The following is a 50,963-nucleotide window of genomic DNA, read 5'->3' on the forward strand; positions in this document are numbered from 1 at the left end:
GTGCAGACGCCGGCGGTTCGGAGCAGCGCGGACCCGGCCGGGCCCGCCCCCTCCCCCCGCCCCTTCCCCCCCGCCCCCCCGCGGCCCCTGCGCGGGAACTGCGCCCCGCGGAACCCCAAATAACGCCGGCAAACAAACCCTCCCCCCCCTTTTTTTTTCCCATTATCAAATTTTTTTTTTTTAATTAAGCCCCCAATTGGTTTCATTGCTCCCCATCCCCCCGCGCACCGGCGCACTCTGCCCGCCCCCCCCCCCCCCCCCCCCCCCCCCCCCCCCCCGGCCCAGCTGCCCCAGGGGCAAGGGCAAACAGCCCGGGGGCTGAGGGGATCGCAGGTGATGGGGGGGGGGGGCGGGGGGGCGGATTAAAATCAGTCTGGTACAAGTGAGGTAAGCAAAGTGCATCCAAAGAGGTTTCCCCGAGTTCCCATACGATTTAAAAAAAAATTAAAAAATACATAAATCTCTCTCTCAGAAAAACAGGCACGTCAGAAAAGAAAGTGAAGAGAGGAACCCCGCAGGGTGCACCGCTCCCAACAGGTTTCACAGCCCGTGTCAACCCCTGCAGAGCGACTGGATGGCCCGAGCACCTCGGTCCTGTGGCACCCAGGGCACAGCACCCACACGCGGGGCCCGAGCCCCCCGCCACGCCTGCCTTGCCGTTCCATGAGCGATACTGAAAGCAAGGAAAGTGCTTTGGGGTTTTCGCAGAGCTCGCACCGCTCACGTCGCTTTGGGAATGACTTGCTGGGACGCACCGGGAATTCCTTTCCACGCGTGGAGAGTGAAGGGGAGCACACAGCACGGCCGGTGTGGGACAGCTGGTATGGGACAGCCGGTGTGGGAGAGCACGCCTCTTGCCCCTAAACCTCTGAGCAGCACCCAAGGCCAAAAAAACCCCAAACCCAGCCCCCAGCGTATTTCGTGCTTTCTTCACCAGGAATCTCCAGACCCCCCCCCCCCCCCCCCCCCGCCCCTACCCCGTCACCACTTGAACAACACTGTGGTTTTGCCAGGACCCACGCGTTTGCCAGGACCCACGCGTCACACACCAGCCCGGGCAACTCGGATGTCCCAGTTTTTCTAGCAACCAAATTTCTGACACACGACACAAGAGGTGACGCCAGCTACCCGCTGCCAGCTGCAGCGACAGTGACAAACGTGGATTTTATTGCATTGAAAAAAAAATACCTGGAGTAGGACTGACATTCTTGCTGTCCCCAGACACCACACCATCAAATCTGCCACATTACACGCTTGATAAACGTGAGTTTTGAAAGTATGGCATGAAGTAATGTTATGAAAATATGGAAAAATTCCTACATGGGTAGGAAAACCCAATATTTAGCAATTGCTCAAAGCAGCGCAACACCCAGGGAAGAGACTCGCTTTATTCCAATGCTGCGTGTGCGGTGGAAAAGCCCAGCAAGCACAGGGAGGGGGCACCTTCGTGCTGGGATTTGGTCCCAAGTGGCAAAGTTGTTTGTTTTTTTAAAATAAATCCTGAAATCCAGAAGGCCCCCAAGCTGCAGCCTGCAGTGCTGCCTGGCCAGAGCCCCCCGACAGCCGCATGGCAGTGGGAGAGCGGCTGGGTGGGCGGCGGGCGGCAGCCACCCTCCTGCCTGCCAGCTGCTTGTGGGCAGGGCCGCGGGCAGCGCGTTGGCGGGGGCTGGCTGGAGCGCCCCTGCTGACACATGGAGAGAAATCCCCACCTACGGGGAGCATTGGTTTCAGTTTCGAGGTGCGCCAGACTGCACGGTGCGAGGGAGCTCTTCCCCCCCGGTGCGGCCGTGCTGCTGGGGAGGGGGCGGCGGGCAGCTGCCCCCCGGGGGGGCCACAGTGGCACATGGCGGGATGGACAGCAGCACATCGCGAGGCTGCGGGGCGGCGCAGGCAGGGGGTTTCCAGCCAGAGCCAGTTCCCTGTATCCCTGCACCTCTCCCGGCGACGCTCTGGGCATGGTGAGCCCCAGCCATGCCGGTGCCTTCACCCACGGTTCCAACCCCAGAGGAGGGGAGCGGGGTGGCCGGGTGAGCCCAGCCACACAAACCCCAGGCTTGGCACCCTGGAGGTGTCCGACGCGGGGCTGGCCACAGCCCTGAGCCTGGGGCTCTGCTCAGAGCCAGTGGGGAGGCAGCCGCAGCCCTGGCTGCCCACGTCCTCCCCGCCTTGGGACTCAGCGCCCCCGCCTGGGTTTGATCCTTCGGCTCCTCTGGGCTCCAACTTCCCTGTCAGCTCTAACCAGGCGGTTCCTGTTTCTCCGCCTCAGCCGTGACTCCGCGTTTTCCTGCGCAGACCTCTGCCCTCGTCCCCACCGCTCCCCTGGTGCCTCCAACTACAGCCCCATGGCAAAGCCAGGTGATTAAAAAAGACTCAGCTTTGCCCTAATTCAGAGCATTTTCATTTTTTTTTAAATTCCCGTGAGCCAAAATTCTCAAGAAATACTGAGTTTGGAAAAACTTGGCATCACCAACCTGCGCCCAGCCCAGGGGCTGCGGCGTGACTCAGGCGATGGAGACCCCGGCTGGGCCCTACCCCTGTACCCCCTGCTGCCACCCCCCTGCCACCCCGGAGCCAAAGGATGGGGACACCAAAGCCAGACCTGGCGCTTCAGCCCTGCCGGCACCAGTAACCCCCTCTGTCAGCACAACACAACCACATGCTCAGGCTTAAAAGTGGGTTTTGTGGTTGGTTTAAGGATTCCGTGATTAACACGCACCTCCGTTCAAAAATCATTTTTTCTTCCTCTGCCATGCAGGCATGGGGACACCTGGGCGCTTCCCAGTGAGAGAAAATGGGCTACCCAAAGGCCACGGGGGTGGCCACCCCGCTTGTACTCGTGCAGCCGCCCTGATGCTCAGCAGCACCCAACACCAGGCTGCTCCTCTGCCAGGGGACGAGGCAAGCGGGGCAGAGGCGGACGCTGATGCCCGGGTGAGATACTGCATCCCCACACGGCCCTGCGCAGCACCACCAGCACCAGCAGAACCAGCACCACCAGCAAAACCAGCACCAACAAAGCCAGCACCAACGAAGCCAGCACCAGCAAAGCCAGCACCAGCAAAGCCAGCACCCAGCAAAACCAGCACCAGCAAAGCCAGCACCAACAAAGCCAGCACCAGCAGCAGCAGCAGGAGGGACTGCGGCAGAAGGGGAAGAGCATCCCGGGGTGCCGCTCTCCCCTCTCCTGCAGCAACCGTGCTTGCTGCTGACTCATTTTTGGCCAGCGAGCCCACACGAGGCACAGCACCTCCCCGCCACCCTGCAGGGTTTTTCCTTTCTTCTTCTCTGTTTAAACGGGCACTGAGTTACCAAAACCCCTCGTCACGTGGCGTGCGATACAGCAGCCCTGCTTTCATTTACTGGAACTGCACAGCCTCGAATAAACACACGTTTCCAGCAGCCGAGCAGCGCCGCCGATGCCCTCAGAGGTCGCGGGGTCCTGGCAGCACCCGCAGCCCCCTCCCTGCTGTCAGGGCTCGGAGCAGGGCCCTGGGACTGGAAGGTAAGGAGCTCCGGCACGGGTGGGCTCCCCGCCGGGGCCATCCCCCCGGCTCAGCACCCAGCGGGGTGCGCTGGGCACCCCGAGCCGACCGTCCCCGAAGCTGTGCCACACACCCCATGGAGACACTCACCCCAGCCGCAGCTCCTTCCCCCACAGCCTCCAGAGCCAGCGCCTGCGAGAGGGAGAGAAAGCACCGGAGCTGGGTATGTTTTCATGGGACCCGGGTTAAAAAAATAAAGCACTGGCTGCATGGGCACAAATGTCACTTACTGCCCACCATTAAGCGACGGGCAAAATAATCAGGAGGGGAAAAATAACAGCCCCCCGCTCCCCCCTAGTCCCTGCTGCCAGCGGGACAGCTGTGCCCTGGCCAACTCACCCGTGCTGCCTCCGCCGGTGCCACCAGCCAGCTTGGCAGGGTCGCTCCCCGCGGCAGAAACGGGCTTTTCTTCATTTGTGCTTGAAAAACCTCTTCTTGCCGTTCAGCGGAGGGCCAGGGCATCGCCTGCGGAGGGACGAGCTCTCCGTCAGCAGGGACGGGAACGCCAGCCACAGGGCCCCACATGTGGATGCTTCACCCGCCTTGCCCCCAGGTTTACACCAGTGTGGATCTGTGCCGGGGTCGGGTGCCCCCCCACGCCCACCGGTGGGATGCTCAACCCCTGCCCCTGGGATTCAGCCCTCCGCTTCCCACGCTTCCCTTTTTACAGGCATTTAAACAACAAGGGTTTAAGATCAGCTCCTCTGGGGAGAGCCCACAGCCCAAAACCCGTGTGGTTTCTGCTTGAATGCCATTAATGCCTAAATACTAATTAATTAACCGTTAATGCTTAAAATATTAAGCAATAATCAAAATAATGGAGGGAATGCTGGGGAAGCAGAGGAAAGTTAGGCTTTAGCGTCCTTCCCTGGGCTGCGGGAGCGGTCCACACTGGGGAAAGGACAGCGTGTGCCCTTAGGGCAGATAAAAAGTCCCTCAGCCAGGGGAAATTGTAGCCTGTTCAAGCTCAGGGTCTCCACTTCACCCTGCCGGGGGTCCCGGCCTCCCCGCCCACACAGCCCACATGCACTCAGGGTCCTGATGGCAGCGGGACAGGCTGCGCGGGGACCCCCTGCACCTCATAGACCCGAACAATCCCCCCGCGCCCTACCTGGCCTGGCCTCGCCGCAGCTCCCAGCCGGGACGTGCCGGCGGGTTTATAGGGCCCGTCACCCCCCTGTCTGAGGCGCGGGGAGGGAGATTTCCCACGGCCGACGGGCACCCCCGCTCCCCCCCGCAGCAGCTGGCTACACCCGTTGGGAAAGGCGGGGGGGGTCTCATCAGGAAGGGCCTTTGCTGGGAAAAATCTCATTTCCCAGGGCTTGCAGCCAAAAGCCATGGGGACCGCGCGGCAGCAGCAGGGGATGAGATGCAGGCACCAAACCCCACGGTTCCGGGGGGTGGCAGGAGGCTCTGCCACCCCTCAACTCTCTGGGCAGAGCACCCCCAAGCTCTCGGGCACCTGGATGCTCTCCCAGCCTGCCCACTGGGAAGGACACTGTTATCCCCCTGCCATCCCTAGCAGATGGGCTAAAAAAAGCCATGACCTCCCTGCAGACCTTGCGGGAAAGGCTGCTGGCTGTCACGCAGGTGAAGGAAACCCTTCCCCAGGGAACAGCTCCGGCAAGCACCCCATCTGGGATGCTCGCCCCCACACAAGCCCTTCCCCTGCCCAGTAAGGCAACCCTTTCCCTCTCTCTCCCGCTGCCAGGCTCTGGCTGTCACCCTGCTTGTGTGTGTCTCCTCCCTGGTTTTCACACTCAATTTCTGTTTTGCATGATTTCGGCGTGGCCTGGAGTACGGTTCTTATGTGTTTCAAGAAATTGAACCGACCTGAAAATGGCTTACGAGCAGGTTTGTGTTCCCTGATTCAGCTGGAGTTCAGAAATGAGTCAGGTGGCAGCGAACAGCCCCAGAAGGGGGTAACGGGGGGGGGGGGACACTGCTTTAATGAACCTTCCGCAAGTTCGTGCTATTTGAAAAACGGGGTTTTACACCAGCGCAGCTGCAGCCGCCGCGGTCTGGGATCCAGCAGGGTTTGGCCATGCCTCTCTCCAGTGTGGCAGCCTCGCCAGCGCTCCAGCCAAGCATCCCCAGGAGCATCCTTGCCCTTGGTCCCTCGACGCCTCCAGCCAGCATGTTCCCACTGCTCAGTGGTGGCTTTAACCCTTCCAGTGCCACTACCACCAGCTCCTAACCTCTGCTTCGCCGCAATCACTCCAGTGGCAACCCCTGCAGCCACAGCGCTGGGGCGACCCCCCCGCTGGCCATGCCCCAGGGAGCTGCCACGGGGATGGTGACGGCTGATGCTCTGGCTTATCTGATGAGGGCGAGCGCCCACAGGCCAGGGGAAAAACACCAGCCCCTTCACGTTCTCATCTGTGGCTTTCACCGATTTCTCATACGAGAAGCAAAAGTCACCCACACTGAGATGTCGCAGCCGCTCCCTTGCAGAAACATCCCGTAAAAGAGGTTGGCTGTGCGTGATGATGCTTATTTGTAATGTCTAGAGGGAACTCGAGGGTTAATTATATATTTCTGTGCATTGCCCCTGTGACACTTTGAACTGCTCCATTCCCGCACAGCCCCTTGGGCCATTTCATGTCCCATCACCAAGTCTCTAACTGTAGGTGAGCTCATCCATGCTCATCCACGCTAAAGCACCCGATGCTGCCAGCCCCCCGCTCTCACTTGGGAACACTTGGCTGTCCCCTGCCCCGAGGGGCTGGGGCAGGCGCTGTGCAAGCAGAGAGGGAAGCGGGGCAAGGGACCGGCGCATGATCCCTCCTCCCTAATTATTTCAGTATGTGGCCATGGGAGCCCGGTGCTGGAAGCGGCGTGCTGTTTCCTGGCCAACTTGGCTGGGGACTCGAGGGATCACAAGCCCCCAGATGAACCCAGGAGCTGCGCAGGGCTGGAGGCGGCGGAGTCCGACACCAGCTACCTGGCAGCTGCATCAGCCGCTCACTGCGCCGTGGCCCCTAACGCTTGGATATTGCCCCCAAAAAAGCCGGGGGATGGGTGGTCCCTCTTTATCCAGCCTTCCCCAGGGACATCCCTGGAGCTTTGCCCCAGCAGAGCACAAGCCGGTGGGAAATGTCCTACCTGGGGGGACAGCGGGAAGAAATCATCCCACGGGCAAGAGGAGGAGGAGGGCTGGCACATGCACATGTGGCTGGAAAATGCTCAACCCTCTCCCCTCCCACCTCCTTCCCCCCCAATACTGCAACATAAATGGAAAATATGCTGGCAGCCACTAGCATCTCCCTGGAAAAAGCTGGCTCGCTGGCCCAGCTTCAAAATCCAGTTTGCCAGAAACCCCCAGACCTCTTCAGCATGCGGCTGCAAGCTTTATGGAAAGCCAGAGTTTTCTGCAGAAAAGGGGTTGCGGGTTGGAGGTTAGTTTTTTTGGGGGTTGGGGTTTTTTTTTGTAATTTTTTGTCATTGTCAAAAAATCTGATTTTCCTTCTTAAAAGAAAATAAGCAGCCCTGAAGGGGTGGAAACTCATCCAGCTGGGCCCAGGGGCAGTGCGGGGAGGGGGGCAGCAACAGCGGTGCCAGTTGCTTGGGGAAACCACTGGAGTGATGGAGCTTCAGCCCTCAGTGCCATGGGCTGGGGTGGAAAAAAAAAAAAAAAAAGAAGAGAAGAAAAATTGCAAAAAAAGAAAAGAAACGTGGAAATGCTGCCTTGGCTTCATTTTCCTGTCAGACTCTGCTGCCAGGGAGTGTGGGGTGAAGGTGCCTTTGAAGAAGCAGCAGCAAGAGGTTTGGGTTTATCTTTTATTTTGAGCACATTTTGGAGCACAAAGCCTTGCAGGGGAAATCCTCTTGAGTCGGCTGGCAGCACCGCAGGGATGCCAGGTCCCTGCTGCCCTGCCCCGGGGAGATGCGGTCCCCCAGGGCCCACATGCCATGAGATGCCACCGCCTGCATCTCCCCTGGCGCTCAGCTGCAGAAATCAGTACGGGCAAAAGCAACAACCCCAAAACGTCCTAATCAGCCAGCCGGGATCCCACGGGATGGCCGATTTGCCGGGCATGCTGGCACCTGCCCTCCCGCAGAGCAAAAACCGAAGTCGCTAAGTCACAGCAAAACCATGAAAGCAAAAACCACAGAGCCCCGAAGTGCCTCTGAGTCACTCCCCCGGCCGCCACCACGGCCCCACAGCCCTCCAAAACTCGTCGCCACCTGCAGCCGGCCCCCAAACTGCCGAGCTGTGCTCAGCCCGCCGGCATGGCACGGGCCAGGGCTGCGCATCTGGCGGGTAGCAGAGCCCCCTGCCCTGCCGGCAGCCATCGCCCTCCCACCGAGCGCTGGGCACAACGGGGCAGACCCGCGGCCACCGGGCACCCCACATCTGCCACTGAGCCAAAACCCACCCTGCAGCCCCCGCTTGCCCGCACCACTTCCAGCCAGAACACTTCCTTCCCCTCTTCCCTGTAAAAGCGCCCATATTTTTTATTATTATTATTTTAAATTGTGAAAAGTACTCATGTGAAACTTGAATGGAGATGAAACATTCACAGAAAGTGCTACGGGGATTAGTCACCGGTTGTAACATCTCTATTTACATGAGTCATGGAAGGTGGCTGCACTGCTCTTAAATTAAATCCCCGCCGGATTTTTGGTTTTTGGGCTGTCCTCGGGAGACCTTTCAGTGACTTTTCTCCAGTTCTGAGCAGAGCTGGCAGCTGCCTCCGGGCAGTGTGCTCACCGAAACGCCCGCAGGAGCAGCAAGGGCTTTGCCGTGCGATTACGCAGCAGCCAGGGCCGGAGGCGATGCCCGGTGGGCAGGATTTGCCCCCCCCCCCCCCCCCCCCCCCCTAATTCTCCCATCGGTGCCCAAGATGGGAAGAGGAAGAGGCGGCAGGTGCCAGGGAGCGATGGGCGCCCGGGATGCAGCCGGGTGATGGCAGGGGCCAAGCGGCGGCCGTGAGCCCCGCAGAGGTGCCGACAGGGTCTGTGCTGCCGCAAGGCTGCGTGCCCCAGCTGAAAAAGGGAACTCGGCCGGGGAAGGCGGGCGGGGCAGGCCCGTTATGAACGGGCGCCGTGCTCCAGCGGCCACAAGACCACCGCACCGGGGAACCTCCATCCCCAGGGGCCGGTGGCAGAGCCCTGGGACAGCGCACGGGTCCATGCATGCGCTGGAGATGCCGTGCTCCACCCCACCCCAGCCCGACCACCAAAGGCACACAGCGATGGGGGTTAGAAGCCAAGAAACACCAAGGAGGAAAAGAAACAGCCTGCGTGGGGCTGGAGGGGGAACACACTGCCACAGGGTGCCCCCGAGGCCGGAAAGCCGAGCGAGGGAGGGGGCAGGAGGGGGGAACCCAGGCTCCTGCAGGCACCCCTGAGCTGCTCAACCCCTTGCAGAGCCACTGGTCCAGGACAGCCATCAGGAAAGGGGAGGGACCCCAAGCAAGCAGGGTCTGGGATGTAGCAGGGGTGGGGTGGGGTGTGTGTGCATTTCCTCCCCATGGCATAAAGGGGCAGGTGCCAGGTGGTGGGACCCCGGGAGTGGCAGGAGGACACCTCACTGCTGCCTCTGCTTCCCCAAAGCCCAGGGGAGAGCATGCAAACAGCTTGTGAGCGCGACGTAAAAATAAAAGCCCAGAAAGGTGACTAAGCACTCTGGGTAGCGAGGCATGACGCCAAGGCGCCCAGCCGTGAGCTGCCGCCCGCGGGTATCCAGGCATGGGACCCCAGTGTGGCAGCAAGAGCCCCTCAGGTGGTGCTGATGGGTGGCAGCAAGCCTCCTGTCTGCCCCATGTCCGTGCCGTGCCCGAGCAGAGCTGCTGCCCTCTGCCAAGCCCCCAAGGGGGCCCAGCAGCCCAGCTCCCACCCGCAGGCAGAGACCAGAGGCAGGTCCCAGGGTTGCCCCAAGGACCCCCCAGCCTAGGGCTCGCCAGGGGGCTGGATGGGGGGGGGGGTGTTCCCCTGCCAGCAGGGTGCTCACCCCCCTGCAGTAGGGGCGAGCAAGAGCTTGCAAGGGAGCTGGGGGAGGCTTCAAGGGGCTGGGATGCCAGGAGATGCAGAGGAGGGAGGGGGGGGACCCCCTTTCTGTTGAGCAGAGGGGGGTCCCCAGGTGCTGAGACTACCCCTGCTTTGCACCCTGCACCTCCCAGGGTACCCCCGCAGCCCTCCTACTGCCCCCCGCCCCCAGCCAGGGCTCCCCACGCAGAGCCCCCCCCCACGACCCACGGACCTGCAGTGGGATGAGGCAAAGCCTGAACCCCAACCAGCAGCCAGCGCTCAGTTTAAATATGCAAAATGTAAAATATTCACCCTCCAAGAGCCTGGCCCAAGCAACACACGGCAGCGCCAGGAGCAGAAGGCATTGCAAAATCTATCGCATATATAATTATTTATTTTGCAATTTATGGCCAGCAGCTAAAGTAACCAGCATTTCAAAACCACTTGCAAAGCCTTGCCCGCAGCAGTAAACAGCACCTTACCCTGGCAGGCCGGGGGAGCCCGGGGCTGAGGCGGCCCCCCAGGGCTGGAGGGAGCTGGGGGCTCCACGTGGGGCTGGGAGAGCGGAGCTGGCATTTGTAACGGGCGCCAGGCACCCCGAGGTGAAACTCCCCCCGCTGCTCTGCCCAGATCATTGGTCCAGGTCGTGGCGGGCGGCTGCTTTCAAATTCTGTTAAACCTTAAAAAGGAAACAGGAAGCCTCTCGGCTCCTGACCTCATGCAGCTCGCGAGGCTCATGCACACACGCACTCGCACACCCACACACTCTCCTTCCTACCCCAAGGCCCTGGCCATGGCAGGCAGGGTAGAGCCCTGCCCAGGGCACGCTGTGCTCCTGGCGTCAGGCTGGACCTGTGAGCATCCCAACCCCCGGCTGCACGGGGAGGTGCTTCCTCCAGCCCCAGAGGAGCTGCACTTTGCACCCCCTTGCAGGGGCTTGCATAAAGCCTGCTCTACTTTGTCCATTTTGTCTGTGGTCAAATGCATCTTCATCTTCCAGCTCGCCAAGCCACCAGGCAGCGTTAGGCTCATTGGCAGCCAGACCACAGCCCCCTGGCACCAGACTGCTGTCCAGAACTCCTCTGAACTCAGGACAAAACCCCATTATATGCAGGGGAGTGAGGCATGAGCACACCCTTCAGTCCAGGCTTCTCAGCTTTTCACTCAATATCCAGCATTAGCATTTTCTGCTCTTCCTCCTGCAGCACGCACAGGGCAGAAAAGTAACAGATAAACCTGCACGATGCATGCTGTTTGGGAAAGGGGGGGGGGTGGGGGGGCGGACAGCTTTAGGAAGCTGAAATACATTTGCCCTCAGAAAAGCGAGGGGTGGAGAGCTGGGGAAAGCACAGTTACATTTGTTTTGGGAAGTGAGTGCTTAATGCTTCACGTTTCCTCAATTTAGGAGGAAGAAAAATACTTCTCCGAGCTGCAAGGGAGTGTGCACAGCCCTGAGCCCGGCACGAACTGCCATCCTGGGGAAGGAGCGGCCAGGACCACAGGTTCTCCTTACTTGTCAATAGATCTGTTTAATTCACATAACAAAAATGGCACTTTTGGAGTAAGAGTTTCTTTTTGTTTTTTTAAAAAAATCCCACAACCTAAACTGCAATGTCTCTGGGCTCCAAGTGTCAGAGAGGCACTGCAACGTGCTCCCTTTCCAAAATCTCGAGGCAAACCCTCACCCCAGGACATCTCCTGTGCACGGTACAGGAACTTCCCCCAGGACACATCTGATTGCCTCTTGCGCTCGCTGCTCCACCCCCACGAGCCTGTTGTGGGCCGGCTCATCCTTTTTTGCCACCCCCTGCCCTGAGCTGGAGCCAGCAGCAGGGCTGTGGGAGCCCATCGCCCCCAGGACACTGGCGGCAGCTCTTGCCTGCGGAGAGAATCCACCCGCTCACACCCCCCACCCCACCCCCCCCCCCCCCCCCCCCCCCACCCGTCACAACGCAGGGAGCTGTGCCAGCTCCTCCCTAACAGGCATCCCCAGCTACGGCTCCCAAGCAGCTGCCTTTCAGCTCGGAGCTTTGCCCATCACCTTGGTTAAAGACTTAACCTCCCCTGAAACAAGACACTGACTTTCCTATGTGGGTTCCCAAGGAAATGAGATCAACCTCTGAACAGCTTAAAAAAAAAAAAAAAATAAAAAAAGGGGTGGGGTTGGGATTTGTCACAGGCTCCACATGGGTTGGAGCTCAGGTCCTCCCTTCAGGACATCTTAACCAACTGAAAACCTTATTTAACACACATTAAACACATTCTTTTCAATAAAATTTATTTCAATAAAATTTAGAAGGTCTGTAAAATTTTTCTACTTTTGCTTTCTGCATAATCACTCCTAGCTGTCCTCCTCCATCCATTTGTCCCCTCCCTAAAATCCTTTGGCTTCCCTACTTGAGGGTTTGGGGAGAAAAAAAAAAAAAAAAAAAAAAGGGGGACCAAGACCAGCACAAGTCTCACAGAATAAGATCAAATTTGAAACTTCAGAAAACGTAGAGTCCAACAGCTTGGCTCTGGCTGCTTTTCTAGTAGTAATCATTCAACCTCTGGCTGCTTTTATTGGAGTAACTCCACCTTTTTTTTTTTTTTAAATGAAAAATTAAGTGCCTGGCCCGCCCAGAACAAATAGAGAACCAGCCACACTCCAAGTTCAGTGCTCTGGGGAAATGCATAAGGCATCACAGCCGAGATGAAGGAAACACAAACGAATGCCCAATTATTTAAATTGTCTGTAAGCAGTTTCAGTTCTTGCCCAGACATAACGTAACATCGTGGAGGCAGGTGTTTTCTCAGCAGCCACTGACTAATTGCAGAACAAAGATTAGAAAAAAAAAATAAGAAAAGATGTAAACAGTGCAGTAGCGAGTATGTTGCAGATGAGTCGGAAGAGAGCAATTTATACTTACAGAGTATGTTTCAAAGGATACTATACATCTCCTCCATAAGCGTACAAAAAAAAAAATAATCCCATGAATGAGACTGAAAGATCATGCCAGTTCTTGAAAAGCATACTTGGCATGATGCGAGCAGCATGGTAGGTGGCTTGCTTTCCCTTCCAGCCTGAGACCCAAGCGGAAAAGCAAGTCTGGTGTCTTCTGGGCTGCCTGTCTCCTGGGATCTACAGTACCACGTGAAGCAGATTAAGATACATCACAAGCAAAAAAGTTATAAAACCAAGGAAACCGTATGGTTCCCAGCCAAGGTTTTTTTTTCAGAATTCTCCACAAAAAGGCATATTTGTAAACAATCCTTAGTTACAAAAGTAAATTTATTCTTAGTTCAGCTTTACAATTTTTTTTTTAAATTCATTGTAACAATTTATAAATAACTCCTGGTCATAGTCACCACATCCGGGGACAAGTTTGAAATTTGTGTTGTTTGAGAAGTTACAAAATTAAGTACGTTTTACCTGTATGTTTTTGAAAAGCACGAAACAACATATAGCTGGCTCTGTCGGTCAGTAACCGCACACAGAACGAATGTCATGGACCTACAGCACCATGGACTGGGGATTTCTAAGCAACAGAGGAGCGAGCCTTAGTAACGCACGAACCGGCATATTCAACTGTTTGAACTTGGAAAGCAGCTCAGAGAAGTTCGTGCTTCCTAAAGAGATTAAAGAAAGGAAGAAAATGAGCACGAACAGGTATAACTTGTCCAATAAAAGAACAGTCAACAGAAGAAGGACAGCTCGCCAGCATTCTGAGTGGATCTTTGGAGATGTGCTCACTGCTATTCATTTTGCTGCAGTGCTGGTCAAAAAGTTAATTTTTATGTTAGAATTTTAAGAAATCCCAAATTCCATTAATGTAGCAGGAGCTCCCAGAACAAAAGCGTGTAACAGCTGGAGAGGACACAGAAACCCAGGAGTTCCATAAAGGTCTTTTGACCTCAACAGATACCCAGGTACCTGACTGGAAAACATCCAAAACCAGACACAGGAGCCTGCACGCTCAGGGTGCTGTTGCTGGCACAGGACCCCCAGGCTGGGGGCTGCGGCCACTGGGAAGCCTTTAGCAACAGATTCCTCTCACCATGGAGGTGGTACCATTCGTGTCATAACCGTAAGCAAGCCTGGGAGTTCCCCAAATCAAAGCCCAGTTGCATTTCTTTTGCAACCTGAGAAACGTAGGCAAGCAGAGGAGGATTGGTCTATCCCCAGGTTGAGATGATGGAGGGCAAGAAAAAGCTGCCTGGTGAAAGGACCCAGAATTTCCCTGGAACCCAAATCTGACCGCTGCTGGAAACCTAGAAGAGTGGGCAATTGCTCTGATTAGGTACTTACAGGAAAAAGATTTAGGGACATTGGGGATATGGCTAGCCCAACAAGTACACTTTTCCCTGTCACAGCTCATCTTACCTGGTCCTGCTGCCTGCGAGAACATATTACCTGCAGGACTGGAAGAAACTAAGACTTTTTTTTTAATATAGGCTTATTCTGGCTTCTTTAATCCTGCTTAAAGTTTCTACCTTTTCTGTCTAGACTTGAGACGATTAACAAAGAATAAAAATGGACGGAACAGCTTTCAGAGGAAATGCACGCTGTCACATAATCTACAGGATACACTCCTCTCAGGATGCAGGGCCAAGCCAGAACCGTGTCTCCACACAATTCAGAGCGCTGCCCGGTACTCCAGCCTTACCTTCCAAGCCTCCAGCTGCCAGCTGACCTGGTGTCGGGACTGAGTGGTAAATCAGGAAGCAAGCCAGCATGCTCAGCTGAGATTCCTCCGTGGGCTGCCCACTTAGGTAGGAATGCAGAGAGACATCCCCTCCAGCTGCAATATGTAAGACGCACTGATGAAATTTAGGGAGCATTTGTGGGAGGAAACAGAAAGACACGACCAACAGTATTTTCACAGAAAAAGCCCGCTGAAAAGTCTCCGTCTCCCCACAGAAGGTGGGCTAGGGGTTCGTCTGCAAATCTTCCTTCTGCCATGGCCACCCTCCACCCTGTTCCTGCTGTGGTCACCCCTCACTTTTGCTCCTAGAAAATTCTCCCAGTGTGATGTTAGGAAAGCATTTTGTCTAGGAAACATAACCTTCCACATCAACTAAACTTCCCACCAATAAAGTCAAACAGTGAATGTTTCACATGGAACACACTACGCTCAAAACACGTTGTTTCATGATAACATACAAGTGCTTTCCCTTCGGTTACCATCTTTCAGTACGTTTGAGACAAAAGTCAACCCAGATCAGCAAGAAGGCTAAACTGAGATCACGGCCGTAGGATTCAAGTTAGCTTCTCTATACCTTGAAGCCACTGATCCAAAGTATTATCTATAGTGCATTTCATCACAGGCAGAAATTCAGAGTTCATGAAGAGTCCTCGGTTTGGATTCCTGCTCATCCTTTCCTGGTGACTTCTGGAACTGAAAAATTCTAGCACCAGCTTTATCTGCCACAGCTCAAACGTCTCTGACATTTCTCTTCTTTCTAATCTCCTCACAGCCTAGCAGAGGGGAAATACAAAGTGACTGTGAGAATGTGAACTGGAGGAGGAAAGAAACGTTGCTGTCAAGCATGAAGTAAATGAATCTTCAAGCCCCGCCTTGCCAAGGGCTGCCCTTCCGAGCACCTACTGAGAAAAACTGCCAGCTAATGTTTCTTGAGTAATTTCAGTTTTCATTACCTTAGACTATTTTCCAATTTGCTTTTAAAATCTCTGCCACCTCCCTGTAGCCTTACTAATATGTGTCCTTCCTTTCTGTTCACCATAAAAGCACGTGCAATGAACAATACCCGTTGCCAAAGCATAAAGACAAAAAAAAAAAAAAAAAAGAAAAAAGTGTTTACTCCACCTGATCTATTGCTATGTATGTGGGCAGCATCTCTGGATTTTCTTGGGTAACACACTCATAAAGAATTGAAGAGAAAAGATCCAGGATTTCCTGTTTCTGATAAAAGACACATGTTTAACAAAGCACACATGTTAGGTACGATTTATTTCAGGTTCTTGCATTGCTCACATTTCCTTCCATTAAAGTTAACCCATGCACTGACATTACATAAATTAATGATAGCTAACAATGCTACACAGCTTGCTTTCATTCTTGGGCTTATGAAAACTATGCATAATACAGCTGTATTTTACTCCCTCTCTTAAGTCATTTCATGCAAAGAAATACAGTGCAAAACACCCTAACCCTTCTGCAGTGACTTCACCTAATTGCTTCAGGAGACTGAACAGGGCTCTCAGTATTTGTTAAACACAGTCTACAATGAATACAACTGGTGTACACAACTAGCAGCAACTGTGATGTAACTAAATGGGAAAAAACCCACACCAAACCAAAAGAACGCAAACAAAACCAACAAAATGTACAGGGTCAATGCTGTTTTACACCTTTGCATTACAAAACAACCCTTAGAATATTTCCCTGTCCCCACTATTTGAAGGACTGAATTCTGTTCCTCTGTTTAACGTAGGTTTTTCCCCACCTTTTATACATACAACCAAGAAACCATGCTAGTCCACATCTAGCCATCATACCTGGCCCATATTCACAGTTGGTTTGCAAAAATAATCAGCGAATGAAAACAGAGCAGGATCAGAAGTGAAAGCTGAAATTGCTTCTGGCTAGAAAACAGATTAAGACACACTCTTAAAATGAACTTTTTTGGTTTACTGCACAAATGTAATAGCAGTTTATACCCAGTCCTTCCTTCCCCAACACACAAGTAAGACGACTGTAACCTACACAAAGCACATCATGGGCAAAATGCATCCAACGTGTCTGCCCATGACAAGCGTACATTCACGTAGCTGCTCTTAGCTTGAGCTCGCTGCGTGCCCTGTGAAAGCTGCCAGACTTCCTCTCCCCCAGGCAAAGCAAGTAACTTCAGTACTCATAACCATGCGGCAGAGCTAGGTGCTGGAAGTAAGTAAACACAGCACGACCTGCTGTGCTTCCCTCAGCAGACAGAATTCCCGACAGGAAACTAGTTTGGGAGCAATACCTTGAATGCCCGAGCTTCAGAGTTTTGGTGAGTAACGGTCTGTGCTAAGAGACTGCGCCAGCCCATCGGGTCCTCCTTGTAGGAGAGCTGCCCAGCTCTCAGTTTCACGTACAAGACACCACCCTTTGAAAGAATTGATCTGAAATAACAATGGTGCTTACTTTAAATTGATACATACACACAGTGAGGCAGACCTGTAAAGAAAACATGAACTCCAACAGCCCGTATGCGCCAATATCCCTGTTTAGGCTTTGTCCTGATGATTTAAACCCTGCCCCACTTGCATATAGATAGGAATCTTGATATTTTCAGGGCAGGCTGCTATCAAACGGTGATGAGATGGCAGGCAATGATGATGAAAAAAGGACGGAGCCCTACTGATATAAGGAATACAGCTTCCTGAAGCCACTGCAGGTTCTTGTTAGACTCCTCTAGGATAAGCTCCCAGCACCAAGGAAAACCACGCAAGTTGGTATTCACAACTTTAAAGGCATGCTGTGATGGGCCTTTCTCCGTGTAAAGAAACACAAACCCAACAAACCTCTGTTATTCCTGACCAAGCCTAAAACCAGAAGTGTGCAGCAGTTCAAAATTACACTATTGCAAAGCAGCTGCATGTTTTCCTGACTCAGAGTATCAGCTGCACCATTAACTGTAGGCACCCAGCATCCTTAAAGTAACTAAATTATATGTATTGAAACTAACTCCCTAGCATAACAATATAGCAGCAATTCACATGTAGTGAGATAGGGAAAATTGTCTCTCACACGTGTATTTATCTGCAGAACACTGCCAGCCAGGTCCCTACCATTATGAAGGGCTAAGGACAAGATGTTGTGACATGAGAGCTGCCAGATTCAAAGCATCTGGAGACCGAGAGAATAGGTAGGTCCCAAAGGCAGCAAGTTCCTCAGTCACCCACGCTGGTTTCTGCTGTGGCAGCACAGGAAGGCTCTTTTGGACAAACAAGTGCTCAAGTGTGGTAAAGGCTCAACGCCAGACAGCAAAGCTGGCCTCTGCCAGTTCTGGTGTGGTAGATGCATCAGCACGTGCCTCCTGATCCGCAGGAATCTGCGCTCTGCCTCAGTCCTGTTATCTTTAAAGGCACGGAACAATAGAAGCTGCATTGTAGTGCCTAATTTAATCTCAATAGTGGCATTTAAATGAACTAGAAAAAACATGTTACTGGTGAAAGATGCAGCTGGCTTCTTCTGAACTACTCACAGCAACAAGTGACACTGTAGGCTGTTAAATGCAAAGATGAGAATGATTTTACCCACAGATACTGTATTCCGGTAAGATTTCTGTTTTTCACAGTTGCCCAGCAGAGAGTTAAAATGCAGTAAGTAGTACTTTGTATACTTCACGTAACATGAGAAAAATAGTATTTCACAAAGCAGTAACAGTTAGCTAACTACTGTATCAACAGTCTGGGAAACATGACATCACATCAACTCAAAACTAAACTAAAACCATGAGTTTAAGATAGTTTCTGGTACTGCTCAATCCCACTGCCAATATCTGCGGTTTTTACTATCAGGTTTTCCCCTGCCCTGTTTTTGCATGAATTATTCACATCAATAGGTGAAACCAACTACACAGTTTCTTTCTTCACCCTAAAGTGCTGTCAAATGCACAACAGTGAACTGATCAAACCCAGACTTCTTTCCAAACCGTAGGTGTTACAAGTGCAGGAGTTTTTTTGTTTTTTTTTAAAATAAAATAATATTACAAAGTCGTTATTCAGTTAAGTATTATAAAGAATACTTACTTTAGATGATTTGTTCCCTTGCTTAAATCTATCAATAATTCCCAGTACCGTGGTCCCTTCACTCTGATCTGTCAATATAAGCATTTTTATTACTAGATATAACCAGAATGATCAAATTAGGAGTTTTCTACACAGGCCTACAGTTCTTTCTGGGCCCTTACAAGAACATGTGCCCTTTTACAGTGCTACCCACCCAGAAAACTGAAGGAAGAGCACCTAGCTTTGTGTCTCCTACAGCAAAGCTTTTTGGCACAGGGAACTCCCTGCTGCATCAGATCTTGAAAGCATTATGATCAAGACCAAATAGAAGCGTGTGGTATTATTTAACACGTGCTCCATAGTGACAGAATTGTCTTTGGAGCCATTACTATGGGACAATGTTGTCGCAGGTCTGGCTAAGGGTGGCCAGGGAATCAGTGAAAAGTCACTTAAGTCTCTGTTTTTGCACTGTTTGCGACACGAAAACTGGGTGATTAGATTCTTCATTAAAATGGGAGACTTCCTTTACCTGCTTCAGTAAGTGAAGCTCTGGAAGAAGTGTGGGTGCCATCAGCTCCTCGGTGGTTTCTGCATACCACTGTGTGCCCTTCAAAATGCCACCAGCATTCATGTATTAGCAAAGCTCATTTTTGTGTGAAAAGAAAGAAAATTTGCATCTCATTTATAACAGCTCCATTGGCACAAGTCAGTCAGTTTCTGTTCCCAAGTTTGAGTAAACACATGACTTGGCATTGCCTTTAATGCCAGGAAAATGCAAGCCTAAATTAAAGGTGTATTTCCCATGGATGGATCAACACATAACACTGCACAAGTCAGGCATGTTTCAACTGAAATCTGAAGGTTTGAGAAGTAAACTATTTCACAATCACACAGAACTCTTTGGCAGAACCACAAGGGATCCATGCTGCATCTCTTCTCCCCTGAAATCCCAAGAATCCTTTCTTTAGTGCTTCCATGAGCATCACCTATCTCACATAAGCCTGTACAAAATAAATCCCGCAGAAAGGATCTTCCCCAAAAGGTACATAATGCAAGCACCAAGGAGAAACATGAAGTTGTCCGTTTCAGAAGAATTAGGAGAAGGCTTTTAAAACCACAGATGGTTCCAACCACCTCTGTGCCTTTGAAAGTCCTTCCTCTTCAGAAAGAGGACTATGACCCTGGGTCAGTCATTACACACTTGACTGAAACTTGTCCTGTATTCTGCTCTCAAGGTGACATCAAAGCACATGTAAGGTTTGAGTGGGTCGAGTACAACCCTTCAATTATTTGCGTAGAATTCAGGTTGTCTCCACCACAACTTGAAAACAAACCCAAGACTGCTGGCCACAACAATGAAAATAGTGTATCTTTGGTACATCAGAGTCTTCAGCTGTCTCCCACACCTTCTCAAAGGCCTTTGCTCCTTATTGCCTCCCAGACACATTACCTTATATGTAACCTCTATCAGCGCGTAACAAGGAGTGTTTGAATCCACATCAACAGGTGTCAGGAGCCTTGGTTCTGCTGCCAGCACGTACAAATGACGCAAAGCCTGCAGGTGGTACCTGTGTGTGTGAATAAAGGATTCAGCACCGTGCAGTACAGGTCGGGAATAATCCCCAAATACCTACGTACACACAGCTCGATAACCAGATACAGCTGTGTTGTTAAACTAAAGAGAAATTTGTAGTAATGTAGTAGTTTTTTGGTTTGTTGTTGTTGATTTTTTTTACATGTATGGGTTAGCTAACAGAATAGGACTTAATGAATCTTAACTAAAACCGGTAGAGAGTCACAAATGCACAGATCTTGCATGAAAATCTTTTCAGCTGAGCGAACGACAACATTCAAGTCACAGGAATGCAGCATAAAGCCTCAGCAAGCCTGTGTGCATTCCCTCACTGTTCAAAGACCTCTACCTTCATCTTGTATCTTCACTTACTTCTTCTATTTCGTTTTTTGTTGTTGTTGTGTTTTTTTTGTAAAGCAAAAAAAAATTATTTACAGAGCACCTAGGTAAAAATTTTAGAGCATTTGTCTCTAGATCACATCTTTTGTAGGAGGAAGATTGAGCTTAAGGAAACATGAACCCTAGCAAACCCTTACCGATTGTCTGTGCTGTGAACAGGGAAGTGAGGGTACAGAGCACAAAGGAGAGCAGCAATTGAAGAATTTGAAGTGCTCAGTGAGTATCTGTAGAAAAACATTATACATTAGTTTCTGTGCAAACAGACACTGGCCACTAGCACAGGTGCTCAAAATATTTTGGTGTTCCAGGGAAGGAAAGTAGCAAAGCCAGGCAAGTAATTTACAGCAGTCAAAATAAACACTTAGTGGTAGGAAATAAACACAACCCAGAAACATTCCCATGGCATTTAAGTAATGCAGTATCTAGAAGGCAACAGGACTTTCATTTGCAATAGAAGAGGGCTGTATGCATCCATATGTTACATAAAAAGTAAATAAATAAAAAAAAATCAAGTAAACCGCACACTGCTCCAGCTTTTGCAGGTGAGGCGAAAGAAGAAGAAAAGAAAACACCTGTCTTTGGAAATGGCAAGTTACCTTCCTCCTCCCAGAAAGAGGAGCCCCAAAGCCATGTGGTGAGCCAGGTGGAACCCATAGTTCATCTCTCCACCTGTCTTCTTGTGCATGAAACGGCAAAGCTGAAGGACTTTCAGGTTTCCAGAGCCAGCCATCACCATTGCGAGAGAAAGCAGCAAGACGCTCAAACATGTTTCGAGATTATAGTGACCTGTCTTCAAGTAGAATAGGGAAAGCACTATTACACTTCTGTGGTCAAACACACGTCAGTCTAATGTGCTGCTTTCTACCCCAGAGTTCAAAAACCACATTCCACAGAAAGAGGGAGAGGGGAGAACCAGCAAAGTCCTTAAAAATGATTCTCAGCTCTGCCACATTCTAAATAGTAATAAAATGTAAAACGTAATATAGAAAAGTAAAAGGAATGGTTTTATTTCCATTAATGTTTTGGCGAAGGTTATCAAAGTACGTTACACAACAAAGCCTCCTTTTCATTGAGAGAAAACTAGAAAAAAAACTTACTATTGAAGCTGTTGGTGCTGACAAACATTTCAGGAAGTCTGTTGCATATTTGTACTGGAAAGAAAAGAAATGCATACTAAAAATAGATACAAAAGATAAGTTATAGCTCTATGGAAATTAAAAGGAAAAAAATTAAAAGCCTCTTACCAGGCATTTAAATGCTGCCAGATTTTCTGAACCAGCAAATCGAAATCCCAGTGACAAACATGCTCCAGCAATGATGTAGACGTGAGCTTGCCTAATAAGCAACATAAACAGGAAATGACTAAATGTTTCTTTTCCTCATCTGAATATGCATCACAAACTCCTTTATAATTAAAAAAAGGGGAAATTAAAAAGACAGACTTACCCTTTACAGAAAACAGAGAGTAAAGTTCCGTAAATATCAAGGGAGAGGTTTTTGTGCACCCTGGTATCTCTCTAAAATAGTTCAGCTGCATTTTTCAGAGGAAGAATTTTTTTACATGTTACTTACGCCAGTGTTTCTAAACTCAAGTCTTCAGATGAAGGCAGCTCTGTTGCATGAAGAGATATACTGTTCTCTCTTATGATCTATAAAAAACATAAGAGTTGGAAAAATTAATCCAGGGGAAACTGACTAACTAACTGAAACTGTGCATCGAGGGTTCCTAAGTGACACTAAACAGGTCTGTTCCACCGGCATAGAAAAAGCTGGCTTGTTCTTTTCCCCCCCCCCACGTGCTATTGCTCCATCATACATCTGATCCAAAAGGGACACCCTTCAGTGCTCCTGGATCTGGTCCCTTAAAGATTTCTAAAACAACAGCAAGATTGTGTCAGAAACATGATGTTACTGTATGGATTCAAATATGAAAGAAAACAGAATAGGATGAGACCTCTAGAGACCATATAGACCACCAACGTCCTATATTTCTGACAGATACCTATCTAATTTGGTCTTAAAAATTCCATACAACTTATCTGGGAAGATCTCACTGTTGAAAAATTATTCCTAATGCTCAATTGAAACCTCCTTGCAGCAGTTTTGCACCTGGCTTCTTGCTTGGTCAATGTGGAGAGAAGTCCCCTTTCTCTCCCTGGCACCATTTTCTGGCTTGAACAGTTGCACCCCTCCTCAATCCCCTCCTTCCTAGCATGATGGGATGGGAATCCCCAGTGCTCCCATAACGGCCCAGGAATCCAATGTAACAGTTATCTCTATCACGCAAACACAATTAACATACATTTTCTTGTGCAGCTGACATGAATACAGAAATGTTCACCTGCAGAACAATCGAGGTGTAAAACTGGGAAGTAAACGCATTAAATGCAAATACCTACTTGAGGCACGTTGCTATTAACCCACTTGGAATCGGGCCAGATGTCATCCCACAAAATCAGGCATCGAGCCAAGGTCTAAAAAAGATGAGAAAGCATAAGAAAGAAAAGCCTACACAAACGGCATTTTTAAATGTACTAACTACATCCAGAAACACAGACAATCCAGCTACCCACTAGCAACCTTTTCAATGTTTCTCAGCCTTCATACCAGAAATTACAAAATAGCTTTTATTTTAAGAGATTCAAACCCTGCTTGCAGGGGAAAAAAAAAAAATATAAAAACCCACACCACAAGATAAATCCTTGCAAGGTCTGTATCTTTAGGTGGTAAACTGAAATAAAAATTCATTATGTACTTATAACAGATGCTGAGGCCTAACTTATTTATCTGTGAAATTAATTTGTGAGAAGCTAATTCTTGATGATAGGCATGTGGGCTGGATTTAAAAAAATTGTGTTTTTGTATCGTTAAGTAGACCAAAAGAAAATCTTACCCTCAATAAAAGGAACTCTGGTTTAACAAAATCCAGCAAATACATGGTATCTGGTGCTTGAAGCCAGTCGGCAATAGATCTACAGAGCACAGTAAAGGAACAGGGTTTCCACATCGTACTTCAGCAACTCACAAGACTGAGTAACCCACACAAAGCAGAGCTGACATTACGGCAGTTTAAATTGTTACCACAAGTTACTGCAAAATGTTTGAGCAATTCCAAGGTTAATACCTGTTATTAGTCTTTAGGTAGATCATAGCAAGCGCAAGTGTGGCACCCGGACAAGTCACATCCACATTTATGGTATCTCCCTCCTGTGAAAACACAATGCAGGCTTTCAGAGCAGTTGGCTAGGAGGGCAGCGACATGCAGTGATGTGTATGTGTTCCAAGTCACTTGATGCATCGAGACACACATCTCAGACTTCTAACCATTGCTATTTTCAGCTTAAATGAGCAAACACCATCACCACATACCTTGATTTGATAACTGGGGGACTTGTGCTTCTCTCTGTGCATTCCTGCTTGGAATCGCCTGTGACCCCCAACCATGTACTGGTAAAGCTGCTCAGGAACATTGAGGTCCGACATACCTATCAAATTACTGCCGTGCTAAGGAATGAAGAGGAGAAGAAATAATATGGAAGTGGCTTCCATATGTATGAGAAAAAAAAAAAAAATGCTTTCAGCCAAAGGCAATTGGGCATCAAGGATGAAACAGCTCTTATTAACCCACCCTCTCTATATAAATCCTTCTACTATTTTTAGTTGAAACGAAGAGAAGTACTTACCCCTAGGCACACCATGCCTAAGGCTAGCCCAGATGCAAGTGAATAGGACTCTCTGTCTGTGCAGTACTCCATTTCTGGTCCTGGGGGACGTCCTGGAGAAAACAAAACAGTGAAATTAATCTTCTAAAATTTCAGCTAAGTAAACATTGTTTAATTAAGCACTACACTCCTAATGAAATGAGAAACAAACAAACAGAAAAAAATCTGTCCCTTCTCAAAGTCAGGAAAGTTCTCAGTGGAATTACGTGTAATTAACCCATCCATCACCAAATGATAAACCCCTCCAGAAGCAGTATATATTGCTAAATGATATGGCTGGAGTTCAGAGACGCAGTGAAAAATGCCACATTACAACTGCGTATACTTGAAGACCTCTGAACCTATCCAAATACTGTCACACAGTTCAAAAGCTGTTGCTAGAAAAGATTGTGTATATCAAATTACTAGAAACATAACAGATACAATTTCACCCTTAAAATTTATCCCATTCTCTATTTAATAAACCACACAGTCTCTTAACTAAGGTTACATATAAACACGAATAAGAACTTAACCGTTACAAATAAAATCAGAACAACTGTGTACAGAATGAGGACAATTCAGATCAGAAATCTACTGTTCAGAATCAGCTCTTAAAGGCTACTGCTTAGAAAGCCTTAAACAAAATTCGGAACAGGAGAATTGACAACACAATGGCTGTACTTCCACCAACCTAGGGAGCCAAAAAGACTGTCCTTGCAAGAGGAAAGCATTTTTTACCCACCCAGTGCCTCAGTCTCTAGTTTCTACAGCGGCAACTACCTCATGGAGACGTGAAAAACAAAAAATGTCTAGGAAGCATCAGAAGCACTGAGTATACAGTGTGCAACAGATCTGCCCAAAAGCTGTAGAGAGTCAGGATCTCTGCAGATGTGGCATCTGGGTCAGGAGGAACATGTAGTTACAGCAGTCCTTTTACCAAGTAGCTGGCAACCCCAGAAACCTCAGACTAGCTCTTAGCAGACAAAACTTCCAGATGACAAAGGTATCTGGGTCCAGCAGTGATGCTACTATGTTTCTTCTACTAAATTCAATGGTTGTTCTATGTTATGCAAACAACAGTTCACAGTAACTTCTTTTCCTCTGAAAACAGAAAGTAAGTTTTGGAAAACAAGAGGTGAATATTGTGGTGGGAGATGTACAGTTGACAGAAATGTTAAAAAGTCTCAGCTCCCTGATGCACTGTGCCCATCATTCATATGTTGTGACTCTCCCAGTCCACAATCCCATTTTTTCCAGTGTTAGCACCTACCTATTTCAGCCAGCAGAACCTCAGCTGTGTGCCTGTGAGCAGTGCCCTGATAGACCAGGCCTATTCCTATCACAGCAGCCACCTGCACATTGTGGGGAACATCCAGCTCTGTTGAAGTTGGGGGCAGGAGGGCAGGTATGTGGATGCTCAAGAGGCGCGTAATAGCCATATCCATTGTGCCCAACTTGGCAGCAGAAACGCCAAGCAACAGTCCAATACTTGTCATCTCATGGCCCTGAGAAAGGAGGCAAATATCAGTAACCAAAGAAAGCAGATGTGTTCAGAAAAGGAAAACCTGTCCCAGTGTTCCATTCACTTATCTCAGTGAGCTGTGCACAGTATAGGAAGATACAGCGATAAAAGTGCTGAAAATCTTTTAAACAGAAACAAAGTCCTGCACTACTAACATTAACGAAGTGCCTCTGATATTCTCCCACACACATGCAATTCAGCATCTTAAAGGAATCTGTTGACTCTCGTTTCAAGAATTCAAGTCCTATAGATCTCTCTGTTGCCTCTGCAAGAAGCCCTCACCTTTGTTAAGTAGTCATGTATATTGAGTGTGGCAAGTTTTGTGAGATGCCCGTTGAGACCCAGAGCCATGAGGAAGCCTGCATATTCATTTGCTAGTTCAGCAATTTTGGGCTTGTTATAGACAATCCAAGCAGAGTCTATCTGTGAGGCAGGTGCTATCTTCAGGCCGGCAGCCACCCCGTTGTGAAAGCTGGCCCAGCAAGCCATGTTAGGAGGCACATCGATATTCCCACTGTTCAGATCAACAGTAGTGTTCCTAGGAGGAGCACGGCCTGCCAATGAGAGAATCATTAAAAGTCATCAGGTAAATCCAAACTGCTTCAGAAACATTCCTCAGCTTCAGCAGGGTGCCAAGTGAATAAATACTGGCAGCACGCTAGGTAACACTTCTGTTCTGAGCCAGCCTCGGCTGTCTTCAGGGACGACAGAAGATAGAAGCACAACATAGTAGATAAACCAGCAACGCGGACTTTGCAGTATCTGTGTGCTGTATGACCCCGACATGCCCTCACTTCTATCTGCTTCTCAGAATGTACCTGATACAAGGTCTCGGTGTTTGATAACACCGGCCTTGACCATCCCAGACAAAACTGGTAGGTGGCAGATTCAAACCCAAAATGAGCTGCTACTTCACAAAAAGCACACTCAAGCTACATAACTCTTTAGAAAAAGACACACAAGATACTACAAAAATTACATGAAGTTCAGAAAGAAGTGGGATAACAATTTCGCTCCCTCACATTCTATTAAATACTGAATTTCTTCGGAAGAAAATACTGGCCAACATACCAGTTAGATTCAGCTTAGGGATAGGCAACTGCTCCGTTGGAATGGGATGGTACGAGAACAAAGTGAACATTCCTCGTCCAACAGGTAGTGCCATGGTTCGCTGGCACAGCTGCAAAAGCCTGTTGGGAAGATGAAAGCAAAACCAATCCAATTGCTTGATAGGCAATATTTTTCCAAATACATGATATAAAATGAACCCGCAGACAACAAGCACTGGACAGACCATTTTTTTTCCCCAGCTATGAGATAGCATGTTGTCTTTCGTTTTTTAGTAGGCAAAACTTCTGAACCAAATCTCTGGCTCTTACAAGATTAACCTCAAAGACACACTTTAGCTGACGTAATGTTGAAACTTTCCACTATTTTTCCCTTTAAGTTAGGTGCTAGCTAAATAAATCTGTGCTACGAACAATCTAGCAGCCATATCGGAAACAAGGTGAAAGGAGAAAGCAAAACAAAGCCGACTGCCATATGGGATCTTGCTATGACTAGTAATCACATCTAGTAATAACCTGTGTACAGAATTAATAATGTGCTTCCAAGAATGCTGACCACAATTCTCTATGATTTACTCTGGAAACACTTTCTAGACTTGTTAGATTACTCAGCTTGTTAGGTCAGACAATAATTTGATGCATTCCTTCAGCTTCCTATTTCTGTAGAGTGTTCTGCATGTTAATGATGTTCTGAATTTTGCTTTTTCTTTTTGTTTTATACAGACAATACTTTTAACACCTCCAAAATAAGTGAATAAAGAAGCAGGACAGGGACAACTGTGAGGCTACTGGGCACAGAATGGCTCCAAGAGGAGGTTTCAGTGAGGGATGGGACAGTGAGTTTGCTTTCTGTAGAATAAATTAGGTCCCCTGACCCAAGACTTGCTTAGACCTAAGATCAGCCCTGAACAAGAGGCCCCCCAGTTTTAGGCAGGGGATGGACGCTGCTTTGTTTGCTACAGAGGCATTTTCTCTACAGAGTAGGTCCTGCATGTATTTCACACTTTTTAGGTGGGAAAAAAATGGCTACAATCTGCTTTCAGACCCTAACTGATCTCAACCTGCTGTCTGGGGTTCAAACTAACAGTCTTTCCCATATGCTGCTCCAATCCCAAGAGCCCTCCAACTCCAATACAGCAGAGTTTTGATGTACACTGAGCTTCAAAGACCTGGATTATGAAATCCAGCCCTCTTCTATGTGTCCCTCGCTCAGGTCTGCTGACTTTAATGTTCAGTTCAGACTAAAATAGATTGCACTGTTCAATTAGATGTACTTAACTTTAAGCCACCAGAAATATTCACACAATTTTTCACCCAAGTGAAATACTAATGAGAAACGGCTAGAAACAGAGCTCTTTACCGGTTTTCTTTCTCTTCTATGTATTCATGGTCACTAGCTTCTGGCATCTGCACTACATTAACACGTACAGGACTGGCACTCTGAAGGAGCCTGCGTACTTCCTGCACTCTCAAATCCTCGCTCCATATTAGCGACATCACTTCCTCGTTCATGTCATTCATGCCATCCTCATCCTCTTCCGATTCAGTTCCAGAGGGAATATCAGAGGACAGCACTGGGCCCACAGACTGCAAGCAAAAGAGAATGGAATGAAGTCATTTCCAGTAGTGCACACGAATATTGAGAACTGTCAGAAAGCCAGCAAATACCAGCACCACAACCTGCACGCACTCAGTAGTTACCTGCATCGAGACGGATCTGTAAATAGAATGGACTGACACACATGAAGTCACCAATGACACTGTTCGTGCTGTCCTTATGTTAATTTAGGCACCCACAAGGATTTCCGAACATTGTAATCAAGCATTTTTGCACATCTAAATGGTATAAATAACTATCAAGACAGGAGGAGATGACATCTTAAACGTGCAGCAAAGGCTGTTGAGCAAGGACAGACAAGTAGGAGCTTGAAGAGGTGACATATGAAATACTTCTTTATTTCAAAACTATTTCTTGTTTCAGAGCAATAGTAGGAAAGGGCTTTCCCCTCCCTGCCTACACAATTGTCTATGACTGCTAAGAAAACACACATGTTTTTTTCTTCAAGTTAAGCAGTGAAAAACAGAAACCTAGATGAGCATTTCGATATATATTAAAAAGGAGACTAAACTCCAGAAGGCACAGACAGAGTCCCCTGGTGACAACTTGCTTTTAAAGTGCCAGTACTTTAAATTCTCAACTCAGTCAGGGCTGCTGTTCTGCATATTCTGCTCAGACACCTGTGTTATTTTTCTAATCATTGATGTTTTCATGAATCAGAGCTTTAACTTGGATTTCCCCCTGCAACAACCTTGGAAAAACCAAGTTACCTACTCAAAGAGTGAGCCTGCATGGCAGTAAATTCTAAATGTTTGTTGCCGTCAGCCAACCTGGGTTTCACCAGAGTACCAGAGTATTTTTTTGAACTTCCACACCTGAGCTACTTAAGTGCTCTGAAGTGCTGTGGAAGTCCTCTTTCTATGCAAGATTTATGAAATTCTCACCTAAGTCTCTGTCCTCCCCTGTTTATTCACATCACACAAGCAATGCACAGGACCACCAACAAGAATGGTGAAGACAGCATAGGTCAGGATGCAACAGAGGATGCCCACAGTCTGCTTGCCCTACACTCGCTTCAGACAAGCCTGTCACTCTACACGAAGCATGGATCATTTTATTTTTAGACAGCTGCAGAAATAAGCTTTCCTGCGGAATATACGGTTTCTTTATGGTCTGACAAAATAATTTGGACTTGACCCTAAGGTGGACCAGCACATTCCTCTTTCTTTTGCATCTTTCACAGATGAGACATTAATTTACAAAACCAAACAAGGCAAGTGATGACAAATCTAGGAACAAAACCCCCCCACATCTCTCTCTAAACTGGTCATTTTCCTGTTCTATACCTCAGAATTGCAGCAAGCGGAAAGATACAGAATCACACAGACTAGACTGAACACAGGGTCTTCCCTAAGGCTCACAGGTAACACATGACACCAGGAGTGCAAGTAAATTAACAGCTGATGAATGAAAACCAATTTCTTCTGATAAATACGCACAAAATCTCAATACATAACTGCACCACCCATATAGCCAGCGTCCGTTTTGAAACAGGAAACTCCACCCTGCCCTCCTGAGAAATGACAAACAATTTAGTGTTTGAAGATCACTTTATCCTTTTAAGGTTACATACATTCGAGGCATTGTTATAAAGTAAGTGATAAAATCAAATTTATCACCATTTTAAGATTCAGTACTGTGACTGCTGGGCAGAACTTCACCAGCAGAAAGTAAAACAGATTTTTCATGAGTGGTGGGGCGTGGGATTTGAACATGTAGTTTTTTTACTTTTCCAAGTAATGAATTAACTAATTTGATATGTAGTTAGTCATTAAGCTCCTGTTATAAAAATTGGAATAATTTTAACATCACTTGCAAAGCTGACAGCAAAACAGATCTTGACCAAGATGTACTTGAGACTAAAAATCTCTCTTCCTGACTTCCGAAAAGTCTGCAGACAATCTGCTACTATTAAGTGTTTTTGTGCATGCCACTAGCCAACTTTCAAGAAGAGTTTTGGCTTCCACAGTGTCCTCAGCAGAAGACACTTCAGCAAGCCACAACTCTATGAGATGCTACTGATTCCCACCATCAGAAGAAAATGTTTAAGAGAAAAAACACCACATGCTTTTTTATTTTACCTGAGGATACAAACAACTAAACCCTTTTTGAGAGGAAAAAAAAAAAAAAAAAAAAAAAAAAGAGAAATATGATCAGAAAGCAATCCAGTTCTTCCAGAAGACAGGGAGATAGATGCCACCCATGCGAACCCAAGAAGGAGACAGACTGACAAATACCCACTTCCTTCTCTCTGTGCCACTGCTGTTTTGATGGCAAAGGCTCTGGATGGAGTACCAAAACCTGACACTTCTCAAAGGTGCGGCCGTTTTGGAGAGGAGGAAGACTTATAGAGGCAAGCAAACAGCTCTGTAGGAAAGACTTTTGAGCACCATGCCTAAATTAAGTTCAAAATCTGTTTTATATTGACAGTTTCCACAGCTATGCACATACTCTTCCTGTGCCGGATGCTGGTTTTTATACTGAAACCCTCATATGCGTGTAAACCCTGTGTTGCCCTCGGTCTTGAATTCTGCACCTTCTGACGCCTTGAGCATCAGCAGATGGTGGGAAAGTTTCTGACCAGAGCTCTCTGCCCAACCAACACCCAGTACCATGAAATCAATTTATGCCCATACTCACAGATTTACCCTTTTGCAGGTTCCCTTCACACGCCTGTTTGGAGAGATCCTGGCGCCCAATCAAGAGACAAACTGCTTCTGGCCAGTCTGAGGCAGGCTGCTCTCGGCAATAATATATTGCATCTCTAATAGGAAGTGCTACGCCAAAGGGGAGAGACTCCAGATCTCTTAAGGTGAAACCTTAAAATTAATGAGGGAAAAATCCTCTTTTATCAAGCTAGATAGAGGGTATTTCATATTATGCAAGCAAAAGACTATTACTTATGATTGTTACCATTTTGCACAATGATGAAAGCTGCTCTTACCAACATTAGTCATCCAAATAACTAATTTTTCAGCCAGGCTGGAAACAGATGTGTTGTGTCTGAAACTGCATCTGTAAAATAAAGGGGAATAAAGGAGAAGCCAATAAAAGCTAGTCCAAAAAGTCAGCAGAGAGTCAAAACCTCAAGAGTTTAAAATAATACTAAAAACCTCATACCGACTGTCATCCTGTTCTATTTGCTGTTTTCGTTGTCCTAGGAAAGACAAAGCCACATTACTTCCACATTCTCCAAGCAAAAGACAGCACATAAGAAGCACAAGACACTAGGATATACTGTGATGGCATTAAGGCATCATTACCTGATGTGATCTTATACAAGTAATGGGAAGCTTCATTAGACACAGCGCTCTCATCACCAAGGACATACAGAGCCACACTCTGGATAGGAAAGAGACACCATAATACAAAGTGCTATATATAATGCAGTGTGTAGCAATTGCTATGCTGCCTATCAACACAGGCAGAAGATAACTTTAATAACTTTAAGAGTGGGGACAGGTTTAGTATGAAAACACTGTTAGTAAAAGGAGACTGAAACAACTGAAGCAAGAAATCTAAAGCATGAAAGTTTACTATCTTGAAGTTTGGAAAAAATACATCCTGAAACAATTAACTGATTTTTCCCTAATAATTGTTTCAAAGGTAAAAAGATCTTCTAAACAGCTCCTAGTTATCTTTCCAACATTTCTCACATTTCATTTAATTTTCCTTGCAAAACACACACTTCTACAGACACCATTTTCACTCAGTTTCCTCCACATCTTGAATATTTTGTCTACTTTGCGAAGTCTCTGAGTGAAAAGTTGTTTGCCTTTCAAGGCAGGGTCCACTTCAGCTATCTAGCCAGCAAAAATCAAAGTGATCTGTCACCCTATTACTTTTTGATACTGCCAGACAACCTGGCATGCCAAAGGCAAAAGTCACATCCAGGTTAAAATTCCTTTGTGTTTTTCATGAAGATCTTCTGATAAGCTGCACTGCCAACACACTAGCTCTGTCCTCGGCAGTGCCAAATCAGGCAGAGGTAGGAAGAAAGAGCTGGACAGACACAGGTGATCATCCAAGGGGAAGGTTACCCTTCTTCAGAGCTTGAGGGCAGGGACAAATTTTAAGCAAAAGCATCAGCACTTTAACAGACTCAGTGCTGCTGCTTCAAGCCTCTGTGCTCTGAAGCAGAGGACAGGCTGACTCCTGGCAGCTCATAACAGAGATTCTGCAACTAATCTTGGACACCTGGGTCAAAGCAGAGTCTTTCCTCCTTGGTTTTTTGGTTTTTTTTTCTTCAAACACCTCAGGCTCAACACCTCTGCTCCAAGCCCTGTATCAGCAGGTTTTCTCCATAAAGGCTTTGTGAATAAGTGAGCAAGGCTGACCAGGAGATAACATCAGCACTTACAACTACTCATGCGACTCAATATTTATGTTGATACATGCCCAAGAAGAAAGCCGGGAAATTCTCACTTACAAAATACAGTTAACTTTGAGTTACACTATTACTTTGCACATGCCACTACTGCAAACCACAAAAAAAAAGAATACACGTAAGCAGTGAAGCATAGGCTACTCACTCTGTACTCATGAGCTCTCCTTCCCAACCTCAAATACCTCCCTCCCATCTGTTAAAAAAAACATCCTCACCCTTCAGTAATATTAAAGTAATAAAAGAGAAGAGGGGACTCACAGGGATTTCTCCCTACTAAATACATATTATTCTCCCCGTGGAGAGGCAGACGCTGCACAGTTTACTATATCGCAGGGATACTCAAGAGGATTTCATGCAGACAAATGAGGTTGCTTAGTACAAAGCAGCAACACTTGGAGATGCTTAAGTCTCCAAACAGTACAGCTACAGCAGTTGTTGATCACAGGCTCCATACCCCTCTAGTATGCCCCTGCTGCTCCGCACAGCGCGATTACACGCTCTGTTATTTGACTTCCCGCTAGGGACGCTTCACTTGCGCAAAATTAAGTGGCTGGAGCAAACCCCGGGCCACAGTGCTGCTGTGGTGGCAGAACAAAAAATATCCTTTTTACCAAAGTACGCACCAGTACTACTAGTTTGCTCCTTTCACAGATGCCTGGTAGGTAAGGATAAGGCTGCACTCCTTCTCCCTTCAGACAGGAACTCAGCCACTGAAAGATACTTGGAGGCTCAGCAGAAAAAAATGAAGGATGGTGCATGAAACCTGTTTGGACTTAATCATATGAACAGCAATGACACAGAGCTCACGGCAAACGCACAATAATTCTCCACTATTCCCAAAGCAAGCCCTACAGCACTTCTACAACAACAAAAATATAGTATTTCCCAAAAACATTACAGATCACATCTTCCTCCTGTTAGATGGAAGTTTATAGCTAGACAGTAATGAAAACTTGAGACACCTACCTGCCTTTTCAAGAACAAAAATCACCTCACCCCACAGTGAAAAGGAGTAAATATAGAGTCATTCTCAAAAACTGCACTAGAACAGCCTTGTACTGTTCTTCAACGACATCAAATTGCTTAAGTGAGAATACAACCTATCTACAACCTCTTTGCCTTCCCTGCCCACAAACAGGAGTAGCAAAGCTACGAGATTTTTTTTTTTTTTCCAGTCAGGAGAAACAGTAGTTTTCCTTACATGGCTAGTAAATTTCAGCTGGTAGGACAGTAAACAGGTACACAGACAATGCATAACCTAATCTCAAATTTTCTGCGTTTAGCTTTCATTTAGTTTTTATGAACTATAAACTGAGAGTCTGCCAGCCTAGCCATACTTTCCACAAGAGAGGCACATCTCACTACCAGGCTTTTCCACAGTTGTCTGCTAAGATTTGTCAGCTAGCGTGAGCTGGGCGTTTGCCAAGATGAAACCACTATTCCCTCCCAAGACCTTGTTCTGTGGTGTGTCCCATGAGGCACTGGACTGGGATTAAGTCCTGACCAGCTTTAAAGGGAACAGTTACCAACATGCTCAGCATTAGAGAAAATCTCCACGTCATTATCACCAAACACCCAGCTTTGAAAAGCCTTAAACTCACCTTGATCAATTACGCAAGCCTGTCTGGAGGTTTTTACAAGGGCTGGATAGTCTCTGTAGTAATAATCTATATAAGCTTCAAGTTTTAAGTCCCTAGAATGAGAGAGGTGAATCACATTGGAGGGGGAAAAGAAAAACCAAAAAACTACTCTACCTTCCCGCACCTCTCTGACATTTTCTGTTAAGTTTTTTTTTAAATGCTTGTGTATGCAGCAGATAGGAGGAGGGACTTCCTTAACTTTAAGACCACTCACGGGCACTGCCCATTCTCTAAGCAGTAAATCTGTATGTTTACTTTTCTGCCAGTGCACTTCTCTTCAGCTGTTGTTCAGCTTTGTCCACACCTCCACCACCGTCTAAGGTGTGACTCCTGTCACTACAGCTTCCTCCAAATTCTAACTGTCAAAGCTAGATAACCTGCTGGGTTATCTGCAAAACATGAATGCATACAGCAGCTACCAGCCTCAAAAGACACCATCTTTCATTTCAGACGAAAGCCTTTTCAGCACAAGGGAGTAGATGCCACTTCTGGGAATCATTTAGCCAGCTGGCTATAGCAGGTGCTACTGGGGAAGAATCTATAACCATAGAAAAAAACCCGGTAGAAATAGGAAATACAACTCTGGGAGATGTTACCTGGCCTTTTACTTAAACACTTAAAAACTTAAACATGCAATGCAGCTTGAAGGTGGTTGTGGAAGACAAGAAGATGCAATCACTGGCTGCAGTAAAGACACCACAACAAACAACAATATTTGACAGATCTCATGAGCTGAGGTGTGACCATGTGTAGAGAAAACAAACACAAGCTGCAGCACCTGAGGTTTGTGAGTCACACTGATGTTGGGAAGTGGCCAGAACCATACAAGAGATTTACCACGGCAAATATCCAAGCACAGTAAGGTTTTAAACATTCATTCATTTTCTTTAAATACTTGAAAAGTCTGCTCCATTTGGGCAATCCCCAAATTCCCCATAAAAATAGTACACACCCACCATCAAGAGACACTGCACAAGATATAATATCCACAATTTGTCACTTGGGCATACCTGGCCAGCTGAACCAGAAGAACAACAAGTGAACGAATTCCTTCTCCCATAAGACTATTCAGTTTGAGCTCCTCGTAGATGAGATGAAGAACAAAGAAAATAGCAGGAATATGGGTGAAAAGGAGGGTTGAGGAATCCAAGCTAAGGCTCTGTAAAAAGTCATCCTTTGGAGCCAAAACTTCCAGAGGGTCCAGTCGCAAAGCTTTGGCAACAGGATGAGACTCAACATTTCTATGGTAATCTGAGCTCAAGAGATATTCCCAGTCCTAGACCAAACAAACAGGAAAGAGAGGCAGAGGTTCCAAAGTGAACATCAACTTCAAGCAAGGTAATTCCAAAGCACTGTTACAGAGGAGGGTTTTTTTCCACCCATAAACCAATACAAATGTGATTGTTGTATGGTAAATGCGCTGCACAAACTCTGCAAGCCACAGAGATTCAATCGTTAAGTTTCATCCTTTCCCCCACCTCCCCTGTGATGCATAAAAGAATCAAAGCCTTATACTTAAAAGAACAAAAGAAAGCCGAGAGTACCTTGCTTGCTCCAATACTCTGTGCATAAGACCCCACTGAGTATTTATGCAATTCACCTAGTGATCCCAGCCTTCTTTGCATCCCCCCTGCCACAGCACATCAGGCATTAGATCCTGATCTTTGTTGCCTGTAGACTGTAGGGGTTGCAGACTAAACACAAAAAGCGAACAGCACAATTGGACCACCATAGCTCATAAGCCTCTTATGATGGGATGATGGTAAGCCTCATCCACTTTACTGTTTAGTTACACAAAAACTTCCTATTCCTGTCTAGGCAGAGCTCCATGAATTGATCTTAAAGACTCCACAAGTTTGTTGAGAATCAGTGCATTCGGTGAAGTATGTAATTTGCTGCTACTAACTGGCTAAAGGAGCTGAGTAACCAGAGGAGTGAGAGCTTCACTTTAAAGGGATGAAGCATCTAGGAGAAATTTGACATTGTCAGGAGACTATCTGGGATTGCTTTGTGATCCGTATTAAATCCATTCCCAAGTTCAACCTGCCCCTCTGGAAGCGAGAACCCTGACAAGCAAGGTCACATGACGCAGCCACTACACAGGGCAAAAGAAGTTTTCTTTCCCCCAAAGGCCTGTAATCTCAGATGAGCTCAGATGAAATGCAATACTCAAGAGGGCGTTTCCTCTGCTTTGCCCTTAAAAAAACCCAAACAACCAAAACCCAACATCCCATCCCCACCCCCTGCCTTTTATTTGTAAAAGAGAACCATTTCTCACTTCATCTGACCCCGTTTCTGATGGTCTAGCCTTCTTTGGAGCAATAACTGGTGAAAGCGATCCTTCAAAATCAAGCTGTGAGAAATAAAAAATATCAAAAAGTACCTCAGTACTGAAATTCCCAAGGCTGCATACGTGAATCACCAATTGTATCACCTGAATTCAAACTGAATATCACATGACAGTTACTTTAAGTACTTCTACACTTTGCTTTCATATAAAACCTATACTGCAATTAGATTAACTGGCTGTGTATAGATTATTCTAGTGTACAGTGCACAAATTCCACAGTTTGACTGCCTAACGTCTGGCATTTACTAGGACAGAGGAAATACTGTGGATGAGCTAATGCTAGTAATGTAGCTGTACTGTAACTGCTTTCATTTCACTTGCACGCATACCCTTGCTGCTTTTTCCCCCCCCACTGCAAGTACTGCAAACATACTTGCTAGCAGGAAACCCACTTGCAGAAAACTCCAAATACATTCAAGTACAGCAGCTGAAAACACACAGATCCTTAAACACTAATTTGAAAACTTCATGGAAAATCCTCTTTAGGAAACAGGAGTCTGAGTTGCGACTTGTGTTTCTAGCAAGGGTAAGCTTAATATGGATTAATCAAATCTTCAATTCATCAGTGTTAGTCACAAACTGGGGTAAAATCTTCAGAATTTATTTTTATTTTACCAAGACAGTTGGTGCAAGTACCTTATAAATATATTGCATAATAAACACAGACTAAAACGTATACCTGAAACTTAGAAATACAGAATTGATTCGATGGTATCTTGTGATTTAAGACACGACACCATCTATTTCTGACTTCACTATCTCTCTAACCATTTGAACCTTGAAGAGTCACCTAGTTTATGTTGAAGCTGCTGATAAACAAACATGAGCTTGCTTACATTACGTGTCCAGGACAATCTCTCTGTGTTGTAACCCATCATATTCATGAGACATGTTACAAATAAATTCCATTCCGAGTGATAGCTTGGTCCTCCTGGAGCATTGTAAGCATTGTACCACTTGACAAGCATCTGTACAGCTATCTCCTTGGGCAGAATAGCTTTGACTCCTTGCAGACATCTTTTTACTGTTGGAAAAGAAGAAAAAAAGTTAGGTGTGTTTTCCATCTTATCTCCTGGTACTTCTTCCAATCAGTACTATAAATCTCTACAGGTCCTCTTATTGGACCTACTCGTAACTCTCCGGATACTCTTTCAATAAAAGCCACACCAGACAACCTTGAACGGCTGTTCCTTTAGCTCAGGTTGAGCACAGCCCCTAGTTCACCACACAAAAGGGGAAAAAAGTTCCCTGTTGCTCATTACTGAAACCAACTTCTGTCTGAACTGGCATCTCAGCCCCTCCTCGAACGATAATATACACTATAGTAGAGAGCAAAGCAATCTAAAGAACAAAGGAAGTTCTAAGAAAGCAGTGGGTGAAGGACTGAAAGCAACAGAGCGCACCTAAATAAATGGTAGCAGCTTTAGAAGGTAAGTTATTAGAGCTTGGATTGTGTGGCACTGAATCATTACAGCCTAGGCTATGCACAAACTACTTCAAAAATGAACCCTCAAAAATTATGGAACATATTTCACGTGACAGATTCTGAACCCTACCTAGTTCTGAAGTGGCGATTTCAGGAATAGTAATCCGAACCATTGTATTATTGCTGAGTTCCTGAAAAATAAGAAGGTAAGAGTCAAATTATGAAATGGGTAAAGCCAGGGTCCTTTTCTACCAACTCAGAACTTGTTTATCTATTAAGCATATTCCTCATTCCTGGTTATTTGCTACATTAAAAATCTGCAACCCCAGATGAAACCCTTGAAATAGATTTTGAGCTGAATCACTTGAAGGAATCAAGTTCTGACTTCTAGAGTATTCTACAGAGGAAAAGGTGGAACCGCCTATGCAGGTGTGGTATTTTGCTGCTGATCAGGAGCTGCCAGCTATGTCTCACTATGCAGAAGTGAATGTTACCCTCATTTCACTTTGCTAACAAAGCGTCGACTCAAATTAACAGGATATGCCTACCAAAGTTACTCGGTTGTGGACAGGATCTCTCAGAGCATGAATGAATGTCCCAAGCTGCTGAAAAGTACAGTCTTCAACGTAAGTTGATTCATGAAGTTTGGAAGAATCCCTTAGCTCTGGAACTGGTGACAAAAGTACACCCTGAAAAGTGGTGAAAGTGATTGCTTAGAATTGTTGAAATACAAGGCTCTGAGCAAAGGACAGCTAAAATTGCCATTTTTAATAAGTATTTTGAAAATAACTATAAATCTTTCCACTCTCTGCCTCAGAAGTTTTATAAAAATCATAAACAGGGCAACACTAAATAGATCTTCTTTAAACACTATTTATACTGGGGATTTACAGAAGAAAAATAAAAGATTTAGCTCCAAAAGATACCTTGAGAGTTAAAAATCAAGCAGTCATTTGAAGCTGTTACAACTAAGCCCCTTCCATGGCAGGACTTCCTTTCTCCTTACCTCTTCTAGGGGCCCCAGATGCTTATTTAAAGGCTTGGATGGAGTGCTGACACTATCCAAGGGAGTGCTCGGCCGAGGCATTTGGGTGGACATTGTCAGGGATGGAGCAGGCAGCCCGGGAATAAAAACCTTCCCCACCTTTTTGTGAACAGTATGTAGGAAAACAAATAGTTGGTTTTCATGCCTGTGCTTCCACAAGCTTGCTTACATATACAGACATTATCAGATTTTAACATCTTAAAGGAAATGTTTTAAGAAAAATGGCAACGTACTTAAACTAAGGTCTCTGAAGAGAAGATTAAAGATTACTTCATGTAATTACTTTCTTCTGATGATGGCACACTGAAAAAACTACCATATATGGTCAGCACTGTATGTTGTTGCTACAGGTCTACTCCAACTAAGAGTTCCAGCAGGGCTTCACTGAGAAAGCTCTACTTTCGAGACTATATGCTTTTTTGTGTACATATGTGTGTCTATATATACCTATACACACATGCACACAAATGTGTGGTAACACATACACGTACAAATTGCAGTGTCCAAGGTTTCTGCACACACAGAGAGCATAGTGCATCTCTACAGAATTTAAGAAAAACTTTTATTTTTGATTAATCAAATCACGTCCATTCCAATAACAGCCCTCATTAAAGCAAATTGCTTTGCTTTAATATCTAACAGTTTTACTAAAACCATCTGGCATGCTACAGAGAAGTTTGAAAGTTTTTTTTTGTTCAGGAACAATTCTTATTTTCCATATTCTTCAAGGGTTTTTTTCTTTGAAAGCATTTTGTTACTTTAGTATTTTACCAGCACTGGCAATAAGACCAAGAGATTATTTAATTGTATCACAAAGTGTCACTGATTCTTCAGAACTACCTTTCAAGCACTGCGCATAAACTACACTTGGTACGTGAGCACAGCCACATTCCCAAGCAAGTCCCAAGTGAGCAGCAGCCTACAGCAGCTTAAAATGACACCTTGTATGGTATGATGCACACAGGATCCCCTCATAAACCAAAAAGATTCAAACATTTCTTTTAGGACAGAGAAACTGTTACTTACCCGAACCACTCCAGAATAAAGCACTAGATTTCCGCTGCCTTCCAGAACCAGCAGCATATCAATGCCCTGTAAGAATCAAGCTGCGTATTCAGCTTCTTGTATTTAAGACAAATGACAACAGTTGGACAACAAGTGACAAAGCAGGATACTCCACAGTTAATCGTCCACACAGGGTTACATACCTGCACCGGAGCGGCATCCTTTGCTTGAATACTGGTAACAGAACCAAATATCAGCTGCGACTTATCATTGCTCTCTTGAAATTTTACACACCTAGAGATTTGAGAAAACAACAGAAACAAAGAGACTGTCCTATCTGTCGTTAGGGAAAGAAGACAGAGAATTAAAACAGTGTTGCATGGCACAGTTACTTTTATTGTGGTATGCCTGGTTCCTTCCTCCTTCCTTTGCTTGTTTTGCCCTGCTAGTCAACTTATTTTTACTCTGCTAGTCTAATTAAAGCCCGCAACATACTCCAAGGGTAAAGATAAAAATAAGTAAGAATACCATTCAACTTAGAGTGAATGTTCTCCCTCAGCTTCAGTTTTATTTAAATAGCTCAAATCATCTATGCCACCACAGTTAAAAACATGTCATGTGAGAGCCAGTGATGTACCACATGTTGCCATAACAGATTCTACTAGCTGGAGGAGTAAGTATGTTAAAACCATTATCTAGCTGGTGATTTGTAGACATCTCCTCTTTGTTCACCTGTCCCCAAGATAGGGATGCTCACCGCAGCTGGAGCTGGGATTCCACTAAAAAGCACAAGAACTTCTGCCCACAAAGGTCAGTGGTAATAAACACTTTTGATGCTTGGGAATTCTTCTCTCTGTAAAATAGACAAAATGATCAGCACACTGTTTGGTTTACTGTAAGAGTTTTGATGAGGGAAAACAGTGTCACAAGCTGTAGGGTCTCACTAGACTTCAGTTAGCAGCGCATCAAGTTGCCAGAAGGCACCAGTCTCAGTTTCAGTCACTAAGCCTGAAACTGATTTTCTGGCACTCCAATTTTCACATTCCCCACTTTTTGGCATGCAAAGCACGTGCTCTTTGGCTTTGTTCTCCTGTTCAGCCTTAGGGTTTCATGCTGTGTTTTGCTCCTTTTGATGGTAACAGAGAAAGAGATACTCTACCCTAGAAGATCAGAAAAACCCCAAAGCAATGACCAGGTTAGAACCTACTTTGCCTTAGAGATCTCATAAAACCATTCCGCAATTCAGAGAGCCACAAATAACACAACAGGCAAAACTGTTCCAACTACCCCAATTCTCTTTTGAAGGGAGCTGGGCACTTAGTGAGCATAATTTTTTTTTTAAAAAAAAATAGGACATACAAGTCCACGAATCTACTTTAAGGTGGCACCATTTTCAGAAAACACACACTAAAAGCTGTCATTTTACTCTATTCCCACCCCAGCAAAAGAAATACAGAACTTCTCACAACCCAACACAAGCACCTAACCTCATGTTTGTGACTGTTTCCGTCCACAGATGATCTATACACAGCTCAGGAACAATTGGTTCAGTTTCTGGTATAAGGAAGGAATCACTGGAAGTGCTGTTTGGCGAATGGGTAATACTGTGCCTCTTCGGTGACTGAGTACTACTGGAAAAGTTGAACCTCTGCACTCCTGAGAAAGAATGCACTCCCAAGGCAGGGGAGTAAGAGCGGCTGCAAGCAAAGATGAAAGACCTTACTGAAAAGTGGATTTTCAAAATAGATACAGAATCCCAGAGAGCTTATATACTGGTAGAAACTTTAAAAACAAACCAAAGCCACCCTAAACCAGCAGCTACTTCAGTATCTGTTTCCTCCAGCATAGGAAAACAGTTGACTAATTAATTTCCAACCATCTCTGTCAGAATCCAATAGATGAGATTTCAAAAGTAAAAAACCCAACGTTTTAAATTGCATAGTCCATTCCACCAAAAATCTCTCCCACGCTCTTCCCTCTAAATATGGCTTTCTTTAGAAAAGCTAAATGAAAACACTCCTGGGCCTCAAAACAACTGGCAGACAGTTCTCGACTCTGCTACAGACCGGCTGTGTAATGACAGAACAGCCTCTTTGGCTCTTGCACGTCAATTATCCTTCTGTGCTATAGGAATAATGGCACAAGAAGGCTTTCAGATGCTGTAACAGAAGAGGCACCTGCACCAGCAGAGACAGAAATACCAGATGTCCACCCTATTCTATAGCTCGTATTCTTCGGTGTCATCTGCCCACACATTATGTTCAGTACCCACCTCAAAGCAGCCATGTTGGAGATAGATGGTGAGCGGGACTGCATGCTGGGCGATGACACCGATCTGCTCTGGCTGTGGATAGATGAGTAGTTCTGGAAAGGGGAGCCCACAGGCGAGTCTCCTTTTGACAGGCTTCGGAGATGAGCGGTCAAAGAGCTGCTCGTGGCCATGGGCTGTGGTGTGCCCATCTGCTCCGAGAACTTCAGCACCATGTTCTGCTCCTGGGAGAGAAAACAGAGATGTCTATGCACAAACAGCACATGTGCAGTAACAGCCAGGGAGATGCTCAAAGAGCTTGTTTTATCAGTTAGGTGTTAAAAATTCATGCCCAGGGAGGTGTTCAGTCTAAGAAGTTATTTCTACCAACCATGTTCTCTCAGTCGCAGAAACTACTCCAATGGTTTTTCACGGCACTAAATTGTTTGTCACTTTTCTTACAGAACACAACAGTTTAAGGAGTCCAAACCTTCTGGTACAACATAAGGAATATCACAATAAGCACAATATACTTCATGACCATCAGGTGATCTCCCTGGCTATGGTCCAGGCAAATACATGAAATAAACTATTTAAAAAAAAAAACAACCAAAAACCAAGAAACACACCAACAAACACTCTCTTTCAAATAAAATAAAATCACACACACACACACACAAAATCACAAATAATTTCTAACACACACAGCCAGAAGGACACGTAAACACACACCAAAATTTTTTATAATGATATTCAGTCAACAATAAATTTGTACCTCTGGCTTTACTCTCCGAAGAGCCCAAACTGTATGTAAACTCTGCACAGTATCATAGGTCATCACAATGGAAGGCTCAGCATTAAGAAACACGATCCTCAAGGTATAGTCAGCAACATACTGCACTCTAGCAGAGCCAAACACACCTGCTAAAGAAGTAGTAACTTCAGTTAAGGTAAAAGGATGATTTCTACAGCAGTGTTATCAGTTACAGGATCAGCATTTTTCATACCCTCTTTCTTCCACAATCTGCGTTTCTTTCCTGAACAGTTTCCCTGTTCGTGAGGCAGCTAAAACACCCTGCTTCTGTGTTCTTGAACGAGTGATTACTCGCAAGTTTTGTAACACAGAAAATGGTAAAGTGACACATTAAGCGTTTGATACCATACTGAGAGACTCCAAGTGATACATCTAAAGATGCAAACTTACCTCCAGACTTACAGACAAGAGGTGTTATCTCATCTAATGGGTGTAGCATGCTGAACATAGTAGGCAAAGGTTCTCTAGAAAGAGACCAAACAAAGCATATTCAAAACCTACATGCTAACAAGCATAATTGCTCTCTCTTGTAGCTGGTACATATGCTGCGATCCCAAAACATTTCAGACCTTAACAAATCAAAGCCTGAATTTTAACAGTAGAGACATATATTTCGTTCACAGAAGCTTGCTGGATTAACGGAGCACTCTCAGACAAAGGCTGGGATATCAAACAGGTTGATGAGGTCCTGTTTTACATCTCGGAGCACTTGAGAATGACCCCACCTAGTGGCCACACAACAGGCTTTGCTGGCCCGAGCGAACAGAGTGGCACCAGCAGAGTTAGGAGGAGGAGGCAGGAAGAGGAGAAAGCCTTTAACCCAGACTCAGCTTAAGAGTTTAGGTTCCACAGCTCCCAGGACCCAGACATGCCGGCCGCCATCAAGTAATTTGTATCCATCACAGAGCAGCAATCAAGCCACCCATCTGTGGTGGCAGTAGCAAAAGGAAGAATTTTCATGGAAGGCCAGCTGGAGTTGGGTCAATCATGATTTTTGCAATGCACATTTTCATGAGCGTGTTCAATAAACATTTCCAGGACCTCCATTTCTAATCCCAACTCTTCTGAGGACTAGAGAATCACAAGCGCCAGGAATGGACACAAAGCCCGAAAGAGCAAGTGGCTGTATTAAAGCTGCTCATCAGCACACCATCCAACTTCTTACTCTGCTTCTCAGCTGTATGTCCAGCCACAGAGCATGGGTCTAGGATCCTCACCAAACAGGTAATGCTCCATATATTTAAAACATTCTGCAGCTGAGAGAAAGTGTCTCAATGACAATCCCTCAGTGAATCTCCAAGTCATCCATCACAGCCTGAAACCAATTCACCAGACAAACCTTAATGAAATCAGGCTAGTAACACCCATATCATGCCCCCCATATCCCATTCCCAGGATCATCACTCCCAACTAGTTCTGAACACAGTATCAGAGGAATATGGATTGTCAGCATTCAGTTCCTTCCTGCTATTTCCTTGTGTTTCACCTGATTTTACCTGTCCCCATCATGAACACACTGATCCTTTCATTAATGCTCTTCAACTCTTGCACTCCCTCCTGTATTAGATTAGCAAACTGTCTATAATGAAACAATAAAATCCGCTCATTACATACCTGGGTGGACTTGGAGGTACTTCATGTGAAGAACTGGTGCGCTCAAATAACAAACCGTATTTTGTTGGCCAGACATTTGCGACCTATAAAAAATTACAAATAGTTTTATGACAAAAACCAATCACGTACTTACCATATTGATTATGTTTCATGTTTGAGTATCTCATTGTAGCAAAATAAGGTGTTTAGGCCTTTGCTTGAGAGAAGAGTAATGTAAACTGGAGCAGGTTCTCAGATGACGAAGCAGTCATACCCATACTTTCCTACATCACACAGCCAGCTTCCACTACTTCCAGCAGTATTCAATGCCCAAACCACAAGGCCACACTTTCATCAGCCTTGTCGCTTTCACCCGCAGGTGACCACGACCAGCAGCACTTTATGCACAACTCCCCACCACAGTGTGCAAACACATAACAAGCCCATTTGTGGAAGAAAAAAAAAAAAGACAGCACTTACCTGAAAAGGTAAAGCAGCAATGTAATCCTTTCCCTCTATGCTATGCACATTTATACAGGAATTCTGCAATATGCAGATACATTTCTCTACTATTTCATCACTGCCTGAAACTGGGGGGGAAAGAAAAGAAAAAAAAACCCTACACATTGAAGTTTCTCTCTTTCTTTAGGCATCCCCTATACACAAAAAGTACACTTGAGTAAGGTTAACAGTTTTAACACAGTAAGTCTTTAAACCAGCAAGTCTTTAGACTTTTAACACAGCAAAGCATTGTGAAGAAGCTTCTGAAGCCACGAGAGCTGAACTTGAAGTGTCTGTTCTAGCATTACAATAAGCAGGAAACTTACCATCAGCTTTTTCAGATTTGTCCTGGGGTATAGTGAAATCACACCATAAGGCCTAAAACCAAACAGAGTATAATTACTAACTTACGATTATTAGCTGATGCTACTACACAATCTCTTGTTTCCCCATTTCCCAAAATAACCCCAGCTCAGACCACCCCCTGAAAACACTCAGCGGGTCCTTTTTAGCTAAGGCGCATTCGTTCAGTCGCCACCTTTCCAGGTTCTCATACCTGCAGAACAGGGCTGTCGACCGTGAAAGCCTTATACACTGCAGACGCGTGGTTTTTACTGCCTTTGCTCCAGATGACCATATTGCTGGCCACGTACAGCTCTTCATCGAAGTCCACCGCTTCCCCAACATCACTGACGCCTTTCCTCAACTGCCAACTCTCCTGAAAACCAAGATTTTTTTGAGGGAAAGCTACGGGGCCTGCCGGTGTGAGCCCAGCAGCCGGTCATCGCTGCGCGGTCACGGCGGGGCGATTACTGAGGGAGCCGGAGGCCAGGCCGAAGCCCCCGCCGCCTCGTACCCGCTGCCGCTCGTGGATCGTCACCTCGCGGAGGCAGCCCACCAGGCCGGCCGCTCCGTCGGAGGAGCAGAGCTCGGAGGCGGGCTGCAGCCGCCGCAGCTGGAGGGTGAGGGCGCTGGGGTGGCGCCGGCAGTGCTCGCGGCCCCGGGGGGCGAACTCCTGCAGGTCGCCGGCCGCAATCATCGTCGCCCTCTCGTCAGAGTGGTCCGACATGGGGGCCCGATATCCTCATTATTTCTGGGACGGACGCACAGCCGCCGCGACCGGGCTCCGGCTCCCGCGCCTACCGGGGCCACGCGGGAAGCGGCAGCGCGGCTGAAGCGAGCGCGGACGGCGGCGGCGGCTCCTCACATGGGCGCGGCCATCTTGTCGCCCCCGCCCTGCCCCGCGGTGCCGCGCAGAGGACGCTGGGAGCGAAATGGCGGTGGGGCCTCATGCCGGGCCCGAGGGCCTTTGGGCCGTTTGCAGAGGGGAATCCTGCTCAAAACGCCGTTTTGGCCTAGAATAATCACACCGATCTTTCACGTGGGATCGCTGGCTTGCGGGCCTCCCCGGGCAGCAGAGTACTTCCCATACAGCTGCTGTCTCAGCCCTCTGCGTCCGCTGCCCCACCCCCCCCCTCCCCCGCCGCCTCCCGTGGCAGTTTTCCTCATGAACTTGGACTTGCTGCACCCCTCGGGAACCGAATAGTCTCTCTGCACTTTCTTGTCCAACTGTACCTAGCAATCATCCAAAGGACTGTCCTCTAAATCTGAGGCCTATAACAGAACCCCCCCCTTACGGCTGGGCCTGTATTTCTGCAGTTAAATATTTTAACAGCTTCTACACTGGTGCGTCAATGTCTTTTTGCTTTAAGGTGTAAAAGTTCATGCAGTGTGGAATTCGTTTACCTGTTTAAACAGTATGTATGAGCAGTTACTTTCCAAAGGCAGGCATGGTGCTTAGGAAACAGAAAATAGAACATTCAATTATTTCATAGGACTGGCAGGACGTCCTAGCCCTCTGTCCCTCTGCAGTCATCAACAGCCGTGTTGTACAAGCCTCTTCACAAACTTTCAGATGTTCCTGTGATACGGATTAGTGTAACTCATCAGAAGTCTGGGCTCTGCTGACTTAGACCAGCTAAAAACCCGGGTCCTGAGGTGCTGGTGGTCAGCACCTGCAGTGACTGTTACGTCTTGAGTGAAGAGATGTATCATCCACCTTCAATCCTGAACCGGCGATTGACAGCCTGCCACACTTGTAAAAAAACAAAAAACCTTTGCAAGCTGCATCTCTGATTACCAGCACTAGGTGTCAGGCAGTTAGCCTGGCTTTTCTGATGAGAACCGCCAGATTTTGCCAAAGGTGAGTTTCTGTACAATCAAATGTCACTCGTGTGTAATTGGGCTTTGGCTTCCAGCCTCTACTGTTCTGCCTTAGTTGTGGTGTCACGGCAAAACATGCAGAAATAGTGCTCTGGGATGTACTCAGCTGCCAAAATTGGGTGGGACAATCAGATTATTTTTACTCTTTTAAGAACAAGTTTCACTGATGCGATCAGCACTGTACTGTTAATCTGCCCATCTTGCAGGCACTACTGCACACAGGCATCTGTCCCACGTGGACATGCCCTGCAGTCTTTTCAACCATTCATACATTGCAAAATCAGCTCTTCCCTTTACCTTTCACCTTTATAATTGCTCACCTAAACAAGAGGGTGTTGCTGGCTATAAATCAGAGCCAGTTACTAGCTTTCAGCATAGTGCCGTTCCTGCAGCAGCATACTTTCTCCATTTGTGTGCAAGTACCATACCAGAAAATGCTGGGTTTTTTGTTGGTTTTTTTTGGTAATTAAGATCTGTGGTGAAGAAGTGCAAAAGGAGCTTGTCTGACAGGCAATAGTAACAGAACAAAACCTGTGTGACGTACCCTGACGGGAACAGAAAGGGTAGTGCATTCTCATGAGGATGATTCTTTTCAATGTACTAGTTTCACATGAGAAGTCAAAGAAGAAGGGAGAAGCTGTGGAAGAATTGAAAGCATATTTGAAACCATGGTTCCAGCATGCAGTTTGGGGAATTCTTGGTTCAAGGTGTCATGACAATAAGCACTATCATTTTCTCAGAAATGAGAAGCAACCTGCTGCGGAAAGCCAGGTTTAGGAGAAGCAAGAGTTCACAAGGCTGCAGGGTGCTTTCAAATCCTATTGCAGCTGCTGGCAGGAAGACAAGCAGAAGAAATGGTAGCCTGGATCTGCAGATCCAGCCACAGACCACATTTCCATATGGAGACAAGTGGGTGGATTTACACAAATAAGACTGTGAAATACAAACAGCAGTTTTGTGGGCAAGTAAGAATGCCCAGGGCTCAGAACAAGGAAGGTTCAAGCCAGTGTCCAACCTTTGGAGATGGCTTTCTGCTTTTGCGAAATAATTTGCAGACCAGGAGAAATTGTCCTATGAAGAAACAGCTGAGCCAAAGGACAGAATGTGCCTGGTAAAAGAGACGTAGCATGTACAATGTGCCCAAAGAAAGCAGCACAAGAAAAAAGGCATTTTAGTAGCACCACAAAATACTCAGTTTTCTCTGCAAATTGTTTGCAAGCTGCATCCTGTGACTGGGATGTAACAGTTGACACAAAGAGGCCGTCTGCCTTCAGCTAAAAACATACTGCCGAAAGAGTTTGGTATTTAAAAGAACAAGAGCCCCTGCAAATAAAGATAAAAATAGACATAAAGAGGAAGCAGAATTAAAGGGAAGAATAGATTTAGCAAAATGAAAATAAAAATACAGAAAGAGCAAAGGGGAAAAATCACAACAGATAGCCTGAAGTCTGATTGCCTTGTGCCATTTATGCTAAATGGTCCGATTTCACAAGTATTATGTTGCCTCCAAAGTTTCTGAATAGTCTTGTGAAGAAATTATGTCAATGATCTGAAGTGAAACTGCAAAAAAACTAAAGGGACAAGTTCAGGCGGTAGCCTGGCACCACGATGCTCTGGGGTGCCTCTTAGGGCACCTGCAATGCTCGCTGGGATCCTGCTAAGAGAAAGCTGAGAGGACCTGTGCAGCTGCTGATGTTATCAGAAAAGAATTACAACTTCTCATCCAGGCAGGAGAAGCCCGTAATAAAGATAAGCATCTTTCTGCTCACAAGCAGAACTCCACATGCATAGGTGCACCAACCCAGCAAGGAAACGGGGACTCAAAGGACAGTGGCCTCTCCTGGGTGGGATGACCTGGGCGATGGATCTGATAAGCTTTGCACTGGAGAGCCACTGCCGAAAGCGTGGCTCTGAAACAGCTGGTACCCATGCAGTTACCTGCACTCTGCTCTGCCCTCCTCCTTCGGAAGAGGAGAGGCAGGCGATCCCTCCAGTATGGCCTCTGTTGCACTACAGCACCTGGAGAGCTGTGAGCATGACTGGTTTAGCTGGTTCCTGGCGCTCAGAGAAGACAGGCAGCCTTTGTTTCCAGTTAAAGGTTCTCCCTTAATTTCAGTCCTCTGAAACCTTTGACATCAGTTGCCTTTCTCCTTCTTCCACTGCCCCAGGAGGGCTGCAAGACTTTTTCTAGGGCCAAATGCTGACTGATGCCCAGCCCCAGGTAGCAAGAACAGGGGATGCTATTTGGAGAGATCTTGTGAGTCTGGCCACACATGTACTTTGGGACTAAAAATCATAGTTTGTGTGGAGACCCCCAGAGCAACTGTTGAGTTTGGACTCTGAGGTAGGGAAATACGTAATCTGTAAAGGAATTATAGAGGAATGAAGCTGGGTTAATTAACATTGATAATGTACAGCTGTGGGCTGGCTACAGGGGTTGAGGGCTGGTTGATGTGGATAACATGCAGCTGTGGCTGGTTCCTCCTAAGTAGTTAAATAGCTTTAAGGACTGTATGAAGAGGAGCACTGGAGGAAGAGAAACTCAGAAGAAGCAGTGGGAGGTGAGAGAGTACCCTGGATGTAGGAGAGACAAGGAGAGGCCCAGGGAGAAGCAGGGGGCCTGGATGAGGAGAGGCTGGCTGAAAGAGCAGCCTGGAGAAGGAAAAATCTGGATGCAGCAAAGGCAAGAAGTAGGGTGGACTGGCCTGAAAAGTATGAAGAAACAGCACGGACAGTAGATAAACTTTTGAAACCTTGTGGGGGGTTGGTGGCTTTGCTGGGGCAAGGTGTGATAACTTCTTATTGAAGTTAACCTGGTATGTGATGGTAAAAGCCTTGTAGCAGCTGGCTAGTGCTGTGACAGTAATCTGCTCTGGCGAAGGCTGTCGAGGCTGCTCCTGAGCCTACCTTCCATATGCTGTTGGAAGAAGACTGAGGACAGCAGTGTGCTGGGCAAGGCAGAAACTGCATATCACCAACCCGAGAGCAGCCAAGGTGGTCAGGCTGTCTGCTGCCAGCTGCTTCGAGACCTTTCCTATCACAAACCTTGCTTGAGAGTTTCTCCTCTGTTTTCTCCTCTTCCTTGCTTCTTCCTCCCCCTCCATGCAATGGCTTCTTCCTCATGTCAAGCTGTGCTCAAATGAGCTGCAACAAACCCTGTCAAGCTGGAGACTAGTTTGCACCAGCACTGAACAGAAACCAACCTACTGTAAAGAAATGACCCAAATTAGGGGATTTTAGAGAGCTGCCTAAATCCTCTTTATGTGCCCATGTGTTCTCGTTGTTTGTTTCTTTTTCCTCTTCTTTCGTAGAAATTGCTCCTTCTTCCTCACCCCATGTTAGCGAGGGAATTATATGACATTATCCTAATGTGAGGGGCTGTTTCCACTCTGCAGCCAGCAAAGTCCAAAGGCCTTCCCATTGCTTTGTTCCCAAAAACTGCAAAGCCGGCAGGGACAGCGAATGCAGCCAGATGAAAGTGTACCCATGTGGCAAAAGCTGACCACAAATGACAGGCTTATATCAACAGCCAGCCTGGAAAGACAGAGGGACAAATGCCTGTCCCCTGGTCTCCTCCTACTCCCTGAGTGATGCTGCTTGCATGGGGAATAGACTCA

The 50,963-nt window shown here is 46.7% G+C and overlaps 2 protein-coding genes and 1 long non-coding RNA gene across 7 annotated transcripts; 1 reads left to right on the forward strand and 2 right to left on the reverse strand.

Moving 5' to 3' along the window:
• The first annotated feature begins 2,757 nt into the window (after positions 1-2,757).
• LOC130157782 (translation initiation factor IF-2-like) lies at positions 2,758-5,169 on the forward strand. Of its 2 annotated transcripts, XM_056357717.1 has the most exons (3): positions 2,758-3,502; positions 3,659-3,705; positions 3,989-5,169. In XM_056357717.1, the coding sequence occupies exons 1-3, from the start codon at positions 2,758-2,760 to the stop codon at positions 4,298-4,300; spliced, it is 1,104 nt and encodes a 367-aa protein (XP_056213692.1). In that variant the 3' UTR covers positions 4,301-5,169. The 2 variants fall into 2 exon arrangements, with proteins under 2 accessions (XP_056213692.1, XP_056213691.1); XM_056357716.1 differs by having other exon boundaries at positions 2,758-3,705.
• Positions 3,537-10,691, reverse strand: LOC130157783 (uncharacterized). The gene is made up of 3 exons (XR_008825037.1): positions 9,998-10,691; positions 3,882-4,007; positions 3,537-3,674 (listed from the first exon to the last, which is right to left on the reverse strand). It is a non-coding gene; the product is annotated as an uncharacterized LOC130157783 (long non-coding RNA).
• Positions 10,692-12,768: 2,077 nt separating this feature from the next.
• ANAPC1 (anaphase promoting complex subunit 1) lies at positions 12,769-46,370 on the reverse strand. 4 transcript variants are annotated; one of them, XM_056357242.1, is made up of 47 exons: positions 45,980-46,369; positions 45,680-45,841; positions 45,450-45,501; positions 45,103-45,212; positions 44,644-44,726; positions 43,420-43,493; positions 42,991-43,136; positions 42,240-42,460; positions 41,455-41,664; positions 40,725-40,820; positions 40,171-40,261; positions 39,989-40,054; positions 38,924-39,061; positions 38,466-38,606; positions 38,048-38,108; positions 37,328-37,515; positions 36,420-36,494; positions 35,152-35,417; positions 34,103-34,194; positions 33,125-33,273; positions 31,378-31,456; positions 31,235-31,271; positions 31,059-31,129; positions 30,755-30,933; positions 27,857-28,083; positions 26,501-26,619; positions 25,712-25,983; positions 25,178-25,412; positions 23,887-23,978; positions 23,573-23,707; positions 23,328-23,410; positions 23,097-23,175; positions 22,603-22,677; positions 21,776-21,852; positions 21,448-21,538; positions 21,301-21,354; positions 20,800-20,993; positions 20,341-20,427; positions 19,682-19,799; positions 18,761-18,838; positions 18,253-18,320; positions 16,482-16,620; positions 16,015-16,101; positions 15,323-15,418; positions 14,775-14,973; positions 14,162-14,296; positions 12,769-13,124 (listed from the first exon to the last, which is right to left on the reverse strand). In XM_056357242.1, exons 1-47 carry the CDS (start codon positions 46,190-46,192, stop codon positions 13,009-13,011), a joined length of 5,856 nt encoding a protein of 1,951 aa, XP_056213217.1. In that variant the 5' UTR covers positions 46,193-46,369; the 3' UTR covers positions 12,769-13,008. The 4 variants fall into 4 exon arrangements, with proteins under 4 accessions (XP_056213217.1, XP_056213218.1, XP_056213216.1 ...); XM_056357243.1 differs by having other exon boundaries at positions 33,125-33,264; positions 42,991-43,139; XM_056357241.1 differs by having other exon boundaries at positions 42,991-43,139.
• Between the last annotated feature and the right edge of the window lie 4,593 nt (positions 46,371-50,963).

Source organism: Falco biarmicus, chromosome 12, assembly GCF_023638135.1.
Source record: "Falco biarmicus isolate bFalBia1 chromosome 12, bFalBia1.pri, whole genome shotgun sequence".
Taxonomy (NCBI): Eukaryota; Metazoa; Chordata; class Aves; order Falconiformes; family Falconidae; genus Falco; species Falco biarmicus.

Coding starts and splice junctions, on each gene's coding strand:
- ANAPC1 (XM_056357241.1), bottom strand. CDS start 46,192: ATGTCGGACCACTCTGACGAGAGGGCGACGATGATTGCGGCCGGCGAC. Junction 23,708..23,886: donor TAGGCATGGTGTGCCTAGGG/GTAAGTACTTCT, acceptor TTCATTCCTTAG/CACGGCAGTAATTTGATAGG. Junction 23,411..23,572: donor CCCCCAGTTATCAAATCAAG/GTATGTGGTGAT, acceptor GTGTTTTCACAG/GAGGGAGATACCATAAATGT.
- LOC130157782 (XM_056357716.1), top strand. CDS start 2,758: ATGGGGACACCTGGGCGCTTCCCAGTGAGAGAAAATGGGCTACCCAAA. Junction 3,706..3,988: donor AGAGAAAGCACCGGAGCTGG/GTATGTTTTCAT, acceptor CTTGCCGTTCAG/CGGAGGGCCAGGGCATCGCC.